This window comes from Gobio gobio (assembly GCF_949357685.1).
Source record: "Gobio gobio genome assembly, chromosome: 5".
Lineage (NCBI taxonomy): Eukaryota > Metazoa > Chordata > Actinopteri > Cypriniformes > Gobionidae > Gobio > Gobio gobio.
In genome coordinates, this window is record NC_137101.1 from 60,794,992 (window position 1) to 60,867,080 (window position 72,089).

At 39.7% G+C, this 72,089-nt stretch overlaps 3 protein-coding genes across 4 annotated transcripts in view; all 3 read right to left on the reverse strand.

Moving 5' to 3' along the window:
• Positions 1-1,869: 1,869 nt before the first annotated feature.
• Positions 1,870-32,922, reverse strand: LOC307127220 (uncharacterized protein). Of its 2 annotated transcripts, XM_079818334.1 has the most exons (4): positions 32,773-32,922; positions 30,216-30,381; positions 12,098-12,263; positions 2,653-5,726 (listed from the first exon to the last, which is right to left on the reverse strand). In XM_079818334.1, exons 2-4 carry the CDS (start codon positions 30,237-30,239, stop codon positions 4,996-4,998), a joined length of 921 nt encoding a protein of 306 aa, XP_079674460.1. In that variant the 5' UTR covers positions 30,240-30,381; positions 32,773-32,922; the 3' UTR covers positions 2,653-4,995. The 2 variants fall into 2 exon arrangements, with proteins under 2 accessions (XP_079674461.1, XP_079674460.1); XM_079818335.1 differs by lacking the exons at positions 30,216-30,381; positions 32,773-32,922 and adding an exon at positions 19,476-19,557 and having other exon boundaries at positions 1,870-5,726.
• A 3,847-nt stretch (positions 32,923-36,769) lies between these two features.
• Positions 36,770-47,158, reverse strand: LOC307126216 (uncharacterized protein). The gene is made up of 3 exons (XM_079816645.1): positions 47,091-47,158; positions 44,167-44,332; positions 36,770-38,258 (listed from the first exon to the last, which is right to left on the reverse strand). The coding sequence occupies exons 2-3, from the start codon at positions 44,330-44,332 to the stop codon at positions 37,231-37,233; spliced, it is 1,194 nt and encodes a 397-aa protein (XP_079672771.1). The 5' UTR covers positions 47,091-47,158; the 3' UTR covers positions 36,770-37,230.
• Positions 47,159-59,484: 12,326 nt separating this feature from the next.
• LOC307126436 (uncharacterized protein) overlaps positions 59,485-72,089 on the reverse strand; it is a 17,160-nt gene continuing 4,555 nt past the window's right edge. The window contains exon 3 of the mRNA XM_079816941.1: positions 59,485-62,233. Within this exon, the coding sequence (XP_079673067.1) occupies positions 60,738-62,233 (1,496 nt within the window). The 3' untranslated portion in view covers positions 59,485-60,737. The remainder of the gene's footprint in view (positions 62,234-72,089) is intronic.

A 72,089-nucleotide genomic window follows, 5' to 3' on the forward strand; every position in this document is an offset into this window, starting at 1 on the left:
AAACATGTATACATTTCTTTGTTATATTGGACACATGGTGCCCCAAAGCAGCCTGGTTACAAACTTTCTTCGTAATATCTTCTTTTGTGTTCAGCAGAACAAAGAAACTCATGCAGGTTTTTACTCTCATGAGGGCGAGTAAATGATGACAGAATTTTCATTTTGGGTGAACTGTTCCTTTAAGCAGTCATTCTGAACCAGTAATCACTTTTTTTAACTATCCCTTTAAAGTGCACCACATAGGCTACTGAAGAGTTCTTTAGAAATAAATAAAATAATCAAATGTAAAATAATATAAAGGTGTTCTGTTGCAAGTTCACATACTTGATCTCATGTTTTCTTATGGTTTATTGTTGAGCTGTCAAGTTGTCAATGTTGAAGTAATCATTTCGTGATGTATTCTTTATTTCTGTCCTTTAGGGAATTGTTTTTTAGGTTGTTTTTTTTTTTTTGAAGGGGGGGGGGGTAGTCGTAAATGGGTGTCCCTTATTTTGCCACACTGAAGGTGGCAACCCTAGTTCTGATAGAAAGGTGTCATAATACACAGTGCATCCCAGTCTGTTGTGAATGGGGCGGCACAGCCGCTGACCAGTCAGGGTGCCCATGCTGACCCCTGTCCACCGCCCAAAGCACCAACGTGGAACGTGGCACGCTTGCTCGCCGTTCCACTCCACAGACTGGATACGTGCGATATTTCCTCAGGTGAGTTTCCCCTGAAGCCCTGAGTTCCTCCAGCACTGTTGATGCCGACACCAGAGGGCATGCCCGCTCGGTCAGCCCTCGTGTTAGGCTAGGTGCCTCCATGTGCATGGCTCCCCCGTTGGGTAACCCCACGTGTATTTTGTTGATTTGGCCAGAAATGGACAATTACAATTTACAAATTCCCAGGAATCTCCGGTCACACGTGCTCTCAGAAATGACAGAGGACTGATAAAGGTGCTCAATACAAGTGAACTATTTATGGATGATTTGCTAACAGAACGATGCAGCATAGAACATGACAGACAGCGCCGGAAAGAAGAAAAGCAAGACAAACGGACATTCAAAACCATCCAAAAGGATGGATTCGCTCAAGCCAGGACGAGCTACCAGGCGAAAACAATTAACTAGACTAATCAGGCAAATGGAGAAAATAAACAAACGGATGACAGATGATATTAAACATCTTGTGTTTGATAGTGATTTTGAATGCTCACATTGTGAAATGTTTAAGTTACGAGAGAAGTTTGGATCTCTAGACACTCAAGACTATCCAAACTTGCCTAATAATTAGGATGAAATGTGTTATTATCATGATTTACTTTTGTAGGGGGAATCTCCCATACGGAAATGTAATATATGTACATATATGAAATATACATATATTAAATATATCCACATAGAAAGTGAAAACATATATGTACATATATATCTGCCCATATATAAAACCTATTAGAAAATGGAACAATTTCATATATTGACATATAAAACTAGCCCATATATTTTATGTATGTATAATACAGTATCTTATATATATGTCACATATATAATTATCAATATACATGACATATATTTCTTTATATATATGTTCAATATACAAACTACACATATATGCATAGCATATTGCTTGCATACATATTACATATTTGTCCCTAATATATGTTTTTATATAGTATTATTATATATTTTACATTTAAAATGAAATATATAAAATATATTTTTGATAAATGTATATGGAATATATAAATGACATGCTTTCATTAATTTCGTACATATTTTTTAAATATAGGTTATGGATGTGTATTTACACACTTGCAATGCAATACATATGACATGCCTAAGCCTTAAATGTTAAACGGTGCAGTTAGCAAAAAATAAGTAATACAGTAAAACATTTAAAACATTTAAACTTTATTAAAACAGTTTTAAAATAAAAAGAAAAAATAAGCTGCGCAAAATTAGAAAACTACTGAACACACAACTTTATTATATATAAATACAATATTACAACAAAACAAGTAACAAATAAAACAGCACAGAACATGAAAATCCACCAACAGGTATATGATACAGCCTGTAATTTTTTTTTTAAGTTTGAGTCTTTTTGGATGTCCTCAGCTCAGTGATCTTTTGATTTCTAGCTACCCCTAGTTGGCCCCTGGTGGTTCCAGGAAATTTCTGGATCACCGATCACGGTTGTTCAGCTTAGGTTTGCGCCCTTGTCCTTTACGCACTGAAATTCCTCCAGATTCCTTGAATCTTTTAATTATGTTATGCACTGTTGAATGTGAAATATCCAAATCTCTTCCTATCTTTCTTTGAGGAACATTGTTTTTAAACATTTCAATAATTTTCTCACATATTTGTTGGTAAACTGGCGATCCTCGGCCCATCTTTGCTCCTAAAGGATTAGACCTTTCTTGGATGCTGCTTTTGTACCAAATCATAATTACAATCACCTGTTGACATCACCTGTTTCAAATCACATTATTATTTAACCATTTTACCTCATTACTAGCCCTAAATTGCTCCTGTCCCAACTTTTTTTTAAATGTGTTGCAGGTCTGAATGACATGAAGTTGACCAGACAAAACATGAAATATTTTGTGTTCACATTGTCTGCAATGAAATACAAGTCAAAGTAAATTTAGAAATCACTTCTTTTTTTTTTTTGCGTTTTCCATACTGTCCCAACTTTTTCTGATTTGGGGTTGTATATATGTATATAAAAAAAACTTTTTTAATGAAATGTGGATTGTGTAGACTTGTTAAAAGTTCAAGCTGTTCAAATAAGGAAAAGAAGGAATGAATTAATAAGGAAACCATAGGCATATAAAATGTATGTATGTTGTTTAAATAAATGGGCATATATAAATTAAACATATCGGTGACATATATGGTCATAACATACAATATTTTATAAACAATAGTCATATATATCGTATTAATATATGTCAATATACTAATTTAATATGGAAAATGTATATATGTTATAAACTTATATCAACATATATCTAGAGATATGTATACATGTGATAGCAATATATTGTCTTATATTTAGCATATATGACGGCGTCATTTGCGATATAGGGACATATATGTCATATATTACATTTCCGTATGGACTATTATATATCTCCAGTAGTATTTAGAAGTGTATGACTTTTGAAAAATAAATTATTCTTTATTCTTTAGATTTTAGAAGTGTATATGTGCTCAGTTAGTTGAGGTTAAATGCAGGGTATTCTGCCTAACAGCGAAACTATTTACAGGCATAAGGGGGAGAGCTGGCTGAAGTTAAAGGTGTTAATGAAAGATAAGACCAAGTTCACGGTCAACTAAAACCCACACGGAACTGTGATTCAAATCATGTGCGCATCTGTTAACACAGGATATCAGTTCTGACTGGATCTCTAAAATAGTCGTCCCTCCCTAACATTTTCGTCTCGTTTTTATTTGCTGACGAAAATGACAGTTGATTTTCGTCATAGTTTTTGTCATCCAACATTAGTTTTTATTTAGTTATAAAACGTCTCGTTTTCGTCAGTGAAAAAAGGTTATATTAACACTGATACAAAGAAAGGATTTTTAGAAATCTTGGCCAACTGAAAAGTATGAACATGAAAAGTATGAGCATGTACAGCACTCAATACTTAGTTGGGGCTCCTTTTGCCTGAATTCCTGCAGCAATGCGGCGTGGCATAAGGAGATCAGTCTGTGGCACTACTCAGGTGTTATGAGAGCCCAGGTTGCTCTGATAGTGGCCTTCAGCTCTTCTGCATTGTTGGGTCTGGCATATCGCATCTTCCTCTTCACAATACCCCATAGATTTTCTATGGAGTTAAGGTCAGGCGAGTTTGCTGGCCAATTAAGAACAGGGATAACATGGTCCTTAAACCAGGTACTGGTTGCTTTGACACTGTGTGCAGGTGCCCAGTCCTGTTGGAAAATGAAATCTGCATCTCAATAAAGTTGGTCAGCAGTAGGAAGCATGAAGTGCTCTAAAACTTCCTGGTATACGGCTGCGTTGACCTTGGACCTCAGAAAACACAGTGGACCAACACCAGCAGATGACATGGCACCCCAAACCATCACTGACTGTGGAAACTTTACACTGGACCTCAAGCAATGTGGATTGTGTGCCTCTCTTCTCTTCCTCCAGACTCTGGGACCCTGATTTCCAAAGGAGATGCAAAATTTACTTTCATCAGAGAACAAACTTTGGACCACTTTTTTTCCTTTTTGTCTTTAGCACAGGCGAGATGCTTCTGACGCTGTCTGTTGTTCAAGAGTGGCTTGACACAAGGAATGCGACAGCTGAAACCCGTCTTGCATACGTCTGTGCATAGTGGTTCTTGAAGCACTGACTCCAGCTCCAGTCCACTCTTTGTGAATCACTCCCACATTTTTGAATGGGTTTTGTTTCACCATCCTCTCCAGGGTGCAGTTATACCTATTGCTTGTACACTTTTTTCTACCACATCTTTTCCTTCCCCTTTGCCTCTCTATTAATGTGCTTGGACACAGAGCTCTGTGAACAGCCAGCCTCTTTTGCAATGACCTTTTGTGTCTTGCCCTCCTTGTGCAAGGTGTCAATGATCGTCTTTTGGACAACTGTCAAGTCAGCAGTCTTCCCCATGATTGTGTAGCCTCCAGAACTAGACTGAGAGACCATTTAAAAGGCCTTTAGAGGTGTTTTGAGTTAATTAGCTGATTAGAGTGTGGCACCAGGTGTCTTTAATATTGAGCCTTTTCACAATATTCAAATTTTCTGAGATACTGAATTTGGGATTTTCCTTAGTTGTCAGTTATAATCATCAAAATGAAAAGATATAAACATTTGAAATATATCAGTCTGTGTGTAATAAATGAATATAATATACAAGTTTCACTTTTTAAATGGAATTAGTAAAATAAATCAACTTTTTGATGATATCCTAATTTTATGACTAGCACCTGTATATCTTTTTATTGGAACTTTGTTATTTCTTTTTGAGTTATTGTACTTTGTATTATTCATGTGAAAGGCTTCTTTCCAATGTGAACTCTCGTGTGGGCTTTAAGATGCCCTTTTTGAGTGAAACTGTTTCCACATTGTTGGCAGGTGTAAGGCTTCTCTCCAGTGTGAACTCTTGTGTGGCCTTTAAGATGTTGTTTTCGAGTGAAACTCTTTCCACACTGTTGGCAGGTGAAAGGCTTCTCTCCCGTGTGAATCCTCATGTGGGCTTTAATTTGCCCTCTTTGAGTGAAACTCTTTCCACACTCTTGGCAGGTGTAAGGCTTCTCTCCCGTGTGAATTCTCATGTGTTCCTCAATGCTTCCCTTATGAGTAAAACTCTTTCCACACTGTTGGCAGGTGAAAGGCTTCTCTCCAGTGTGAACTCTCATGTGGGCTTTAAGATTCGCTATGTGAGTGAAACTCTTTCCACACTCTTGGCAGGTGTAAGGCTTCTCTCCAGTGTGAATTCTCATGTGTTTCTCCAAGTTTCCTTTTTGAGTAAAACTCTTTCCACACTGTTGGCAGGTGAACGGCTTCTCTCCAGTGTGAATATTACAGTGGACTATAAGTTGTTGTTTTTCAATTAAACTCTTTCCAGGCTTTAGAGTGATTTTTTGTGAGGAAATCTTTTCAGTCTGTGAGCAACTAAAAGATTTTTCTCCAGCTATGAAATCATGATGTTGCTTATATGGATCTTTCTCTTCTATGTCATTTAGCTCTTGACTCTCCACTTTCAGTGCCATCAGATCTAAAAGAGACAAAAACAAGTTAACCCCAGTTTAATGGCACAAAACAACAGACATCAAGACATTAAAACATTTAAGGCATCAAAACAAAAAAAACATGTAGTACTAGAGCCTATACACACTAAGCTACAGTAAGAGGGGTTACATTTGATCTCAGAACCTTTTTTCAATATTCTTAACCCTTTCAATTCATAACCCTTCAATTTATGTTTGGATTCTGTGTTCAGGAAACTGCCACAGGGGTTATTGCAGTGTTTCGGAATGTGATCAATGCACTGAAAAAATTTTAAAGTCACTGTTTTAACCATGTGCCACCTCTGTTGTCAACAGCCAAACCCAGTACTGGAAATGAAAAGCACCAAATTACAACACTCCTCAATAAAAAGGGGAAATATACCATTTCAAGAGACACTATCCATTCTGAGTCTCTGGCCCATCCAGTAAGTTAATAACAGACACAATAAATAATTATGCATATTTATACTGACAGAGAATAAGGCATTAACAAATTGTTAAGTCAAGTCACATTAGTTAAATAGCAACAAAAGTGATGATGAGGACAACATTTTGAAGCTTTTTGAACTTTTAGTTCCAGAAACAACAGAGCTTGTGCAGCCAAGCAACTGAGAGACGGCATAGTCGTCAAAACACCGCTCTAATGCTAATTGTACATTCTCTAAGATTATTATTCACATCAGCACTAATTATGTTCGACTTCGCCAGTCAGAGATCACCAAAGCTTGCAAGTGATGAGATACTTTGCAGACTGTCCTCACTCAATGGCTGGTTGTCTAAGTAGTGTCTACAGAATAACAAATGGTTCATAGACAATTGGAAAAGATTTTTGGGGCAGACCTGGGGCCTCATTTATAAAACTTTGCGTAGGATTTGCGTCAGAAGTGGCGTACGGATGAAACATAGGACGTGCGTACGCACAGAAATATTTGGATTTATAAAACCGTGCGCACGCACATCCTACGCAGTTTTCCCTTAATAAATCACAATCAATTCTAAATTTAGCACAGCTTTTGCGGCTTCGTGTCACGCCCATAGTTGCCCATAAATAGTCCCTGAAACGCCCACAAGTTAATATTCATCGATTACAAAAATCATGGCAAACACAGAGAGGAAATAAAAAAAACGTAACTTCACTCAATGTTTCGTAAGTTATCGTTGGCGAGGTGGAAAAGAGGAGAAAAATGTTGTTTTGGAGGGCACAGTGTGGGCATTAGGCTACTAATGCCAAAAAGGCACTTGAGTGGCAAAAGGTTGCAGACGCCATAATTGATGTAGCATCACAACCTCGGACCATGGCCGAAATAAAAAAGAAATGGTTCCATCGCCAGAGTGTGTCCTCGTTTGCCAGCAAGTCTTCTTGCTGTCTGAAAATGCGCTCACTACGAATCCTTCCATTTGCCACATCTTCTAAGAGCGCAAGATCAGCCATTGTGCGTCATTACGCATTGTGATGGGGCATTTTATTTCCATCCATTTAATTGCATCTGACAAGCTACAGATGTCGGTTATAATCTACGTGGAAATGGGAAATAGTTCAGTGCAAATGTAATTTCTTGCAGCTTTCTGAATGGTTGAGACAAACGTCATACGTTATTTTTAAAAAAATAAAACAAACTAAAGGCATATGCATGAATAGCCTACCATGATTCCGTAGCTGATGAATCATTTTTTTACAATGAAAACAACTTTCCCCAGTGGACAATAAATACATCTATTTATCTATCTATTTATATATCTCCCTAATTGTCTGTCTGTCTATCTAATTGCATCTATATCTGCTCCGCCAGACGGACACATTGACGAGAATATCAGTTTTGTACATTATTTCATTCTGTTTACCATATTATTTATGAGGATGAATTGCATAACATGCCAATATTATTGCAGAACATATTTCACAAATATGTGTTAATTTTCATTTCTGTTTTAATTTTCATTTGATTTTGTTTTTTTTACACTGTAGATCGATCAAACGGGTGTTCGTGTAGGCTGTAAATTGTAAGACTTGCTTTGTGAAGTCTTCATGTTATTGAGAGGCAGTAGCCTATTGCCATTTCTTTTACACAACGGTCTACAGTTTCACACACTTTCACGTGTTTCTTCCATCTGCCGACGGTGTCGCCATTTCTCATTTCACCCGTTTTTGTGCGTACGCCTGGGTCAGAGCTTGGGTGAAGGACCGCACATTTTCCCATCAAGTTTGCTTTTTATAAATACCAATTATTGCGTAGAGAGCGGCGTACGCCTTCTTTTGTGCGTACGCAACGTTTATAAATGAGGCCCCTGGCCTGTCAAGAAGAGATAGTATTCATCCATCCTCGGATGGTGCCGCTCTTCTCTCTAGTAATATGGCACATAGTCTTAGAGTTGAACCTTGACTAACTGGGCCCCAGATCTGGAAACAGACAAACTGGCTAAACTGACCGTAGCAAACGCACCCCGGTGACACCGAAGATCTGGCGGGGTCTGGCGATGACCTCGGCTGCGGCGACTGAGGCAACGGCAGGGACACAGCAGGCCACTGTGGAGCTGGAGTGACTGAGCCCCAAAATGGAGTTGGAGGGAGTGAGGAGCCCAACTGAGCCAAATGGATGGAGGTGCAGCCTGACACGTAGAGTCCATAAGCGAAGGTGGGTCAAAGAGCAACCAAGACAACATCGGAGGGGCGAGGGAGACTGGCGGAACTGGTGGTCCATGGCGGAGCAGAGGGAGGTACGAGCCAGGGCAGCCTCAGAGGATCAACAGGCTGAGGTGGAGTCCTGGTTGTGGAGGCCAGAGGGGCAGAAACCATGGATCCACCAGCCCAGATGTAGTTGCGGACTGGCAGACCCACGGCGACCACCCCACTCTGAAGGTGAATGCAAAGTGAGTGGAGGGGCTGACAGAAAGAGGTTGAAGAAGGGCAGGAAGGACGTAGATGAGCGGAGGCGGGAGAGGGAGGCTGGGTGGGTCTTCAGGATAACCGGGCGGAACCGGGGCTTTCACTGGACCTTGGACGGAGGATGAAGTCCTCTTTGGACTCTGGGGCACTGAAGAAGTCCTCTCTGGACTCTGAGGTATGGAAGAAGTCCTCTCTGGACTCTGGGGAATGGCAGACATCCTCTGTAGCCTCTGCGGAACTGAAGTAAGTCCTCTCTGGACTCTGGGGAATGGCAGACATCCTCTGTGGCCTCTGCGGAACTGAAGAAGTTCTCTCTGGACTCTGTGGAACTGAAGAAGCCCTCTCTGGGGGATGGAAACAGTCCACTCTGGACTTTCGTTGCAGGCTGCAGCCATCTCTGGACATTCGTTGTGGGCTGAAGGCTTCTTGGGACGTTCGTTGCGGACTGGAGCCTCTCTTTGACCCTCTTCGGGGCTGTAATCGGACACAGGGGTTCTCACCAGGCTTTGGAAAGAGACTGGAGACGTCACAGGGCTCTGGGAGGAAACGGGTTGTCTCAGGTCTCTTGACGGATACAGGGAGTCTGGGAGGTTCACGGAATGATGGATAGTGGCCCGATCCTGAACAGCGTCTTCAGTGTCTCCCCTTGGAGTTCCTAACTGCAATTTCTTAGACAAAGGTCTTTATGGAAGTCAATGGAGAAAAGTATAGACCCACTGGAAACAAGAGTACCTCCCCATCTTGCAACATAGATGCAAATAGACTGAATCACACACCAATCTTCAAATTGGAGATATTGTCCTCTTGAAAGACAGTACCCTTTCTTGCAATGATTGGCCTAAGGCAATGATCACCAATACATTCCCAAGCACCGACAGATGTGTAAGGAAAATTGAGGTTATGACTTCTCAAGGTACAACCAAAAGATTCTACAGACCACAGATCTCACAGGTCATTTTGCTTTGTTCTAAAAAGGACTGAAATTGTATTATAGTGATGCCTAATGTTAAATTTGTTTTGGAACTGCCATGTAGTGGACATTTCAGAAACTGCAGGGTAATATATAGCAGGAATTGAGCAGCTGGGATCATGTTTGGTGCATGTTGTTGAAACTGGGTGGTTTCTTGGATAATCCTCATCAATCCTTGCTTTTGGAAGTTTTGAAGAGTAATAGCTGTAAGTTTTTTATCTACTTTTTAGGGGCCAAGCACCGAAGGTGCGAAGGCACCTATTGAAACCGTTCCCGTTCTTATTATTATTATTCATCTTCTTCTTCTTCTTCTTCTTCTTCTTCTTCTTCCGCCACGAAGTCTATGGCAGCCCATAGAACCGTATGGTAAAAAGTTGTGAAATTTGGCACACTAATAGAGGACAGTCTGGCATGTCACCGTAGCAAATTTGGAGTCTCAAACTCAATCCCTCTAGCGCCACCATCAGTCCAAAATTTGACTCATGTTTATGCTAATAACTTTTGAACCATAAGGGCTAGAAACAAAATTCTTTTTACCTCTGATTCCTTGGCTCAAGACGATTCGATTGCAACCTATGACGTCATTTTCCGCCATGGTAATTTTCCCGCCATTTTTAATTAACCGAAAAACCTACTTTTACGAACTCGTCCTAGACGGTTCATCCGATTTGCACGAAAATTTAACCAGATCATCTTCAGACCATGCTGACAAAAAATCTTGCAAATCAAGTTGATTCGTCAAATCATTTGCGATAAACGCGCAAACAAATTTTACGTAGCGGTTGCAAAAACACTCTTAAGGCAATATCTCCACAACGCTTTATCGTATTCAAACCAATCTTGGTATATGTCATCAAAAGCATGACTTGAAGCAACATGCAGCGTTTCGGCGCAGCGCCACCTACTGGTCCGGAGATACAAAAAATGGCTATTTTTGCGTATAACTTTTGAACTGTTTGTCCAAAAATCATGTCTTCCGCACCATGCTTTGAAGGTACTCAAAACGTTTTGGGGCAGTGCCACCTTGTGGTCAGAGGTTATAACAAAATTTACAAACATGCTAATAACTTTTGATTAAATTAGCCTAGTTTAATGAAACTGGTCATAATACAGTCATTGGCTCATGCCGAGAACAGAGATACTAATTTTTCCATATTTGGTCAAACATCCTGTCCTCAATGTTCTTATTTGATCAAAACCTACTTTTTCAAACTCATCCTAGACCGTTTGTCCAATTTCCACCAAAATCGAATCGTATCATCTTCAGACAGTGTCAACAAAAAGTTAGGGATTTTGCATCAATAGATGAAACCGTTTTTGTAAACCGCAGCGACGAAGTTGAGCCATCATGCCAAAATTACTCTTGAGGCTGTATCTCTGCAATGCTTATACATATTGGCATCAAACTTTGCATGTGTCATTGTTCCCTTATTCTGACCACACCACATCAATTTCGTATCTGTGCCACCTATTGGTCAAAAGTGATAAACCATTAACTTACATTATCAGTGACTCAATATATGATATTTCAGCCATTTTGCCTAATCTTCTTAAACTGTATAATTGTTAATTGTTGCAGTTGGTCTGACACTCTCAGACTACAATGCATTTTCAGCCTTTTGCTTAAAATCATCTTAAAACGTGATTAATTGCTCATTGCTCCAGTTGATCTGACACTGCCAGCCATTTTGGCATGTCTTGTCTTCTTCTTTGCGCTTGGCCCCGGTATTGCTGCTTGCAGCTATATTTATGCTCATGTTTATAAACAGCATAACTGCAATCTGTATAATTTGTGTCATTTGAAGCTATGTTTAGTCATATGTATAATTGGAGATTGTATTTTCTTTTAGTTTCACTCTGATCCATTGTTGAGTCATCAAGATAATAAATGCTGAAGTTTAACTTGCTGTCAAACTTCACAATGATCATACATGAAGGGAGGACAGTATAGTTGCACTTTGACCTATAAGCACAAATCAAGAGAATGTCGACCCATACACATGCTTTATTTTACTTCATCTAGTTTAATGATTTATTATAGTCTATTTATTATATAGGCCTAAAAATGTTAAACAGTGAAATTCCATATTAATGTTTTCTATCAAAACAATAGCAAAAAAAGGCTTTGTATTGTCACACAGAGTTTGTGTAAGTGCAGTTATTCAGCAAACACAATTCCAGATAGTCGAGAGATCCATGGATTTATTACAGTTCATCACTAAGGTTTGATGGCAGATTTAGTCTCACAAACAGCACAAGAGACAGAACACAGACCGACTGAATGACACTTGACTTGAATATGTGTTCTTTTAACAGAAAAGCTCTGGTTGGGGATTTAAATTGAAATCTGGCAACCGCAAGAATGAACGCTCAAACGTTCCTCTTCAACAAACATTTTTCGTTAACGAAATTAACACTACTTCAAACATATCACTCATTTCTGTAGAGCTGGACATTTGAATACGGATCAAATGACTGAGTTCAGCTTTGAGAATGAAACCAACCTGTTTGTTCCTCAGTTTCTTCATGTTTCAATGTCAATGTTTCTTCAACCTTCACGTCTTCACTCTCCTCTTTAATAAACACCATCTTTGTTTGTTCCTCAGTTTCTTCTTGTTTCAATGTTTCTTCAATCTTCACGTCTTCACTCTCCTCTTTAATAAATGCCATCTTTAAGATAAGAATAATCACAGAAATAAAAAACACATCCAAACTAAATCAGTAGTTCAGTCACTGGTAAGAGAGTCAGTCAGAGTGAGAGTTAATGGACTTAATTGACCTGATTAGACAACAAAAAACTCTCTAAAAACACTCGAAATACTACAAATTAATAAAAGAACACAATTTATTTAGTAGGTTCATATTTAGACATTTTATGCTACATTTATTTATTTTTATTGTTTGGCTATCACCAGACCAAGCTCAATTTAAGATTGAACATTGGTCTGGGGAGTCAGCTATGTAGTTTCTACTGCACAAGAGGCGTGATAAACAAGCATAAATTAAATGACTCGGTACGCAATTGGATGGCACCCTACACCCTCACAGTCTTCTTCTGAGTCTGCACTTTCACAACGTAATGCCACTTTGACTGCCGGGAAGAAGTCTGGGCACCAGTGTGGGCTCGACAGAAGTGCGATAATATAAATATAAATATAAATATCGACCTCAAAGGGGGGCGCTCGCGAGCACCCTTCGGAGACCTACAATGATAAATGGGACACCCTGCAGTCTCATGGACTTAACGGACACGCGCACGCAGCAGCCATTGTAAGTCCACAAGACTGAAAGTGCACATGAAGTGTGCCATTTGGGACAGGGCCTTTATCAATCATTGTGTCAAACTAGTGCTGGGCAGTATACCGGTTCATACCGAATACCGGTATTTATTTATTTTATGATATGAATTTTGATGATACCGCTATATGTCGCTTAAACAACGTTCGGAACGCGGCGCAGCGTGTCATTGTTTGAGAGGGGACCCATTTCATTGATGCACTGTGTTACGTCCCGTGACGTTATTGTTGTTGAACAGTGTGATTGTGTTTTCTCCCCTCCCTCTTGTTCTCTCTCGCTATCTCTCTCCTCATGCAGCGCTCCAAACGACCCGCAGCTGATCTTAATTAGTGGGAGCGTGGTGGATCTAAAAGAGCAGTGAGACGAGGCTCGGGAGGAGTCCCTTTTCCACTAACCCAGACGCTGTGTGGCTTTAGTTGCGATTGAGCAAAGTTGTGTATTGTTTATTGTGAATTTGTGGTGCATTCACAATGACTCTGCCACTTGGACTCGGTGTGAGTCCTGTAACCGTGTAGGGAGGTGGGCGCCAATTTATAAAACTCCTGTTTATGTTTTTCAGTTAGGGAGAGAGGTAAGAGTTATTGTCTTTCTGTTTAACTTTCTTTGTTAGGGAATTTAGTTCACTTAATACCCTTTAGTAAGTGACTGTTTTGTTTGTTATTTTGGCCTTGCCCTCTCCTGACGATTTGGTTATTTACATCTGCTTTATGTTTTCTGTTCCTTATGTTAATCCTGAATTTATGTTAACCCCTTTAATAAAACACTGGTTAACTAGATTCCTGTTCTGATCTTTTGTTTGTGATCTAGTGTAATAAGAGTGAAAAGAGCTGGGATAGTGGACGAGGAGATTCCTCAACGTTTATTTATTCATTTATGTAATTATAATTATAATTTTTCTTTTGTTACTCCCTCCCTAAACCCCTAGATGTGGGGTGGACGTAACAACTGTAGTAAGAGCAGTCAGAGCACAGTTGAGATCGCATTAACAGCACAGCCTTTGGCTGAATCCTATACTATCATTCACTGTTCCCTACGTTATCACTTTATTTGAAGGAATGAATGAAAACGTGCGTGAAGTCGGACAGGCAATGTGTGTACATCGGCTGTACACTCGTTATTGCGGTGCAATGGGATAGAATGAGTGCACTCAATAACGTCCACTAGGGTTTCGGACACCACTAAAAAGCCCTGTCCCCTCCAAATAATGCTATATTTGAGGTTATGGGGGGGGGGGGGGGGGGGGGGGGGGGGGGGATTCAGGATTCGATTTCGGATTCAGCCCTTGATTACTGTGGAGAATTCAAACTACACGCTGCGCGCGAGAGAGGGCCGTGAGCGCCGTGATGGGTTTAACAACGCTCACCACATGGATCACTGATATAGACCAGAGCGAGCGCGTTTAAATTTTTTATGGACATATTTCATAAACTCTAGTGCTCTAGACATGAACCAGAAGCGTGTGTGCGCGCATATTTCATCACGTCTTATTAAAATGAAATGTATGCACTGATTACACTGATACAACCGTATGTCTGATCACGAACGCGCTGACACGGATGGATGATTCTGCTACACAAAAGACAATGATGCAAATTAATAAATAAACTGACAATTCAAAGAAGAATGGGCAAAAAGTAACTGCTTTATTCTTTCTGTGTTAAACTGATGTGTGTCATTCGTTCATAGAGTGCTCTTAAATGTATGGCTAATATCCGCGTTTTTCCTCATTTTGGCAGTTTGTTGTTATATAAGGTTAGATTTTTAAAATGCTTAAGGTGCCCTCAACTCAACTTTTAATATTCAGGTGTCTGTAAGTCTGACTCGGAGCGTGTTGCAGGTCTGTGTTTTATTGGTTGTTGTCTCTCCACAGCATCATTTTGTGAGGCTTTGTAAACCAGGCCTATTAACTCTAGTGTGGAATTTTTCTACAATATTCACTCGTCATGACAGTAAAACAGGGCCTTCTAGTCAATCTCCAGCAGTATTTCCTCTCTTAATCAGTAGAAAATGTGATTAACACCCAGTCATGCATAGGGGAAAAAAAACTGTCATATACCGTGAAACCGATATAATTTAGAAAAATACCGTGATAAACATTTTTGGTCATACCGCCCAGCACTATGTCAAACCCTCCAATAGCGCACCAGGTGGATAAGCCAGCCTGTGATTGGTTCCCTCAAAAGTGTAACAGAAGCAGTAGAAATGAATGTACAGGTTTCCAGACTGAGTTGCGAAATCAAATCGCCGACAGATCACACCGGGTTTACCTAGTCTATTATTTGTAGATGACATTTAATAGATTACACTTCCACTAGAACATTAGCAGTTGGCATTACTTGTTTGTGTTTGTTTTAAACATTTAATATTATTAAATTTAGGCATTAGATCGCTCACACCTAAGGCGGTTATTGTAAATGAAATGGTCACAGATAATAGTTTCGATGTACTTTGCCTTACTGAAACCTGGCTTAAGCCAAATGATTATTTCGGTCTTAATGAGTCTACTCCACCAGGATACTGTTAAGCATGAGCCCCGTCTGATTGGTCGTGGCGGCGGTGTTGCAACAATCTATAGAGATATTCTTAATGTTACTCAGAAAACAGGTCACAGGTTTAATTCGTTTGAAGTACTAGTGCTAAATGTTACGCTCTTAGATGTAAGAAAGAAATCCGTATTATCTCTAGCCTTGGCTACTGTATATAGACCTCCAGGGCCCTATGCTGATTTCCTAAAAGAGTTTGCAGACTTTCTCTCAGATCTATTGGTCAACGTCGATAAAGCATTAATTGTTGGAGATTTTAACATACACGTAGATAACACAAATGATGCGTTAGGGGCTGCGTTTACAGATCTATTAAACTCCTTTGGGGTCAAGCAAAACGTCACTGGTCCCACTCATCGTCTTAATCACAAACTAGATTTAATTATATCGCATGGAACCGAACCAACCCAACCGATATAGATATTATACCGCAAAGTGATGATGTCACTGACCATTACATGGTAACTTGCATACTGCGTACTGCTGAAATCTGTCATGTTGCGCCACGTTATCGACCAGGCAGAACAATCCTTCCAGCCACTATAGATAGATTCTCAAATAGCTTACCTGATCTGTCTCAGCTGCTCAGTGAACCCAAACAAACAGATGAACTAGAGGAAATGACTAGCAGTATGAGCACCATTTTCTCTAGTACATTAAAAAATTGTTGCACCAATTAGATTAAAAAAAGGTTAGAGAGAAAACTAAAGCACCATGGTACAACAGTGCTACACATGTTATCAAGAGAGAAACTCGTAATAGAGCGTAAATGGAAACAAACTAATTAAGAGGTCTTTAGAATTGCGTGGAAAGATAATATGTCACGTTATAAAAAGGCCCTAAAAGCAGCCAGGGCTGAGCATCTCCGCAAACTAATAGAAAATAACCAAAATAATCCAAGGTTTTTATTTAACACCGTGGCTAGACTAACAAATAAACAAGCATCGCCTGAGCAAAATATTCCGTTACAGTTTAGTAGTAATGATTTTATGGATATCTTCACTGAGAAAATAGAAAGCATCAGAAACAAAATTGTAAATGTACAATCTTTAATGATGTCTTATGATTCAACCTCAATTATCGCCCCTCAAGAACTACTACACCGCTTTACAACTATAGGACAGGAAGAGCTAAATAAACTTATCATTGCATCTAAACCAACAACATGTTTATTAGATCCAATACCCACTAAACTACTCAAAGAGTTGTTACCTGTAGTGGAAGAGCCTCTTCTCAATATTATTAACTCGTCTTTATCTTTAGCTCATGTTCCAAGAATATTCAAGTTGGCAGTCATAAAACCTCTCATTAAGAAGCCACAATTAGATCATAATAACCTATCAAATTACAGACCAATTTCAAATCTTCCATTTATGTCTAAAATACTAGAAAAAGTTGTGTCCGCTCAATTGTGCTCTTTCTTGCAAGAAAATGATATCTATGAAAAATTTCAATCAGGATTCAGGCCGCATCATAGCACAGAAACTGCGCTCGTTAAAATCACAAATGATTTACTTCTAGCTTCTGACCAAGGCTGTATCTCAATACTAGTTCTACTCGATCTTAGTGCTGCGTTCGATACTATAGATCATAAAATACTCTTAGATCGACTTCAAAATTACACTGGTGTTCAGGGAAGGCATTAAACTGGTTTAGATCGTACTTATCAGAACGCTACCATTTTGTCTGTCTAAATGGGGAAAAATCAAAGATAACGTCAGTAGACTATGGGGTGCCACAAGGATCCGTGTTAGGCCCTCTGCTATTCTTAATATATATGCTGCCACTTGGTAATATTATAAGAAAACATGGAATTAGTTTCCACTGTTATGCTGATGACACTCAATTATATATTTCATCACAACCAGATGAAAACGCTAAATTATCTAAACTGACAGCGTGTGTTGAAGATATTAAATACTGGATGACGTGTAATTTTCTGCTATTAAATTCAGATAAAACGGAGGTGTTACTTATTGGTCCAAAAAACTGCCCACAAAACCTCTCACAATACAACTTTAACTTGGAAGGATGTCCTGTCACTTTATCCACTACAGTAAAAGACCTGGGTGTTATATTAGACCGCAACTTGTCTTTCGAAAATCATATTTCATATGTTACAAGAACAGCATTTTTCCACCTTAGAAACATTGCTAAGCTACGTAACATGCTATCTATTTCTGATGCAGAAAAGTTAGTTCATGCATTCATGACCTCGAGACTAGATTACTGTAATGCTTTATTAGCTGGTTGTCCTGCATCCTCAATAAACAAGCTACAGTTAGTCCAAAACGCAGCTGCTAGAGTTCTTACTAGGTCAAGAAAATATGATCATATAACACCAATTTTATCATCTCTACACTGGTTAACCTATTAAGTTCCGTATCAATTACAAAGTATTGCTACTGACCTATAAAGCCCTAAATGGTTTAGCTCCAGTGTATTTAACGGATTTTCTATCGCCCTACAATCCATCGCGCTCTTTAAGATCACTAAACTCGAGGCTTCTGGTCATTCCTAGGATATCTAAGTCCACTAAAGGAGGGAGGGCTTTTTCACATTTAGCTCCTAAACTCTGGAATAGTCTTCCTGATATTGTTCGAGGTTCAGACTCGCTGTCCCAGTTTAAAACTAGATTAAAGATGCATCTCTTTAGCCAAGCATTCACATTATAATTACCTTTAATACTACAGTTAAATCGGATCAAAAGCATTAATATTCTGAACAGCAGCTATGCTAATTATTTCCCATCTGCTTTTCTGTCACTAGTCCCGAGGTAAATAGCTCCAGTTTGTATCCAGCCTCTCATGGAGACTTCAGATGCCCCAACACCTGTGAAGAGACGACTCGACGCCTGTGAAGAGACGACTCAACGCCAACGTTGTTATGGCCTAAATTAATACATGATTGATTAACTTTTTCTAACATTTTTCTTTAACATTCGCTTTCTAACATTTTTTAATGTACATTTATGAAATGCACTTTCTGTAAAGCTGCTTTGAAACAATGTGTATTGTGAAAAGCGCTATACAAATAAATTTGAATTGAATTGAAATATAAGACCATATTTTACAACAGAGGCAACAAAAATATTTATGCACTCGATTTTTGCTCATGCTTTACTAGCGGGTCACAAGCAACCACAACAACTTTAAAATCAATTGAATCTCTTTATAAACAGACACTCAAAATATTTCTAATAATTACATTGCAGTATAGTATACAAATATATAACTTATTGAGTTTTGATAGTACTAAACATTTTGTTGATGCTTGCTTGATTTTAAATGGGTGTGCACATCCCCCTTTATGCCAGTTTATAATGCAGAGAGAAAATAATGGCAGAACAACGAGAGCAATCACTAGAGGAGACTGTGTTGAACAGTTTAGATGAACAACATTTGGGCGATCAGTCTTTTCAGTTATAGCCGAAACTAAAGAAATGGCAAAAGCTAATCAAACTTGTACTAGTGCTACTGTTAGTGATTTGGTACTATACTGCTTTGATACCAATTCTTTGTGTATGATAAATGTTTTATTATTTGTGGATAATAGTGCATTTTTTATCGCATGTATTGTATTTACATGTGATAATTTACTCTGGCAAGGAGAAACAAATGAAAATTAGCCGGTGGGGAAAACTGGCTTATTTACAGTATCTGACTGATGATTAATGAGCACTGTCCTTATTAAGAAATAAAGAAAGAAAAGAAAACACTGTTTGACCAGCAGGAGTCTTCAGTGTTTGAGGTGATTCGAGTGAGTCGACAAAAGCTCAGTTTCTCTTATCTCTATTTGCCGTGACTAAGTTCATGTTTATGATAAACTGATTCACATTATATAGACAGAAATGACACGCATCTTTTCTGTTACGGGCGTCTATGCGCTTTACTAACAATAAATAAAGTTCATTAATGTTAGATAAAACATTACAATGTTAAGTTCAATAATCAAACATTCATTTAACAGTTCTTGTTAAAACTATAAAATTGCCTGAACAGTTTGCATTGATTTAAACACTTTAAAAGCTTAAAACACAAACCTTTCTTCAGCAGAATCACAATAGATGCAGGAGTGTGACGCAGCTTTATGACGTCACAACACCACTACAAAATAAAAGTCCTGATCACATGCTCAAGTCGCAGATGTGTGTAGACATTCACATACAAATAATAAAACACATAGCAGTTGAATTCTTGAAGAAATACATATTTAAATGTGTGTTGGTCAATTATGTGCTAAAAATAACTACCAAAGAAAGAGTTTGAACCACATCTAATATGTGAGATTTTGTAAATGCTAAACACAAATGTTTGTGTGCAGAAATCATTTATACAAGGGACCCAGAACATTTTATTTGTTTTTAAAAGAGTTTAATCAAAAACAATAAACTTTTGTCAATATAATTTTTATTATATAGGGCCACAGACTCAAACAAATATTCAACAATCAATAGGTAACACTTTGTAATGTAATCAATAGTGCTAAATTAATTGTGTTTGTGTCCTCTGATTTATTTTCCTTATAGTAGATGAGTGTGGGTGTAAACTGGATATTATTTTTTAATCAACATCAGTAATCTGAATTAATCTCATAATTTAGCAATATGTAAATATTTTTAACCCATAGCCTTTGTTTTGAGTGTATTGTAATAAAGACCACTTTACATATAATTTTAATGTTATCATTAATATAACTTGACGCTGCGTCATGGCAACACTTCCATGTGAGCCGGGGTCTGAATCATGTGTCCACACATGCCAATCTGATTGGCTGAACGTATGGATGTCGTGATGTAGTGTAGCACGTCACCCAGTCCATAAATTGTGTCTGTGGAATCAATAGAGTTAGTCTGAACACTGGCAGGGTTGAGTTATAAGAAATGTGTGACACCATGCCAACTCTTTTTAAAAAGGTGGAGGTCGTTCCTCATGCGATGGCCAATTTAAATCAGGATTAGCCCGATGAAAGGCAAGCGGTCATGCGCTCTACACTGGATGATCACTTCCTCACATCAACGTGAGAGCATCTCCTTGCCACCATCTCCCGATCTTTCCCCATCTCCAAACTGAGGAATACATACTCCACTCGTGTTCATACACAAATGTCATAATCATATTCTATAGTTGTTGGTATGCACAAGCAGGGTTGGTGTGGGGTGATGCCAAGGGTGGGCTAGATGCTTGCGGGCCATCTCTCCCCCTCACCAGAGTCGTAGTGGAGGAAACCTAGCTTGCCCACTAAGCAGTGGAGATTGACTAGCATTGTGGGTAAAGTGTATGCAGAAGCAGGTCAGGCTGGTGTGTCCCTGTACAACATGGCTGCTCAAGTCACATCAGGCTGACCTGCTAAGAGAACATGATAATGACGAGGGATTCGGACCTGATGCGATTCAAGAACTCTGCTGGCACTGCATGAAAAGTGGGATTTTCGTCAGTATGTGGCACTGTAGATTGCCGTGAAACTTCAGGTTTACGACTGTGCACGGCAATTTGCAGGCAACACCGAAAACTGCCGTAAATTGTGGTAAATTGACGTGGGCCTTGCTTGGCAGTTGTCCCCCCATGACCCCCCCTCCCCTTAATTCTAGGGGAGGCTTTATCATGTAAATGAAGATGCTGTGAGCTACACAAATGCAAATCAGAGTAGCAGCAGGGGGAGTTTTATAGGTTCTGAATTTTTTTGACTAAAACAAGTTTAAAGTTTAAGTTAAAATGTTATCTTAAATTTAAGTAAAATGTACTCGTTTAAGTACACATTACTAAATTTTTAGGGCAACCAGTTTGCTCCAATTTTTTAAGTAGATTCAACTTGTCCGGGCTCACAGTGTAGATTAATTACTCTGTATGTCATTAGCGATAACCAATGTTATGTAAAAAAAATAAAAAAATACAGGACAGCAGTTCATGTCTTCAACCTTTAGAGAGGTTATGTGATGCAACAAGACAATGAACCAAAGCACACAAATAAATCAAGTAAAGCATACAGTTTACATACCAACATTAATTTTTCCACCCTGCACTGTGAATGATTTTTTAAATGGCTATTAATCATAAATGTGAAAAGTACAAGTTTGTGTGTTTATAGTTAAGTCAGATTGTGTTTTTCTGTAATTGTCATTTAAATTGAGCTCACACCACATTTTATGAATTATCAATGCAGATTTTCAATAGGTGGTTTCCTGGTTTAAATTATGCCAAGAGTAGGCCTTAATCTAGTTAATCGTGAGTTAAAAAATTGTTGCCTGGAACAAAGATTAAGCACAGATTACTAACACCTGGACTATGAGTCCTGAACTAAAATAAACTGGATTCATTTACAGTTTTATCTAATTGCTTACACACAATTTCTGAAAATATGGCTCCATTTCTTGTAACTCTACACACAAAACACACAAAACATCAGACATCGCTTGCAAAAGCAACACTTTGTGCAAAACTATTTTAACTATTTCCAAAAATGTTGTTTTTGCATATATCTAACTACACAATGCACAACTGGGTGGCATTTATAGTGAATCGAAAGTTATCCAGGGATAATGTCATGATGTAGTGTGTGTGTGTGTGTGTGTGTGTGTGTGTGTGTGTGTGTGTGTGTGTGTGTGTGTGTGTGTGTGTGTGTGTGTGTGTGTGTGTGTGTGTGTGTGTCCGTGACTCTTTAGCTCTGCACGCCTGCATGAGCTCGGGTGTTTTCGAAAAGAATCGGTACAGCGTTATAAATATGATCAAACTAAAGACTCTACAGAGATATGACGGATGCAACACTACTCTATAGGTACTCAAGATTAACATGGAATTTACAGTTGAACTGAAATCAACTGAACTGAATCAACACTGAAGTCACTTGAGCTGAATATTGACACTATATTGGCTTGTTAGAGCCGGTTTACAGCAGAATTTGTTTTGAACTTGTTACTGAAGCTGCTATGAAACAATATATTTTGTTGTATGCATATTCTTTCTTTCTCAAACCTTAGTTTTGATTTCTAAGTGATCAATTTATGTATAAGTGTTTTCACACATGATCATTGGCTGTATGGGTCCTCAGTAAATGAATGTGGCATTTAAATGGCAAAAGTTATTCTTGTCTCTATAACTTATGGCTTCCTAAAGACACGTTTATGGGTAAATAAAATATCAATAATATAAATAAAATGAATATCAAAACATATTTTAAATATAATGAAGTCATTTTATTATAGCACTCATCAGATGTTCCTGGAAACAAAACAGAGACAGAACAGTATAAACAAACTATACAACAAACTAAACACCAAATTACAAAAACATTATTATGTGAAAGTGAATAAAGTTGTGTGTGTTTTCAGTTATAAATATGTGCTGTGTAAATTAGCCTATACTTTTAGAAATTATATATAGCCTAACTTTAAAAAACAAACAATAACCCATATAGATAAATTATAATAATTGTATAATATTAAGCATTTACTTAATATACATTGTAACATTAGGCTACTTTACTCTAGCACAGTAGTCAGTTAAGCAATTAATTAATATCTTATATTAATATGTATGTAGCCTAGGCTACATCTAAAGGTAAGTCTGCTTTAAAAAAAAAAATATTACGCTTCGACATGTACAGAATGTGCGCGTTAAGAAACACGTTCAAATGTGTCTTCTTAACATGTTAAAACTGTGCGTGAAGCGGAAAACAGGGCGTGTTGAAGGTTGAAACGATCATAAGTCACGCGTTTCGTATAAAGAGATTTGGCCCCGGGCGCGTTCCATATCAGAGCCCTAGTCCAATGAGGTGCGAGGTCGAGGTCATGGCCATGACGCGTAGAAGACGAGCTTTAAACTATTTTTTTTATGTTTTTTGCTGCTTTCCTTTTTCGTGATCAACAATGACAGGACACCGTCTTCAACTCAATCTCTGCATGGACGCGACAAACTTTTTGGACTCATTTTCAGGAGGCTGTCTTCGTCTTCATAACTCTGAGGCAAACTGCAGCCGCTATGAACCACAGCATGGGTAATGTAACGTTACGATTTAAAGAATATGCTTTTATTCAGCTGTATAAGGAAATGGATGCGTTAATAGATCCGAGCTTAAAACTGCACATTTTGTTTACACAGACTATCCTCGCCTCATAACGAAGCCCTGAGCTCTTATCTGCTTGGAGAGATTTCCGCGAGTCCAGATTTAACCGCTGATAACGACGAAATTGTGTGTAAGTAACTTCTAATGTGTTTCTCATTCCTTGTTTAATTTTACCGTGACTGTTTTTATTAATACCAGTCTCATGTAATTGTTTTCCAGCTGCCTGTAAGACGTATTATGAATCGACACGCCGGAGCTTCAGATACAAACAACCTGAAACTGCGAAGTTTAGCTCGGAGTCGATCAAGAAGAAAAAGGGTAAGATTTATTATATTAGATCCGTTTTTTGTCAATGTGAGTATTTTTCAGGTTGCTTATTGTCTTTATGGATTGTATTACAGTTGCTGGAAGCAAGAGTGTGCTGGCTGAGGATGAGGTGGACGTTTGGAAGTCCGCGGCCATTGAACTCATGTTTGACGAGGAAGACGGCTTTGTTGACGGGGTGTCTGGATGGATTGTGCGGCCACCGCGCTCTCGCAGCCTGGAGCTCGACGAACTTTACATTACGAGACATTACTGCTGCACTGTACATAGTTGTGTGTTTAACAATAAAGCTCTTTCTTTGAGTAAACCGCTGTGTTTTATAAATGAAGCCCTTTCTTTGAATGAACAGCTGTATGCTTATAAATGAAGCCCCTTGTTTGAATAAACGGCACGGTCCGTATAATTTTCCCATATATTCCTTGATGGTATGAATACTTCATAGCACAATAACATTAATATGAAACAAATTATTACAACATAAATTATATATTTATTATTATTATTATTGGGGTTTACATTTATAATGAGCCAGGGGGACCAATAATGATTGGTTTGCAGTGATCTGCCAACCAATCACGAGGGATTTTTCTTTTTTAAATGTAGTGGCTTCAGCCAATAGTGAGTGAGTAAATTCAAGTCTGGCCGTTGACTCTCTGGTTTCGCTGCTATTCATATGCAAATTAGAGGCGTCGCACCTCCGCGCGGTCTCTCAGCGGGGGGGGGGGGGGGGGGGGGGGCTCCACCTACGTCATGGTTCGTTTACGACAATTTGTGGCACAGACGAACGCGACGTTCGCTGCCTCTAAATTGTCGAAAACTGCCGAAAATTAGGGAGATTTCCAGGAGTATACAGGCGTTTATGGGGTCGAAAATCCCACTTTTCATGCAGTGTGGGCCACAGATCTTGCCCTCCATGCAACCAAGCAAACGGTGTTTGAATACTATGTTTTCAGGGCACTGCCACAGGTGTTATTGAAATGGTTTAGAATATAGGGCTGTGCGATTTGGGGAAAATATCTAATTGCGATTTTTCTGACAGATATTGCAATTGCGATTTAATTTTGTAAAGTCAAGCTTAAACTCAATATTCTCAATAGTGTGCGGCACACCCTCTAAATTACAGGAGTACAACATGCTTTTAACTGCAGACCCCTCCACTACCTTGTAGTCTAGCAGATGCAGTGGGCCTTTCCATTCAATAGATGGTCAGCTTCTTACTGCAAAAAAGCAAATTTCTAATTCAAGAAAAAGAATTGAAAAGATATTAACTTATTTCAAAATGTATTACAATTTATTTTTTCTGTGAAAGTCAGAAAAAAGAGTGGCAAACAAAAAGCACCTTAAAGAAACTCAACAGCAGGCAATTAATGAAAAGACAATGCAGGAAATCTGAACGCATGTGGCAAAAGACAAAACTTGTAGTCCATTACAACATCTATAAAGACAGTCTTCGTGCTTTCAATGTGGAACTAGGCAAAGCTAGACAGGCCTTCTTTTCAAATATTATAAACAGAAACATAAACACGCGCACTCTTTTTGCTACTGTAGAGAGACTAACAAACCCTCAGAGTCACATTCCCAATTAAATGCTCTCAGACAGCAAATGTAGTGAGTTTGCCTTCTTCTTCTCCAAGAAAATCAATAATATCAGAAATGCGATCAGCACATCCTTGAGTTGCTCTGGGGTGAGTAAGATCAGACCACAACCTCAGAAAGTTACTATGACTGATTTCGAAGCAATTGAGGGTAAAATTTTAGAAGAAACGGTACAGCACCTTAAAACATCAACCTGCGCCCTTGACACACTCCCCACTTCTTTTTTCAAAAGTGTGTTTAACTGTTTAGAAGCAGATCTCCTAGAAGTGGTAAACGCCTCACTTCGTTCTGGGACTTTTCCAAACTCCCTTAAAACCACAGTAGTTAAGCCTCTCCTGAAAAAGATAAATCTGGATAACTCCATATTGAGCAACTACAGACCAATCTCAAATCTCCCCTTCATAGGCAAGATCATTGAAAAAGTTGTTTTCAGTCAGCTGAACAAATTCTTGAGCTCAAACGGATACTTTGACAATTTTCAATCTGGTTTCCGACCGCATCACAGCACAGAGACAGCGCTCATAAAGATAATAAATTATATTCGCCTCAATACAGATACAGGCAAAACATCAATTCTGGTACTACTCGACCTCAGTGCTGCATTCGACACTGTTGACCACAACATACTTCTTGACAGGCTAGAAAATTGGGTTGGGCTTTCTGGAATGGTCCTCAAATGGTTCAGGTTATACTTAGAAGGGAGAGGTTATTATGTGAGTATAGGTGACCATAAGTCTGAGTGGACATCCATGACATGTGGAATCCCACAAGGGTCAATTCTTGCACCACTCCTATTCAACCTGTATATGTTGCCACTCAGCCAAATAATGAAAAATAACAAAATGGCTTACCACAGCTATGCTGACGACACCCAGATCTACTTAGCCCTATCACCTAATTACTACAGCCCCATTGACTTTCTCATGTAAATGCATTGATGAAGTTAACAGTTGGATGTGCCAAAACTTTCTTCAGTTAAACAAAGACAAAACTGAAATTACTACATTTGGAAACAAAGATGAGATTCTCAAGGTGATGGCATATCTTGAGGCTAAAGGTCTAAAATCAAAAAATCAAGTCAGGAATCTTGGTGTGATTTTGGAGTCAGGCCTGAGTTTCAGTAGTCATGTCAAAGCAATAATTAAATCAGCTTACTATCATCTGAAAAATATTGCAAGAATTAGATGCTTTGTTTCCAGGCAAGACTTAGAGAAACTCGTTCATGCTTTTATCACCAGCAGGGTGGATTATTGTAATGGTCTTCTCACTGGCCTTCTCAAAAAGACCATTAGACAGCTGCAGCTCATACAGAACGCTGCTGCCAGGATTCTGACCAGAACCAGAAAATATGACCATATCACACCAGTCCTCAGGTCTTTACACTGTCTTCCAGTTACATTTAGGATCGATTTTAAAGTACTATTACTTGTATATAAATCACTCACTGACCTAGGACATCAATACATTGCAGATATGCTGATTAAGTACAAACCCAACAGATCACTCAGATCATCAGGATCAAGTCAATTAGAAATACCAAGGGTTCACTCAAAGCAAGGAGAGTCTGCTTTTAGCTATTATCCCAGCCGTAGCTGGAACCAGCTTCCTGAACAGATCAGATGTGCTCCAACAGTAGCCACTTTCAAATCCAGACTAAAAACACATCTGTTTAGCTGTGCATTTACTGAATGAGCTGTGCCACTGTACATCCGACTGATTGCACCTTATCTTATGCATTTACTCAATGAGCTCTGTGCTTTGTCCGAACTGCTTGCACTTTAATTATGCGTTTCAATTTAACCCGGTTTTTATTTTTAGTTTTAATTATACTTTTTTTTTTTTTTTTTTGTTAAGGCTGACTGGGTGGAAGAGGTTGAGAGACGGGGGAGCGATAAATCTTAATCCCTCCAGCACGAGGACGATCCGTTTAGATCTGCTCTGACGGATAGATCTGTATAGCCTTGGTGGTAAGAGGAAGGACCGTGTAGATTCACTCTGACGGTCGAACAAAGTAGCGATAGCCCTGGTGTTCCTGTCCAGGAAGATTTGTCTGTAAGGGTAATGTTTAAATGCACAGTTACCTGACAAATATTTTTTGAGTACTCCCTCTGGTGCGAGGAAGACCCGTTTAGATCTGCTCTGACGGGTAAAACATCTAGAGAACGCCTTGCCTTGCCTAAATATCCAGTAATTAAACAATCACTTTTCTCTAGTGCAAACCATTTCCAGTAAGAACAAATAATGACCGTACCTTTCTGTAAAAAAGCTCTTCTGACTTTGAATTAAGATAAGCTTATATTGACAAAAAACTAAAACAAACAAACATGGTGTGAATATAATTCCAGGCTGCATCACAATTTAGATGGATTGATATTCATACATATTCATCCATTCTGCTTAAAATAGCCAGATAGTAGGACAGACTGAAGTGTGACAATAGGACCTTGTGAGTGGATTATCAAAAGTGCTCCAAGGAAGGAACAGTGGTGAACCGGCGACAGGTCATGGGCGGCCAAGGCTCATTAATGCACGTGGGGAGCGAAGGCTGGCCTGTGTGGTCCGATCAAACAGATGAGCTACTGTAGCTTATATTGCTTAAGAAGTTAATGCTGGTTCTGATACCATGCTGACCCCTGTCCACCGCCGAAAGCGCCAACAGTGGCCCGTGAGCATCAGAACTGGACCACAGAGCAATGGAAGAAGGTGGCCTGGTTTGATTAATCACATTTTCTTTTACATCCTGTGGATGGCCATGTGTGTCGCTTGTGAAGAAGGCAAGCCGGCGGAGGCAGTGATGCTTTGGGCAATGTTCTGCTGGGAAACCTTGGGTCCTCCATCCATGTGGATGTTACTTTGACACGTACCACCTACCTAAGCATTGTTGAGACCATGTACATTCTTTCATGGAAATGGTATTCCCTGGTGGCTGTGGCTCTTTCAGCAGATAATACGCCGCCACAAAGCAAAAATGGTTCAGGAATGGTTTGAGGACCACAACAATGCGTTTGAGGTGTTGACTCGGCCTCCAAATTCCCCAGATCTCAATCCAGTCGAGCATCTGTGGGATGTGCTGAACAAACAAGTCCGATCCATGGAGGCCCCACCTCACAACTTACATGACTAAGTACAAAATTGTCACTAATAGACGTGCACAAGCTACCATGGAGGGTTTGGCCATTTCTTCAACGCTTACAACAATCTATCATATACATCCACTAGATGGTGTGATGATTGTTAATGTAAACTTAAGGGACAATGACCAAAACAGGGTAACTGAAGGTGTTGAAACCAGGGTAAGAGAGTCTCAAGAAAACATTGAGGCTGGATGGGAAGCTGTACGAACGTTCTTGTTCGAACTGAAACCCACAGAGGTTAATTGAGCTAGAATTAGCTCATGCATGCAGAATACAGAAGAAAGTGTTGCGGAGAATGCTTCAGAAAAACTGGAAGAACATTCTGGTCTGAATGAGGATCTTGACAAAGACACTGGAATGCCCCTGAAGATGCCGCTTTTGTAAACGGACTAAACCCAGAGATTTCTAAAGCCCTTAAAATCAGGTCTGACTGGGACAGCATTGGAAGAGCATTCATGCAGAGCAAAGACTGAAAGAATGCAGGGAGTCAATCTCAGATCTTTTGCAACACAACAACAGGACAATGGACAGTGAGCATAAAGAAAGTGAATATCAGAGCAAATACTCTGGGAAGATGCAGGTGTTGCAGTGAGGAAGGACACTGGGTTTGTGATTGCAAGCTGAGACAGCCAAACAAAAACAGACCAGATGATATACTACCTATGTTTCTGTGCACTTTTAATACATTCATGATGTTTCCACACACATTCAGGATAATGTTTTGATTCATCATGTGTATGTTGCGGAGTTAAGAAATTCTGAATGGATCTGAGTACTGTAGTCAGGTCAAGGTTTTTTTTTTTTTTTGGCATATTCATGTGGTCCTGTTCAGTATTTCTCAACTTGACTTGTCTAAAATATATTTGCAGTTGATGCGTACACATACTGTATGTTTTTTTTTTCTTGAATTTTGGGGAGCATATATTTATGAATTATACAGATTCCTTATATAATTTGGTTATTTGGTGTTGTTTGGGATTCTCCAAGTGTGCTTTTTAGTTTTTATCATATTTAGTCAACCTTGTCCTGTTTTTGTTTAGTCAAGTTTTAGTTGACTAAATGTCTGAGCATTTTAGTCATGCTGCATTGATTATCCTGATTGTTTTTCTCAAAATTATAAATCACAACGATTGTTTTCATTTGAGAAATTATTTTTTGGAAAGATACAGTTTTGTGAGAATCACCCTTACATATGATGGTTTACTTTGCTGGATATGGAAAATTATGAAGAAAAAAAACTTAAATTAAAAACTAAGTGAAATTGCAAAAGCAGATTGGACAATTATTTTTCTAATGTGCACTTAATTTACTTAGCTTAGTTTATATCTCTTTCCTGTTAATCGTTATGATGAATAAAGGGAATGTGCTGAACTGATACTACCAATGCACTTGTATGTATATTGCCAATAAATATATCTTTATATTAGATATTGGGTTTAATATGAGTAGATATTGGGTTTAATATCTTCTCATGATATGCGATCTTCTCAGTTTGAAGGCAGCATTAGTATTTGTCCAACATGTCTGTCCACATGAGGTGACCCGCTCCATGTCAAATAAAACTGCTTTAAATTAGGACACTCTTCAAACATATCACTCATTTCTGTAGAGCTGGACATTTGAATAAGGATCAAATGACTGAGTTCAGCTTTGAGAATGAAACCAACCTGTTTGTTCCTCAGTTTCTTCATGTTTCACTCTCAATGTTTCTTCAACCTTCCCGTCTTCACTCTCCTCTTTAATAAACACCATCTTTGTTTATGCCTCAGTTTCTTCATGTTTCAATGTTTCTTCAATCTTCACGTCTTCACTCTCCTCTTTAATAAACGCCATCTTTAAAATAAGAATAATCACAGAAATAAAAAACACATCCAAACTAAATCAGTAGTTCAGTCACTTGTAAGAGAGTCAGTCAGAGTGAGAGTTAATAGCCTTAAATGACCTGATTAGACAACAAAAAACTCTCTAAATACTACAAATTAGTGGTGCAACGGATCACAAAACTCACGGTTCGGATCGACTACGGATCATGAGTCACGGATCGGATCCTTTTTCGGGTTAAGAATAAAAGGGGGAGGAGACTATTTTTATTTGCTTTCCAATTATTACATGAAAACTTTTGGTGTTAACATAACCTATATGGTTTAAAAGGTTAACAAGGCACTTTTGGTGTTAACAAAGAAAAAATAAAATAAATAACCATCTGAATAAATCAAATTTGGCTAAAAACAACCTGAGACATGAAAATGGGCCTTTTTTTTTTTTTTTAAGAGATTATGATGTCAACATTCTCAGGGAAAGTAGACCTCTCACACTTGTCAGCATTGCAATTTGTAGGCCTATACACTGTTTTATAGATATCATGTTTAAACGCGCTACACTTAAACAACTTTTTATTGAATTCATCACTTTATATTTATATGGCCTAGTGCCTACTTTAAATGTAAATATTACGTTGCTCATGCAAATTGCAAAACAGACAATAGACTATGTTAAAATAACAAACATTTTAAATTAAAACTTACGCTTTTCTTTCGTTTTTAAATCTTTTTACAAGATATCCTGCAGGTCATAAAGAACTTTGTTTTTCCACCTCCAAGAAAGGACAGGTGCTCTCCCTTATTTCTCCTTGTTTACTTAAAGGCCGTTTCCTTGCTTTACTCGAGGAAAAAAGCCATGTGATGACTTTGAAACCGAGTGGACTTTACATTATATGCATCTGTGGTGGAATTACTAGATTTTCGCATCGATACATGTTTGTTTTAATGCGGATGCGCTGTCACTTTAATTCAGCGCCAGCACATCAAAAAATAGAATCTGTGCGGAAACGATCAGCACATCTGTATGGCTACGCGCTCCTGAACGCACTAACAGACCGAAGCCGCGTGCAGTGAAAGCTGTATCCGTTAACAAGGGTACGGAAAAAATACGCACCGCATACGCACGGCAAACGGAGTATCTGTGAAACAGGCGTCAGCAGGTGCCATGCTCGATGTATGCGCCACTTTCATACGGCTTTCTCGTGCCACAGTGCCTACATACTGTTACAGTTTTGTCCACCACCCTTCTTCCGTCATCATTATATTTTACCAGGAAGCCAAAATGCTCCCGTACACGCGATTTGAATGATGCGGGAGGCTTTTCAAGTTCTTCTACTTCTCCGCTAGCCACTGATTAACATGCCCTATTCACGTGAACACGCGTTTCTCTGAAACTCAGCATCGAGTTTAAAGGAATGAGATAACTTAAAAAGCAATATCGGCAGAAAACCTGTCTTTTAGTCTGCGATCGCTAAACAATTCAGATTAATCCACAAGTTAAAAAAAAAAAGCGCAATAAATCCGCGGGTCACGTGCGTGCCGAACCGTGGGTCGTGATCCGCACGGATCACGGATCAACTGAGATCCGTTGCACCACTACTACAAATTAATAAAAGAACACAATTTATATAGTAGGTTCATATATAGGCAATCATAGGCAATTTATGCTACATTTATCTATTTTTAGATGTTACATTTATACGATATTATTCAATTTAATTTGGCTAACTTTAGGCATATAAGACCATATTTAACAACAGAGGCATTTATGCAAACTATTTATGCACTCAATGATTTTTGCTCATGTTTTACTATCACAAGCACACTTTAAAATCAATTGAATCTCTTTACAAACAGACACTCAAAATATTTCTAATAATTACCATTATTGCAAAATAGTTCAAATACATAACTTAATAGAGCCATTCATTATTGGAATACTCTACCAACTGAATTAAGGGATAGTACAAATAACTCAACATTTAAATAGAAACTAAACAAATTGCCAAATGTCTAATCAAACGTAATCATGTGTAAATTATATAATTTATGTTTCTGCCATTATTATCTCTAGGAGTGTTACTGTGTTAGTGATTTGTTGCTATACGGCTTTGATAACAATTCTTTGTGTATGATACATGTTTTATTATTTGTGGATAATAGTGAATTTTGTGTAAATGTTTATGATAAACTGATTCACGATATAGACAGAAATGAGACATCTTTTCTGTTACTCATGTGTGAATGCGCTTTACTCACAATAAATAAAGTTCAATAATGTTAGATAACGCATTACAATGTTAAGTTCAATAATCAAACATTCATTTAATATTTCTTGTTAAACTATAAAATTGCCTGAACAGTTTGGATTGATTTAAACACTTTAAAAGCTTAAAACACAAACCTTTCTTCAGCAGAATCACAACAGTTGAAGGAGTGTGGTGCAGCCTTATGACATCACAACATCACTCCAAAATAAAAGTCCTGGGGCTGAATACCATGAAGCCAGTTTAGCTGGCTAGCCAGATATGTTTAAGCTTAGTTTGTGCCAATCCTGGGTTTTAGGTACCATTAAAGTGGTTTGGCTTTTAGCTGTGTTCATCTCCATAGTAACTTACGCTCCACGGCTAACCTGCTCCAGGGCAGGTTATGTTCTGGATAAGGGATCTCAAACTGAAATTAGACCAATCAGCTGTGAGCAAAGTGACACGCCTCTGATGCAATGAAGTCACTCCCCCAGTTTCTACTCCAAATTAAAGGTCACTACCGGTCACTACATAGCAAATAGTTTTTAAAGACTAAAGTGTCTGGCTTTTAACAATTTTTATTCATTATAATAATAATTTTGAATGACTTAGATATAATTTATGTAATTATTATACCCTTAATCAATTACACATGTGTCATTTTAGTTAATCAATCATTAATAGGCACACAGTTCACATTAATATAAATAGCCTATATAAAGTCATACAAATAAGCTTTAAAATAAGTAAATAAAGCTACAAATTACTACATGTGAGTTTAAATGTTCAATTCTCTCTATATATCAACTAAACTAACTTCATAACTTTTACTTGCAAGTAAGATTAAGTAAGATTTTTCTTAAAGTTGTCCACTTTCATAGTCAGCTCTTTTTTTCTTCCTGTGTACATTTGTTTAAATTCTTAATATTTTTAAATCGTGTAATAATCTGCAGAAGAGAGAAATCAATTTTGTTGCTTCTCTCGCGAGAAGTAGATGTCAGTTTCACTGATCCACATCATGTGATTGGCTGTTTACTGCTGATGTCACAGCTAAACTCTTAAACTCAGGATCAAAGCCCGAGTTGACAGAGAAAGCTGATGATCAGCATCATGGGACCAACAAAGTCTGAATAGATTGGTTTGGTTTTGTCAACTCGAAACTAATCCTGTAACCCTGAGTTTGTTAAACTACCATCATGGTACAGGCCCCAGATCACATGCTCAAGTCACAGATGTGTGTAGACAATCACATACAGATAATAAAACACATACCAGTTGAATTCTTGAAGAAATACATATTTAAATGCGTGTTGGTCAATGATGTGCTAAACATAACTACCAAAGAAAGAGTATGAGCCACATCTAATATGTGAGATTCTGTAAATGCTAAACACAAATGTTTGTGTGCAGAAATCATTTATTCAAGGGGCAGAGAACTTTTTATTTGTTTATACTTATTTTTTTGAGTTTGAGTTATTGAGTTTAATCAAAAACAATAAACGTTTGTCAATATCATTTTATAATGTAGGGCCACAGATGCAGACATCCCAAGTCTCCTGGCAGTTCCGGGAGTCTCCCGTAAATTGATAGCGGCTCCCTGATGCCCGCAAATTAGTTAAAATCTCCCGGAATCAAGAGCGAGTGAGCGAGCGAGACAGAGACTGTACTCCAACAACAGCTATCGCTCCCCCTCACCAGCGTCTTAGTGGAAGAAACCTAGCTTGATATAAATCATATAACCGTTATATAAATAAAGATGACTTGACTTGACTCAAAGTTGATGTGTTAGAAGCAGGAAAAATTGGCAAGCGTAAGGATTTGAGCAAGTTTGACAAGGGCCAAATTGTGATGGTGTGTTTCTGGTCCGCAGTGGTCAATATCTATCAAAAGTGCTCCAAGGAAGGAACAGTGGTGAACCGGCGACACGGTCATGGGCGGCCAATGCTCATTGATGCACATGGGGAGCGAAGGCTGGCCCGTGTGGTCCGAACAATCAGACGAGCTACTGGAGCTCAAATTGCTCAAGAAGTTAATGCTGGTTCTGATAGAAAGGTGTCAGAATACACAGTTCATCTCAGTTTGTTGCGTATGGGGCAGACCAGTCAGGGTGCCCATGCTGACCCCTGTCCACCACCGAAAGCACCAACAGTGGCACGTGAGTCAAGTCAAGTCAAATTTATTTATATAGGCTTTTTACAATGCAGATTGTTTCAAAGCAGCTTCACAGTCTTAAACAGGAAAATAATGCAACAGAATTTTATTCGGCTGTACAGCCACTCCGGAGAAAACGTGATGTCATCTAGCTCATTTCAATCATCAGACAGTTTGGGCAGATCAGTAATTAGATCAGTAATATAGTTTATATGGTTAATTTAGTTTACTAATTAGATTTATTTGGATATTTAGTTGAACATTTTGTGTCCCCAACTGAGAAAGCCAAGCAAAAGGAGATAGTGGCAAGGAAACCAAAACTCCATCAGGCGACCTAATGGAGAAAAAATAAACCTTGGGAGAAGCCAGGCTCAGTCAGGGTGTCAGTTCTCCTCTGGCCAATTAACAAACAGTGTATGATTATTATTCTGGCAACTTTACTGGTCAGGGGTCATATTAGACCGGTATATTCAAAAGATTGGAGGCAACACGCCGGAGACAGGTTTATTAAGGATGACATATTGATTGAAAAATTATTAAAGTGCAATATTCGAAAGATCAGAGTCATTACGGAGACGGGTTTATTGAGGATGCCATGTCGATGAGGCAATTTCAGGGGGAGTCTAATTGACACGGTCTCTGCAGACACTTCAGGGTCATGAGTTGGTCATGGTTGGACGCAGGTTCACCATCTGATCTGGATACGGCCCGGATCCGGCTGACTGCAGTAAACCTCGGGATAAAACAGAGAGACTAACATTAGCATAGATGCGATTCATCTGATGATGTAACGGGTACATCAGATGTTATGGGAAGTGTTCCCGGTTCCGGCTGACCTACAGTACTTAATACAGCCTAACAATCATTTAATTGAAAAAGTGTTTTATGTGTATGCCATAGTAAAGAGATGTGTTTTTAGTCTAGCTTTAAACTGACAGAGTGTGTCTGCTTCCCGAACAATGCTAGGAAGACTGTTCCAGTGTTTAGGTGCTATTAATCTAATTAATCTTATCTGGTGAACAAAGTCCTTGTCTCTAACAGGAATCTGAAAGGCTGGCTGGTCAGCACGGATGCCAGCGTGCTGGTGACTGGGTGATGGGAACCGATGAGGATGAACTGATGACAGGAGACAGACGATGGATAGGGACCAGGTAAGTAGCTCAGTTGAGTGGAGATAGTATCTGGTGTCAGTAGACGAGGCCAGACAGGGAATGAAGGAAGATGGTAGCTTATGAACTGATGTGTGATAACAGGTGCAGATGATCAGAATTCGGGTGATTGGGAACGAGTGGGTGGATCTGGTACTGATAGCTGCAGAGGGGGCGTGTCTTGTACTGTGACAGTATGCATTCGCTCTAACTCATTTGGTGAAATTAAAACAGGGAGCTTTTCTAAAAGCTTGTTTACTTAAGACATAACCGCTAATATAGACATAGTTATATGCATAATTATGTGTGTATTTGATTGTTAAAGGGCAATAAGCCTAGAAATAGAACACATTTCTGTATACTCAAGCGAGTGCGGACATGTAGCAAATGCATGCACAGAATCCGCAGCCAGTCTGACATCGATCCATGTGTTTCAAATGTAAGACATTTTTAGACTTTTTAAGACCCTGCGGAAACCCTGTTAACTTCACCATCATAGCCTACTAGAGTGCTGACTTTGTACGTTTGACTGAATTGTTTGCTTTATTTCTTATTGGATAGCTTCCTATACCTTTTACTTATACTTTTATAATGGCTATTATTGATTATTTTAACTGACATTTAACAAAAAGAGGGTTGTGTTTGTCATATTTTATTTTATTACAGTGAAGATAATCAGAGTACATATTCACATATTGCCTGAAAGACATTATTAGGTTGAGTTTTAGATTTCATTTTATATATTAAATATACATGCAGTGAAGATAATCAATGTATGCTTTGCCTGGACCACATTTGTGTGGCTATTAATGTTTAAGATTCTTAAAATGAAAAGGAAGAGGCAGAGTGGTGTTTTAAAACATATATTGTTTTATTGTTGTCTAAAATATACATACAGATAACCGTGAGTAGCCAGATTGAGCTGAGTGGTGCTATCAAGAATGCTGTTCCCTTTGCAGAATTACTGGACTGTGTCCTCCCGTCCTGGGGAGTTTGTTCTGCTGGATCGAACTTGGCAAGTCCAAACTACCAAGGACGTGAGAGTGAAACTCTCAGAGTAAAAATACACTATATTGCCAAAAGTTCTGGGACTCCTGCCTTTACATGCACATGGACTTTGATGACATCCCATTCTTAATCCGTAGTGTTTAATAGGGAGTCGGCCCACCCTTTGCAGAAGGCCTCGCTCGCAGTCTCCACTCTAATTCATCCCAAAGGTGTTCTGTCACGTTGAAGGCAAGGACTCTGTGCAGGCCAGTCAAGTTCCTCCACACCAAATTCGCTCATCCATGTTTTTATGGACCAACGCTTTGTGCACTAGTGCGCAGTCATGTTGGAGCAGGAAAAGGTAATTACCTCTTGGCAGGTGAAAGGCTTCTCTCCAGTGTGAATTCTCATGTGGTCTTTAAGATGCCCTTTTCGAGTGAAACTCTTTCCACACTGTTGGCAGGTGTAAGGCTTCTCTCCAGTGTGAATTCTCATGTGGGCTTTAAGGTCCCCTTTTCGAGCGAAACTCTTTCCACACTGTTGGCAAGTGTAAGGCTTCTCTCCAGTGTGAATTCTCATGTGGTCTTTAAGATGCCCTTTTTGAGTGAAACTCTTCCCACACTGTTGGCAGGTGTAAGGCTTTCCTCCAGTGTGAACTCTAGTGTGGCCTTCAAGATGTTCTTTTCGAGTGAAGCTCTTTCCACACTGTTGGCAGGTGTAAGGCTTCTCTCCAGTGTGAACTCTCATATGGCCTTTAAGATGCCCTGTTTGAGTGAAACTCTTTCCACACTGTGGGCAGGTGTAAGGCTTTCCTCCAGTGTGAACTCTCATGTGGGCTTTAAGATGTTCGGTTTGAGTAAAGCTCTTTCCACACTGTTGGCAGGTGTAAGGCTTCTCTCCAGTGTGAACTCTCATATGGCCATTAAGATGCCCTGTTTGAGTGAAACTCTTTCCACACTGTTGGCAGGTGTGAGGCTTCTCTCCAGTGTGAACTCTCATGTGGGCTTTAAGATTCCATGTTTGAGGGAAACTCTTTCCACACTGTTGGCAGTTGTAAGGCTTCTCTCCAGTGTGAATACTCATGTGGACTTTAAGATTCCATGTTTGAGTGAAACTCCTTCCACACTGTTGGCAGGTGTGAGGCTTCTCTCCAGTGTGAATTTTCCTGTGGACTTTAAGGTGTCGTTTTTCAATTAAACTCCTTCCAGTCCTTTGAGTGATTTTTTGTGAGGAAATCTTTTCAGTCTGTGAGCAACTAAAAGATTTTTCTCCAGTTATGAAATCATGATGTTGCTTATACAGATCTTTCTCTTCCATTTCATTTAGTTCTTGACTCTCCACTTTCAGTGCCATCAGATCTAAAACAAGTCAAAAACAAGCTAACCTCAGTTTAATGGCACAAAACAACATAAATCATGACATTAAAACATTTAAGGCATCAAAACAAAAAAACATGTATGCTAGATCCTATACCCACTATTCTACAGAAATAGGGGTTACATTTAATCTCAGAACCTTTTCTCAATATTCATAACCATTTTCTTTCTTTAGGACATGTTTGAATTCTATGTTTTCAGGGCACTGCCACAGGTGTTATTGAAATGGTTTAGAATATAGGGCTGTGCGATTTGGGGAAAATATCTAATTGCGATTTTTCTGACAGATATTGCAATTGCGATTTAATTTTGTAAAGTCAAGCTTAAACTCAATATTCTCAATAGTGTGCGACACACCCTCTAAATTACAGGAGTACAACATGCTTTTAACTGCAGACTCTTCCACTACCTTGTAGTCTAGCAGATGCAGTGGGCCTTTCCATTCAATAGATGGTTAGCTTCTTACTGCAAAAATGCAAATTTCTAATTCAAGAAAAAGAATTGAAAAGATATTAACTTATTTCAAAGTGTATTACAATTAATTTTTTCTGTGAAAGTCAGAAAAAAGAGTGGCAAACAAAAAGCACCTTAAAGAAACTCAACAGCAGGCAATTAATGAAAAGACAATGCAGGAAATATGAACGCATGTGGCGAAAGACAAAACTTGTAGTCCATTTCAACATCTATAAAGACAGTCTTCGTGCTTTCAATGTGGAACTAGGCAAAGCTAGACAGACCTTCTTTTCAAATATTATAAACAGAAACATAAACAACACGCAGAGAGACTAACAAACCCTCCGAGTCACATTCCCAATTAAATGTAGTGAGTTTGCCTTCTTCTTCTCCGAGAAAATCAATAATATCAAAAATGCGATCAGCACATCCTTGAGTTGCCCTGGGGTGAGTAAGATCAGACCACAACCTCAGAAAGTTACTATGACTATGACTGATTTCAAAGCAATTGATGGTAAAATTTTAGAAGAAACGGTACAGCACCTTAAAACATCAACCTGCGCCCTTGACACACTCCCCACTTCTTTTTTCAAAAGTGTGTTTAACTGTTTAGAAGCAGATCTCCTAGAAGTGGTAAACGCCTCACTTCGTTCTGGGACTTTTCCAAACTCCCTTAAAACCGCAGTAGTTAAGCCTCTCCTGAAAAAGATAAATCTGGATAACTCCATATTGAGCAACTACAGACCAATCTCAAATCTCCCCTTCATAGGCAAGATCATTGAAAAAGTTGTTTTCAGTCAGCTGAACAAATTCTTGAGCTCAAACGGATATTTTGACAATTTTCAATCTGGTTTCCGACCGCATCACAGCACAGAGACAGCGCTCATAAAGATAATAAATGATATTCGCCTCAATACAGATACAGGCAAAACATAAATTCTGGTACTACTCGACCTCAGTGCTGCATTCGACAATGTTGACCACAGCATACTTCTTGACAGGCTAGAAAATTGGGTTGGGCTTTCTGGAATGGTCCTCAAATGGTTCAGGTCATACTTAGAAGGGAGAGGTTATTATGTGAGTATAGGTGACCATAAGTCTGAGTGGACATCCATGACATGTGGAATCCCACAAGGGTCAATTCTTGCACCACTCCTATTCAACCTGTATATGCTGCCACTCAGCCAAATAATGAAAAATAACAAAATGGCTTACCACAGCTATGCTGACGACACCCAGATCTACTTAGCCCTATCACCTAATGACTACGGCCCCATTGACTCTCTATGTAAATGCATTGATGAAGTTAACAGTTGGATGTGCCAAAACTTTCTTCAGTTAAACAAAGACAAAACTGAAATTACTACATTTGGAAACAAAGATGAGATTCTCAAGGTGAACGCATATCTTGAGGCTAAAGGTCTAAAATCAAAAAATCAAGTCAGGAATCTTGGTGTGATTTTGGAGTCAGGCCTGAGTTTCAGTAGTCATGTCAAAGCAATAATTAAATCGGCTTACTATCATCTGAAAAATATTGCAAGAATTAGATGCTTTGTTTCCAGACAAGACTTAGAGAAACTCGTTCATGCTTTTATCACCAGCAGGTTGGACTATTGTAATGGTCTTCTCACTTGCCTTCCCAAAAAGACCATTAGACAGCTGCAGCTCATACAGAACGCTGCTGCCAGGATTCTGAGCAGAACCAGAAAATATGACCATATATCACCAGTCCTCAGGTCTTTACACTGTCTTCCAGTTACATTTAGGATCATTTTAAAGTACTATTACTTGTATATAAATCACTCAATGACCTAGGACCTCAATACATTGCAGATATGCTGATAAAGTACAAACCCAACAGATCACTCAGATCATCAGGATCAAGTCAATTAGAAATACCAAGGGTTCACTCAAAGCAAGGAGAGTCTGCTTTGAGCTATTATGCCAGCGGTAGCTGGAACCAGCTTCCTGAACAGATCAGATGTGCTCCAACAGTAGCCACTTTCAAATCCAGACTAAAAACACATCTGTTTAGCTGTGCATTTACTGAATGAGCTGTGCCACTGTACATCCGACTGATTGTACCTTATCTTATACATTTACTGAATGAGCTCTGTGCTTTGTCCGAACTGCTTGCACTTTAATTATGTTTCAATTTAACCAGGTTTTTATATTTAGTTTTAATGATACTTTTTTTTGTTTTTTTTGTTAAGGCTGACTGGGTGGAAGAGGTTGAGAGATGGGGGGAGCGATAAATCGAAATCCATCCGGCACGAGGACGATCCGTTTAGATCTGCTCTGACGGATAGATCAGTATAGCCTTGGTGGTAAGAGTAAGGACCGTGTAGATCCGCTCTGACGGTCGAACAAAGTAGATATAGCCCTGGTGTTCCTGTCCAGGAAGATTTGTCTGTAAGGGTAATGTTTAAATGCACAGTAACCTGACAAATATTTTTTGAGTACTCCCTCTGGTGCGAGGAAGACCCGTTTAGATCTGCTCTGACGGGTAAAACATCTAGAGAACGCCCTCAAGTTAGGCCAAGAAGATTTGTCTGTAAGGGTACTGTATAAACGCAGTTACCTGACAAATATTTTTAAAGTAAACCTGACTCTCCATTTTCTTCCACCCCAGATAGGGGATTTCATCTTTGTTTTTTATTTTATTATAATTCCTATTATAACTGTTATACTATATATATTTTTATTTTATTCACTTATGAATATTTTAACTTCATTTCTGTGTAAAGCACTTTGAATTGCCACTGTGTATGAAATGTGCTATACAAATAAACTTGCCTTGCCTTGCCTAAATATCCAGTAATTAAACAATCACTTTTCTCTAGTGCAAACCATTTCCAGTAAGAACAAATAATGACCGTAACTTTCTGTAAACAATCTCTTCCGACTTTGAATTAAGATAAGTTTATATTGACAAAAACACAAAAAACTAAAACAAACAAACATGGTGTGAATATAATTCCAGGCTGCATCACAATTTAGATGGATTGATATTCATACATATTCATCCATTTTGCTTAAAATAGCCAGATAGTAGGACAGACTGAAGTGTGACAATAGGACCTTGTGAGTGGATTATCAAAAGTGCTCCAAGGAAGGAACAGTGGTGAACCGGCGACAGGGTCATGGGCGGCCAAGGCTCATTAATGCACGTGGGGAGCGAAGGCTGGCCTGTGTGGTCCGATCAAACAGATGAGCTACTGTAGCTTATATTGCTTAAGAAGTTAATGCTGGTTCTGATACCATGCTGACCCCTGTCCACCGCCGAAAGCGCCAACAGTGGCCCGTGAGCATCAGAACTGGACCACAGAGCAATGGAAGAAGGTGGCCTGGTTTGATTAATCACATTTTCTTTTACATCCTGTGGATGGCCATGTGTGTCGCTTGTGAAGAAGGCAAGCCGGCGGAGGCAGTGATGCTTTGGGCAATGTTCTGCTGGGAAACCTTGGGTCCTCCATCCATGTGGATGTTACTTTGACACGTACCACCTACCTAAGCATTGTTGAGACCATGTACATTCTTTCATGGAAATGGTATTCCCTGGTGGCTGTGGCTCTTTCAGCAGATAATACGCCGCCACAAAGCAAAAATGGTTCAGGAATGGTTTGAGGACCACAACAATGAGTTTGAGGGGTTGACTCGGCCTCCAAATTCCCCAGATCTCAATCCAGTCGAGTATCTGTGGGATGTGCTGAACAAACAAGTCCGATCCATGGAGGCCCCACCTCACAACTTACATGACTAAGTACAAAATTGTCACTAATAGACGTGCACAAGCTACCATGGAGGGTTTGGCCATTTCTTCAACGCTTACAACAATCTATCATTTACATCCACTAGATGGTGTGATGATTGTTAATGTAAACTTAAGGGACAATGACCAAAACAGGGTAACTGAAAGTGTTGAAACCAGGGTAAGAGAGTCTCAAGAAAACATTGAGGCTGGATGGGAAGCTGTACGAACGTTCTTGTTCGAACTGAAACCCACAGAGGTTAATTGAGCTAGAATTAGCTCATGCATGCAGAAGACAGAAGAAAGTGTTGCGGAGAATGCTTCAGAAAAACTGGAAGAACATTCTGGTCTGAATGAGGATCTTGACAAAGACACTGGAATGCCCCTGAAGATGCCGCTTTTGTAAACGGATTAAACCCAGAGATTTCTAAAGCCCTTAAAATCAGGTCTGACTGGGACAGCATTGGAAGAGCATTCATGCAGAGAAAAGACTGAAAGAATGCAGGGAGTCAATCTCAGATCTTTTGCAACACAACAACAGGACAATGGACAGTGAGCATAAAGAAAGTGAATATCAGAGCAAATACTCTGGGAAGATGCAGGTGTTGCAGTGAGGAAGGACACTGGGTTTGTGATTGCAAGCTGAGATAGCCAAACAAAAACAGACCAGATGATATACTAACTATGTTTCTGTGCACTTTTAATACATTCATGATGTTTCCACACACATTCAGGATAATGTTTTGATTCATCATGTGTATGTTGCGGAGTTAAGAAATTCTGAATGGATCTGAGTACTGTAGTCAGGTCAAGGTTTTTTTTTTTGGCATCTTCATGTGGTCCTCTTCGGTATTTCCAAACTTGACTTGTCTAAAATATATTTGCAGTTGATGCGTACACATACTGTATGTTTTTTTTCTTGAATTTTGGGGAGCACATATTTATGAATTATACAGATTCCTTATATTATTTGGTTATTTGGTGTTGTTTGGGATTCTCCAAGTGTGCTTTTTAGTTTTTATCATATTTAGTCAACCTTGTCCTGTTTTTGTTTAGTCAAGTTTTAGTTGACTAAATGTCTGAGCATTTTAGTCTTGCTGCATTGATTATCCTGATTGTTTTGCTCAAAATTATAAATCACAACGATTGTTGTCATTTGAGAAATTATTTTTTTGGAAAGATACAGTTTTGTGAGAATCACCCTTACATATGATGGTTTACTTTGCTGGATATGGAAAATTATGAAGAAAAAAAAAACTTAAATTAAAAACTAAGTGAAATTGCAAAAGCAGATTGGACAATTATTTTTCTAATGTGCACTTAATTTACTTAGTTTAGTTTATATCTCTTTCCTGTTAATCGTTATGATGAATAAAGGGAATGTGCTGAACTGATACTACCAATGCACTTGTATGTATATTGCCAATAAATATATCTTTATATTAGATATTGGGTTTAATATGAGTAGATATTGGGTTTAATATCTTCTCATGATATGCGATCTTCTCAGTTTGAAGGCAGCATTAGTATTTGTCCAACATGTCTGTCCACATGAGGTGACCCGCTCCATGTCAAATAAAACTGCTTTAAATTAGGACACTCTTCAAACATATCACTCATTTCTGTAGAGTTGGACATTTGAATAAGGATCAAATGACTGAGTTCAGTTTTGAGAATGAAACCAACCTGTTTGTTCCTCAGTTTCTTCATGTTTCACTCTCAATGTTTCTTCAATCCTCCCGTCTTCACTCTCCTCTTTAATAAACGCCATCTTTGTTTGTTCCTCAGTTTCTTCATGTTTCAATGTTTCTTCAATCTTTACGTCTTCACTCTCCTCTTTAATAAACGCCATCTTTAAAATAAGAATAATCACAGGAATAAAAAACACATCCAAACTAAATCAGTAGTTCAGTCACTGGTAAGAGAGTCAGTCAGAATGAGAGTTAATGGCCTTAAATGACCTGATTAGACAACAAAAAACTCTCTAAATACTACAAATTAATAAAAGAACACAATTTATATAGTAGGTTCATATACATTTATTTACATTTATGCATTTGGCAGATGCTTTTATCCAAAGCGACTTACAGTGCACTTATTACAGGGACAATCCCCCTGGAGCAACATGGAGTAAAGTGCCTTGCTCAAGGACACACTGGTGGTGACCGCTGGGATCAAACCAGCAACCTTCTGCACATCAGTTCAGTGGTTTAACCCACTGGACCACCATCTGCTCATATATAGGCAATCATAGGCAATTTATGCTACATTTATCTATTTTTAGATGTTACATTTATACGATATTATTCAATTTAATTTGGCTAACTTTAGGCATATAAGACCATATTTAACAACAGAGGCATTTATGCAAACTATTTATGCACTCAATGATTTTTGCTCATGTTTTACTATCACAAGCACACTTTAAAATCAATTGAATCTCTTTACAAACAGACACTCAAAATATTTCTAATAATTACCATTATTGCAAAATAGTTCAAATACATAACTTAATAGAGCCATTCATTATTGGAATACTCTACCAACTGAATTAAAGGTCCCATGGCATGGCATTTTTCTATTACTGTATAGTGTTTCCTGAGGTGTACTTATATTGTTAGTATGATTTTTACATCATAAAATGTCATAATTTAGAAATAAAAGGCATTTTTTCTATACTGCTGTTTGCCCTGTGGCTGAATGCCCTGCTTCAAGAGGCGTGTCTGCTGTGAGACTTCAGCAAAAACGCCCACTGTTGTGATTGGCTGACATCTTTGCATTTTAAATGAGCGGAGGGGGCGTGGTTTAACGAGGCACGAGCAGGCACGAGTCTGCCAGAGACGGATGGACCTGAGTTCACTTCTCATCAGTTCTCAGCACGTCTCAGTTCAGGGTGAACTGTTGTAGTTACTAGCATATACTTCAGGTTATTAGTTTATTTCTAGTCGGAGGGGCTGTCACTCATGTCAGAAAGTTAGTAACTTTAGTAAATTATGGATCAGCGCTGACTCGAGACGCGAACCGTTTAGAACGATTCAGTCCGATTTGGTGAACTGGTTCGGTTCACTAAAAAGAACCGATTCAAAAGAATGATTCGTTCGCGAACCGGACATCACGGAGACGGTTGCGATTGCTAACAAAGTTATTTATAGTAACTACTGAGTTGTGAGAGCGCTGTCTGTCAGCACGAGTTTATTGTGTTTGTATCTGAGAGTTCTGAATAAACACGAGCCCCAGTCACGCCGAGTCCGTCTTCATCATTATTACCAACTTTGTAACACATGCAATGTAAGTTACCATTACAGCGAGATGAACGAGTTAGTAAGTGTTGAGTAAAGCATTATTTCTAGATATGTTCCAATTAACGTTATATGAATAGCGTCAGTGACGCGCATTGAGTAACTTACACAGCGCAAACAAAGACACAACAGCAGTAATCGAATGTAATCCAGTTTATTGTGGGGAAAGCTGGCTAGCCTAGCCGGATACCCTCACGCTTACCCTCCTTCTGCTTAATCTCACGCAGCGTTTGGTGCCTCCGCTGTGGGCCAGATGCAGTACTGGGGGTCGGGGATGTTGAAGGCAGAGCTTCGGCGTATGTGAAGTTTATCTCTAAAGATGTGACTGCTGATGTTAAACAGAAAAGACTGTATGCACATTTTAGAACAGATAGACGCGACGAGGACGTACAAAAACACTGACTCACAAGATAGAAAACACGAAAACACCGTTCTGTCGGGAGAGAGAGAAGCCGCAGTGTGTGCACGAATAATAAATAATTAGCTACACATAAGAAATCAATGATCACAGATCAGAAGGAACTGAAGAAAGACTTCTGTTTTCATTTGTACATCCAAACACTGAGAAACTGCCAGCGTTCACTCGTTCACAAGTAAAGATCTCGCGAGCGTTTGCATGGGCGTGCCAGATTCTCTGGGCGGAGGAAAGGGAGGAAACCGTTCCTGCTTGGACGTCAAACCAGGAGACTTCAGGATTGGCTCGTCTGGCCTGTCATTTTCTCAAAGGCAGAGAAAGACAGCCAGAACTCGGTTTTACACCGATCAACATTTCTATCCACTTGGGGACAAAATTCAGGCTAGGGGAACTCATATTAATGTTGAAATACCTCATAAAATGAAAATTTCATGCCATGGGATCTTTAAGGGATAGTACAAATAACTCAACATTTAAATAGAAACTAAACAAATTGCTAAAGGCTAATCAAACGTAATCATGTGTAAATTATATAATTTATGTTTCTGCCATTATTATCTCTAGGAGTGTTACTGTGTTAGTGATTTGTTGCTATACGGCTTTGATAACAATTCTTTGTGTATGATACATGTTTTATTATTTGTGGATAATAGTGAATTTTGTGTAAATGTTTATGATAAACTGATTCATGATATAGACAGAAATTAGACATATATTTTCTGTTACTCATGTGTGAATGCGCTTTACTCACAATAAATAAAGTTCAATAATGTTAGATAACGCATTACAATGTTAAGTTCAATAATCAAACATTCATTTAATATTTCTTGTTAAACTATAAAATTGCCTGAACAGTTTGGATTGATTTAAACACTTTAAAAGCTTAAAACACAAACCTTTCTTCAGCAGAATCACAACAGTTGAAGGAGTGTGGTGCAGCCTTATGACATCACAACATCACTCCAAAATAAAAGTCCTGGGGCTGAATACCATGAAGCCAGTTTAGCTGGCTAGCCAGATATGTTTAAGCTTAGTTTGTGCCAATCCTGGGTTTTAGGTACCATTAAAGTGGTTTGGCTTTTAGCTGTGTTCATCTCCATAGTAACTTACGCTCCACGGCTAACCTGCTCCAGGGCAGGTTATGTTCTGGATAAGGGATCTCAAACTGAAACTAGACCAATCAGCTGTGAGCAAAGAGCAAGTCACTCCCCCAGTTTCTACTCCAAATTTAAGGTCACTACCGGTCACTACATAGCAAATGGTTTTTAAAGACTAAAGTGTCTGGCTTTTAACAATTTTTATTCATTATAATAATAATTTTGAATGACTTAGATATCATTTATGTAATTATTATACCCTTAATCAATTACACATGTGTCATTTTAGTTAATCAATCATTAATAGGCACACAGTTCACATTAATATAAATAGCCAATATAAAGTCATACAAATAAGCGTTAAAATAAGTAAATAAAGCTATAAATTACTACATGTTAGTTTAAATGTTCAATTCTCTCTATATATCAACTAAACTAACTTCATAACTTTTACTTGCAAGTAAGATTAAGTAAGATTTTTCTTAAAGTTGTCCACTTTCATAGTCAGCTCTTTTCTTCTTCCTGTGTACATTTGTTTAAATTCTTAATATTTTTAAATCGTGTAATAATCTGCAGAAGAGAGAAATCAATTTCGTTGCTTCTCTCGCGAGAAGTAGATGTCAGTTTCACTGATCCACATCATGTGATTGGCTGTTTACTAATGATGTCACAGCTAAACTCTTAAACTCAGGATCAAAGCCCGAGTTGACAGAGAAAGCTGATGATCAGCATCATGGGACCAACAAAGTCTGAATAGATTGGTTTGGTTTTGTCAACTCGAAACTAATCCTGTAACCCTGAGTTTGTTAAACTACCATCATGGTACAGGCCCCAGATCACATGGTAGAGGCCCCAGATCACATGCTCAAGTCACAGATGTGTGTAGACATTCACATACAGATAATAAAACACATACCAGTTGAATTCTTGAAGAAATACATATTTAAATGCGTGTTGGTCAATGATGTGCTAAAAATAACTATCAAAGAAAGAGTTTGAGCCACATCTAATATGTGAGATTCTGTAAATGCTAAACACAAATGTCTGTGTGCAGAAATCATTTATTCAAGGGGCAGATAACTTTTTATTTGTTTATACTTATTTTTTTGAGTTTGAGTTATTGAGTTTAATCAAAAACAATAAACATTTGTCAATATAATTTTATAATGTAGGGCCACAGATGCAGACATCCCAAGTCTCCTGGCAGTTCCGGGAGTCTCCCGTAAATTGATAGCGGCTCCCTGATGCCCGCAAATTAGTTAAAATCTCCCGGAATCAAGAGCGAGTGAGCGAGCGAGACAGAGACTGTACTCCAACAACAGCTATCGCTCCCCCTCACCAGCGTCTTAGTGGAAGAAACCTAGCTTGATATAAATCATATAACCGTTATATAAATAAAATTGACTTGACTTGACTCAAAGTTGATGTGTTAGAAGCAGGAAAAATTGGCAAGCGTAAGGATTTGAGCAAGTTTGACAAGGGCCAAATTGTGATGGTGTGTTTCCGGTCCGCAGTGGTCAATATCTATCAAAAGTGCTCCAAGGAAGGAACAGTGGTGAACCGGCGACACGGTCATGGGCGGCCAATGCTCATTGATGCACGTGGGGAGCGAAGGCTGGCCCGTGTGGTCCGATCAAACAGACGAGCTACTTGAAGATTGAAATTGTATTGCTAAATATTATTTTTATTTAGCATTATTATGTTTTATTATTTTTCATAATTATTTGTGTAATGTACAATGTAAAGTCAGACTGTGTTGAAAATTGTGTCCCAAGGAGAGACTTGGATGAGCTATATCTGTTACAGGAATGTGCATACTTATAGAACATGTTTCTACTGATGCACACAGTAGCATGCATCTGTTCATGATGTATTGTCAACTGATTCTTTATAAGGAAAGTGGATTGTGCAACTGATGTAAGCATGATGTATACGCTCTATTTTAAACATAGGACGCATGTTTCTCTTCCTTCTAAGGAAGTCTCTTCCTAGTGAGATCCTCTGTTAAGTAGTATATAACATCCAAATTGAGTGTCCGGACTCGGATGAGAGATGAGATGGGAGACGGGAGAGAGAGACGAGAGACAGGACAAGAGAGGATGAAGAAGGGAGAGGGGAGAGAAATGGAGGAATGGAGAAACATACAGCTGGCATGAGACAATAACTTTTCAATGTCTCTACTATGTCTGATATATAAAATAATAAATAAGCGATCTCTTGGCAAATTACTGGTATCCGGTCCTGTGATTCAATCATAACGGGGACAAAAGCTGAATTTTCAGATCTACAATTGGCGGCACGAACAGGATCTGCATTTCAGACATTTGTCTCAATCAATTCATCAGGTAAGACATTTTCTTTTTCTTAAAGATTCTAAGTCTGCCTGATGATGATATGTATATACTGTTGAGACAGTGACTGAAACTGCTAAAAAGAACTGTGTTATTTTAAAAAAAAAACAGTTTTGTTGCCAATAAATGTGTATCAGACATAGTTATATTTTAAGTAATTTAATTTGATGTGATTTATTTAAGTTATTCTGATCAGTGGACCTCCAAAATATTGAATGAAGCTGGGTAAAAGTGGATCTTTTGTGCAAAAGACCATTTAGTCAAATTTTCGGGAGATTAATCCGTAATGCGATTTAGCAATTAGTTCGTTGTGACTGTGAGGTGGTCGGAACACGGCGAGACTGCAGTTTTGTTTTATTTTTATTTTTTTTTATTTTTAGGCAGGGAAAATCTCTAAAGTGTTCCTTCACGCCAAAGAGCCGTGCTTAGAAGAAGTACGGGGAAGTGCAACGAACTGCGAGATTAAAGTGGTTTAAAGTGGCGGGTCTGCGCTAAAGGTTGCTCAGTTTTAGAAAACCCTAAAACGTTTAAACACACTAAAGGTATAAAGGCGCCTTTATGAATAAAAGTGGCTAGAATCGTTGCCCTTCTGATTTTGACAGAAAAGCTGTTCAATATTTGGGGAGGAAACTGAGCTGAGTTCAACTGAAAAGAAAAATGAAAAGAAAAAAAGAGAAAAAAATTATTTGAGTTAAACTGATTTTTTAAGTACAATACAATTGAAAATGTACAAGTTAACTTTTAACTGTTTCTTTTTCCTTTCCTCGAGTTTCTCAAGTGTTCAGAAGGGAGAGCAGCCCCTCCCTTTGGAATTCACCCTATACCCTCCTCTCTCTCTCTCTCTCTACACACACACACACACACACACACACACACACACACACACACACACTTATAAATAGATAGCCTGCTGTTTCTCTAGTTCACATAGAGAAACATATACAAATTATTTGCAAAATGGCTGCAAACAAAGAAAGCATCTGCAAGATACATTTCTAAATGAGATCAAATGACAGAAATGTCTGGTGTGTTTATTTATATATATATATATATATATATATATATATATATATATATATATATATATATATATATATATATATATATATATATATATATATATATATATATATAAAGAAAACCTATATAAAGGAAAAAGGAAAAAGAGAAAAGACAAATATAAACAAAGATACAATCAAAAACATGCAATTTCTGGTTAAGCCAGAGTAAAAATTTGTAGAATGAAACTATGTTAAAAGTTTATGAAAATGCAGTCCTGGGGCATTGTGGACTTTGCCTCAATGGTTTCTCTCTCATTCATAGACAGCTGAATGCGATTTGAGCCTGTGCTATGAGTGATACGTTATTTATAGTAAAGCACAGTGTTTCAGTTGGAAATTAGACACAGAGATGTTAAAGAAATGATACTAGGCAATTAGTAATTAAATGTTTCAAGCAAAACTCATTCACTCAATCTTATAAATACAGACCTTAAATGATATAAGTGATCATTTTGGATTAGTTACTCTATGACCAGTAACTTCTTTGTCTCATCTTTGTCTTCACCATGTACAGGGCCGATGGCTACAGATGAAGCAGAACTTTACTTTGAACGGATGGTTGTAATAACTAATTGATTTAAGTTATTAATAGTGCTGTTATTAATCTGTCTCCATGTTTTGAAACTATAAGGCATTCCAACTGGTTCTGATGGCTCTTGAATGCAATTCCTTGATTCTGTTGAAGAAAATGCCTGTCAAAGGTTTCGTAATGGAAAGAGTGGCTACCAGTGGGCATGAGGTGATTTCTCAATGACGGATAAGATCCTCTATGGCCAAAAAGAGGACAATATAAGCAGAGATTTTACCGCCGCTGCTGGGCATCTCCTGAAGGGAGGTGTGATTGTGAGATGTGTATGAGAGTGAGAAGATGCTTGTAAGGCCAACAGCATCATTGAAGCGAGAGCTGTGAGAAGTTACAGTAGTCTGCCCTAGAAATGTGAGCTCCTCCATACCAGATCACCAGCAACCACATTCCTTGGATGGTGTGCAGGGCCGTTTGAAGGAATTTGGGGGCCCCAAGCAAAATGGACATGGAGGCCCCCCCAACCCCCCACCCCCTGTCTATAAACATTATCTGGATGGTTATTATAAAGTTGCAACAGATGACTATAATACCTTGTTAAATAGTTAATAAACAGTACCAGTAAAACATGTGGGTTGTCCTGATACTGTACTTCAAAATGTAACAGTGTAAAAATTGCCACACAGAATAAAGTAACTGTTCAAGATCCATTGGTAACTTATAAAAATAATGTCATATTTGCATAAACTGTCACTACCGTATATATCCCGACACTAGCACATTAAGATAAGCTATGAAAAAATAATGTTCCTCTGCCTCTTTCTGGTTAAATAATGTTTATAATGATAGTTAATGTAGACTGCTATATGAACTATTCCAGGTTATTTATGCATAGCATAAATAATAGTTAGTATAGCATGCTATGCCACTTTCATCAAAACCTATTACAAAGTCAAGTCAAGTTAACTTTATTTATATAGCGTTTTTAACAATGCAGATTGTCATCAGTTCATACAAAGCTTTAGCAATGTCATTAAATACGATAAACAGTGATTCTGGAACATATCTGCGTCTTCCTTATCCCGTTAAAAAACATATTACAGAATGTAACCATATTCCGTCCGTTCGAAAAAAAAGTTGCACTAACTGTTCGTTACAAGCAGCATTTGTCAGGCAGGTAAGTTAGCTAACATAAACATATTTTTGCTAGCCTACCTGCTGCAAAATTACACCATTTTTATACAAGACAAGTAGAGCTATTTTATCCAGTGTCATTTATCACTTACTACTATCTTGTTTTTTCTTATCCTCCTCCTCCTTTCTCTCTTTTCTTTTCTGGCTTCCTGAAGCATAATTCCGCTTCATGATAACTGCAGAGGAGGGTTTGTATTTTGCCGGCAGCAGAGATCGCGTGGTTGGCTGGCTGCTGTCAGCGACTACTGAGAGGGGGCCCCCTTAAGGGGGTTACCGATAACAGTGTCATTGCACTTTACTGCATTGACTATCAAAGGGGCACTCACAGTTTGTCGTTGCATTTTATTCTTAACCTGTCGTTGTCTTGCAATTGCTTGGTTTGCCTGCCTTGTCGCGACGGGCCTGATGGTGTGACTATGCCAGGGGACGACCCCCTGGGAAAGGAGATCATTCATAAAGAGATAAGGGGAATGGGTTTTCAAGAACCAACTGAGACCATGAGGAACCAACTGAGACCATGAGGGATTGTAATTAATTCCTGTGGAGACCATAACATAAAAGCTTCTTAATTTATATCAGGAACATGAAGTTGGTTGCCTTATGTGCAAATATTGTTTAGAAGTTTCATATTCAGCATAATGGTGAATCTCTGAAAGTGTGATATTGAACTAACATGTCTCTATCATAGTTTTCACTCCTGTAGATCATTAAGACATGACAGGATAATTCCAAGACATGATGGTGGTTAAAGATGAAGACTGCTTTTGCTGATTTAAGAGAAGTTCTGGATAACAAAGGTTAAGCGAATTCAACATTTTTAACTAAAGAAAAGCTTAGCAAGATCTTAGCATAAGTTATTTTAGATTGTTGGAATCATTCTAATACAAAACAACTGAGTTGACTTTTCTACACAAATGAATAATGAACAGACATGTTTCAAGACATGCTTTGATAAGAGATTAATATATTCTCAATATAAAATATGAATAAAACCGAGAATGGGAAATACAGAGTGCAACAGAATTTTTTCAGCTGTACAGCCGCTCCGGAGAAAACGTGATGTCATCTAGCTCATTTCAATCATCAGACAGTTTGGGCAGATCAGTAATTAGATCAGTAATATAGTTTATATGGTTAATTTAGTTTACTAATTAGGTTTATTTGGATATTTAGTTGAAAATTGTGTGTCCCCAACTGAGAAAGCCAAGCCAGAGGCAATAGTGGCAAGGAAACCAAAACTCCATCAGGTGACCTAATGGAGAAAAATAAACCTTGGGAGAAGCCAGGCTCATTCAGGGTGCCAGTTCTCCTCTGGCCAATTAACAAACAGTGTATGATTATTATTCTGGCAACTTTACAGGTCAGGGGTCATATTAGACCGGAATGTTCAAAAGATTGGAGGCAACACGCCGGACACAGGTTTATTAAGGATGACATATTGATAAAAAAATTATTAAAGTGCAATATTCGAAAGATCAGAGTCATGACGGAGACGGTTTATTGAGGGTGTCATGTCGATGAGGTAATTTCAGGGGGAGTCTAATTGACACGGTCTCTGCAGACACTTCAGGGTCATGAGTTGGTCATGTCTGAGTGCAGGTCCACCATCTGATCTGGATACGGCCCGGATCCGGCTGACTGCAGTAAACCTCGGGATAAAACAGAAAGACTAACTTTAGCGTAGATGCCATTCTTCTGATGATGTAACGGGTACATCAGATGTTATGGGAAGTGTTCCCGGTTGTGTCTGCTTCCCGAACAATGCTAGGAAGACTGTTCCAGTGTTTAGGTGCTAAATAGGAAAAGGATCGACCGCCTGCAGTTGATTTAGGTATTCTCGGTATTATCAACTGGCCAGAATTTTGAGACCGCAGTAAACGTGATGGAGTATAATGTGTGAAGAGCTTGCTCAAGTACTGGGGAGCTAAACCATTTAGTGCTTTGTAAGTAATAAGCAAGATTTTAAAATGAGCCAGTGCAGTGTTGACAGAACCAGGCTAATATGGTCATACTTCCTGGTTCTAGTAAGAACTCGATCTGCTGCGTTTGTAGCATTACAATAATCTAGCCTTGAGGTCATGAACGCATGAACTAACTGTTCAGCATTTTGCATTGAGAGCATGTGCCGTAATTTAGCAATATTTTTAAGATGGTAGAATGCAGTTTTACAGATGCTAGAAACGTGGCTTTCAAATGAGAGATTGGTATCAAAGAGCACACCCAGGTTCCTCACTGACGACGAGGACTTGACAGAGCAGCCATCAAGTGTTAATCAGTATATTCTAGGTTACTACTTGTGGAGCTTTTTGTCCTATAATGAAAAAATCTTGCTTTTTCTGAATTTAGTTGCAGGAAATTACTAGTCATCCAGTTTGTTATATCAGCTACGCATTCTGTTAATCTTGTGAATTGGTAAGTTTCGTCAGGGTGTGAAGAAATATAGAGCTGTGTATCGTCAGCATAACAATGAAAGCTAACGCCATGCTTTCTAATGATATCTCCCAGTGGTAGCATGTGCAGGGTGAAAAGCAACGGTCCTAACACTGAGCCTTGCGGTACTCCATACTGAACTTGTGATCGGTGTGAATTCTCTTCATTTACTGCTACAAACTGATAATGATCAGACAAGTATGATTTAAACCATGCCAATGCAATTCCACTAATGCCAACATAATTTTCGAGTCTATTCAAAAGAATGTTGTGGTCGATAGTATGAAATTTAGCGCTAAGATCAAGTAACACTAGAATAGAGATACATCCATGATCGGATGATAAGAGTAAATCATTTGTAACTCTGATGAGAGTAGTCTCAGTACTATGATATGGTCTTTTCTTTCTTAAAAGGAGCATCATTGTGAAGACACTGCCTTTTCGAGTACTTTTGACAGAAAGGGTAGATTTGAGATTGGCCTGTAATTGACTAATTCTGTAGGATCAAGTTGCGTTTTTTTAATAAGTGGTTTAATAATAATCAATTTTAAAGTTTTTGGTACATATCCTAATGTCAAGGATGAATTAATGATATTAAGAAGAGATTTATGACCTCTGGAAGCATTTCTTTTAATAGGCTAGTCGGTATAGGGTCTAGCATACATGTTGTTGATTTTGATGATTTAACGAGTTTAGCCAATTCTTCGTCTCCTATAGCAGTAAATGAGTGTAAGGTTTCCTCAGTGACACTACAATGCTCTGTCTGATGTGATACTGTAGTAGACGGCTGCATGGTTAAAATTTTCATCCTAATATTATACAATCTTACATGTAAAGAAGTTCATAAAGTCATTACTGCTGTGCTGTTTACAAACATCAGAAGTTGAAGCTTTATTTTTGGTTAATTTAGCTACTGTATCGAATAAATACCTAGGGTTGTGTTTGTTTTCTTCTTAGAGAGTCGAGAAATAAGCAGATCTAGCCATTTTTATGGCCTTTCTGTATGCGATCATGCTCTCTTTCCTCGGTGTACCATGGCATTGGACTATTTTCTTTAATCTTCTTTAAGCGCAGGGGAGCAACTGTGTCTAAAGTAATGGAAAAGAGAGAGTCAATAGTTTCGGTTGTAACATAGAGTTCTTCGAAGCTATCTGGGATGCTGAGGAGATGAAACTGATGAGGAAGTTTATTTAGAAAGCAATCTTAAGTGGTGGCAGTGATAGTCCTGCCATATTTTGAAGCGAGGGGACGGCTTTGCAACCTTAGCTAAATTAAGTATACATGATACTAGGTAATGATCTGAGATGTCATCGCTCTGCTGCAGAATTTCAATGGTGTCAACATTTATTCCATGTGACAAAATTAGGTATAAAGTATGATTACGGCGATGAGTGGATACTGACACGTGTTGCCTAACTCCAATAGAGTTTAGAATGTCTCCCAATGCATCTTTTTCGTTGTCTACATGGATATTAAGATCACCAACAATTAGTACTTTATCTGCAGCCAGAACTAACTGATAGAAAATCAGCAAATTCTTTGGTTAAGTCTGTATTGTGCCCTGGTGGCCTTTATACAGTAGCCAACACAAATGTTAAACGTGATTTATCATTTACACTACATAACATTACATAAAGCACCAGGACTTCAAAGGAAATATATTTGAAACTAGACTTCTGAGTAATACTGAAGATATTATTATAAATTACAGCAACCCCTCCCCCTTTACCTTTATAAGTGAAGTGACGTGTGGCCAAGTATGGTGGCCCATACTTGGAATTTGTGCTCTGCTTTTAACCCATCCAAGTGCACACACACAGTAGTGAACACACACACTCACACCGTGAACACACACCCGGAGCAGTGGGCAGCCATATTGCTGCGGCGCCCGGGGAGCAGTTGGGGGTTCGGTGCCTTGCTCAAGGGTCTCACCTCAGTCATGGTATTCAGGGTGGAGGAGGGCGCTGGTTATTCACTCCCCCCACCGACAATTCATGCCGGACCTGAGACTCGAACCCGCAACCTTCCGGTTACAAGTCCAACTCTCTAACCATTAGGCCACGACTGCCCTCAGATGCGGCTCATGTTTATAACAATAATCTTGGGGGGGTGGACTAATTTAAAGTAACGTAGTCGTCAGGTTTTAGCCAGGTTTCTGTCAAACAAAGCACATCTAGTTTATTATCTGTAATCATATAATTAACAATAAGCACTTTTGGGGAAAGGGATCGAATATTCAGCAGCCCGAGCTTTATCATTTGTATTATATTGTTTATTCAGTTCTGAGCATCACGAAGCAATGGAAGAAGGTGGCCTGGTCTGATGAATCATGTGTTATTTTACATCACGTGGATGGCCGGGTGCGTGGCTTACCTGGGGAACACATGGCACCAGGATGCTATATGGGAAGAAGGCAAGCTGGCGGAGGCAGTGTGATGCTTTGGGCAATGTTCTGCTGGGAAACTTGGGTTTTTGCAAAGCAAAAATGGTTCAGGAATGGTTTGCAACTTCTTGCTAACATCTTAGTGACAGATACCACAGCATACAGCACATCTCATACTGTTATGCCTGTTTGATGTGGACTTTTAGGTGTCCGTTTAGAAACAACTAACAATTCTTGAGTGAATTCTCAAGTGGTAATTAAGGGTTCCTTTACGTTTGAAACTCTTTCCACACTGACCACATATTCATGTGATATCTAAGGTTTATTTCTGTTGTGAGGTAGGGATGGGTGATATGGACATTATAAGAATAATTCGGATCAAATAACTCTTTGGGGAATTGATTCACAATTAAAAGAACCAAATTACCTAAATGAATAATACAGAATTAATATTTAACACCTTATCAACTATTCGTCCAGTGATACGTCGATATTAGAGTTATCTTATCAATTCTGGTCAGGATATTACCTCCTGGCCAAGGGTAATAATATCATTAATTTTATGTTCATTGATATGAGCACAGTAATGTTAAAGGTCCCATGGCATGGCATTTTTCTATTATTTTATAATGTTTCCTGAGGTGTACTTATATTGTTAGTATGAGTTTTACATCATAAAATGTCATAATTTAGAAATAAAAGGCATTTTTTCTATACTGCTGTTTGCCCTGTGGCTGAATGCCCTGCTTCAAGAGGCGTGTCTGCTGTGAGACTTCAGTAAAAACGCCCACTGTTGTGATTGGCTGACATATTTGCATTTTAAATGGAGCGGAGGGGGCGTGGTTTAACGAGGTCTACGAGGCACGAGCAGGCACGAGCTGCTGCCAGAGAGACGGATAGACCTGAGTTCACTTCACATCAGTTCTCAGCATGTCTGAACTGTTGTAGTTACAGCATATACTTCAGGTTATTAGTCTATTTCTAGTCGGAGGGACTGTCACTCATGTCAGAAAGTTAGTAACTTTAGTAAATTATGGATCAGCGCTGACTGGAGACGCGAACCGTTTAGAACGATTCAGTCCGATTTGGTGAACTGATTCGGTTCACTAAAAAGAACTGGTTCAAAAGAAAGATCGTTCGCGAACCGGACATCACTAATGTACCAGAGACGGAGCTCAGCGTTTGCTAACAAAGTTATTTATAGTAACTACTGAGTTATGAGAGCGCTGTCAGTCAGCGCGAGTTTATCGTGTTTGTATCTGAGAGTTCTGAATAAACACGAGTCCCAGTCACACCGAGTCCGTCTTCATCATTATTACCAACTTTGTAACACATGCAAAGTACCATTACAGCTGTTGAGATGAACGAGTTAAAAGTAAGTGTTGATAATAGCATTATTTTAAAAATAAAATAAAAGCGTCAGTGATGCGCGTTGAGTACACAGCGCAAACAAAGACACAACAGCAGTAATCGAATGTAATCCAGTTTATTGTGGGGCTAGGCTGGCTAGCCCGAATATGCTCACGCTTAACCCCCTTCTGCTTAATCTCTCGCCGCGTTTGGTGCCTCCGCTGTGGGCCAGATGCAGTACTGGGGGTCGGGGATGTTGAAGGCCACCGGCCAATGCAGCCCGAGCTTCGCCGTGTGTGAGGCCGATGTTGAGCAGAAACTCATGACTGTATGCACATTTTAGAACCGATAGACGCGACGAGGACGTACAAAAACACTGACTCACAAGATAGAAAACACAAAGACACCGTTCTGTCGGGAGAGAGAGAAGCCGCTGCGTGTGCACGAATAATAAATAATTAGCTACACATAAGAAATCACTGATCACAGATCAGAAGGAACTGAAAAAAGACTTCTGTTTTCATTTGTACATCCAAACACTGAGAAACTGCCAGCGTTCACTCGTTCACAGCCCATGAATGAACCTCGCGAGCGTTTGCATGGGCGTGCCAGATTCTCTGGGTGGAGGAAAGGGAGGTAACCGTTCCTGCTTGGACGTCAAACCAGGAGAATTCAGGATTGGCTCGTCTGGGCTGTCATTTTCTCAAAGGCAGAGAGAGACAGCCAGAACTCGGGTTTACACCGATCAACATTTCTATCCACTTGGGGACAATATTCAGGCTAGGGGAACTCATATTAATGTTGAAAAACCTCATAAAATGAAAATTTCATGCCATGGGACCTTTAACACGATCGAACAGTTTAAGGCAATAAGTTATGAGCACAAAGCACAAGACACGTATAGATAAAAAATTAATACAAGGCTTTATTGAACTATTCTAAGACATACAAACGAATCTAACGAAACCACACACACATATATACCCATTCATACAGTTTGCAGGAAAATGTGATATTTGTTAAAGTAGTTGAGTCCCAGCTTTCTAGCGTTAGCAGCCATTTCTTAAACCGCGACCTGAGAGAATCAGTAATTCAACCTTAGTGTGTCTGCTCGACACGACTTTCACCAGCTCAGCCAGAATGGAAAGTTGTACTTGCGTTTTTGAATGCTCTTTGAAGCACGGCTCTTCTCGCGATGATTGGCTGGCGGGCGGTTGTTGCGTTTGCGAGACTGGACAGCTCTGGTTGTTGAGGGGGTAGTTGGCTTCGCCGGGAGGAGCCTTGTGCTCCGTTTCTGGTCGCTTGAGTTAGGCGTAATAATACATATTATAAACATAATACATTGATACACGTTGTCAGGAGATTTCTTAGTGATTTCCCCGGTACTTAAACATATATCTAAAAGAGAGCATGCAAATCGGTGGCAATAGAAGTTTTGACACCCTGAGAAACGTCATTGGTAATATGGACGTACATAATGCATATAATTATTCCAAATTCCAATTTTAGATTAGTTCATGCTATTGATTCAAACATTTCGTTTTAGTCCTCGTGTTTGTGTTACAGAGAAGTCTTTGTGTTGGATGCAGAGAGACTCTGGAATGTGTGGTCGAAGAAGGAGGGGTATTAGGTCCATTGTCTCTGGGGTCTCCTGAATGTTCTTAATGGGCCACTTAGGAAGCTTTTAGCACTCTATTGGGTCCTGGTAATCTTGTTAATTTATGCGGGGATCAAAACTGTTGACCACAAATCTGGTTCTTCCTGGGTTCAATCAAATGGGATTATTGTTTGTGGAACAAAGGAATGTCTGTCTGTTTGTTTAACGTGTCCTTGTAAATTGGGTTTGAGATAAGCCGGGCAAAGGGACGCCCGGATGTGTGTGGACCATTTTGGCTCCCGGCTGAGTTTTATGACTCGCTGATGAGATTAGGAAAGGAGTCACTGGGAGGTGATGTCTCTGTGAAATCGACGCTTTTTCATGTATATCCTTACAACATGATTGCAATAATGATATCGACGATGATATAAATATAGTATCATTCACCACTGTTCTTGGCTACAAGTGATAGCTGCAGGCATTCTTCAGAGCCTCAGAAAAAAAACAATTATCTTAAGTGCACTGATGCGCAGTCATGTTGGAGCAGGAAGGGGTCATTACCTCTTGGCAGATGTAAGCCTTCTCTCCAGTGTGAATTTTCGTGTTTTCCTCAAGGTTTCCTTTTCGAGTGAAACTCTTTCCACACTGTTGGCAGGTGTAAGCTTCTCTCCAGTGTGAATTATCATGTGGGCTTTAAGATTCTTTTTATAAGCAAAACTCTTTCCACACTGTTGGCAGGTGTAAGGCTTCTCTCCAGTGTGAATTCTCATGTGGACTTTAAGACTCCCTTTATCAGCGAAACTCTTTACACACTGTTGGCATGTGTACGGCTTCTCTCCAGTGTGAACTCTCATGTGTTGCTCAAAGCTTCCTTTATGAGTGAAACTCTTTCCACACAGTTGGCAGGTGTAAGGCTTCTCTCCAGTGTGAATTCTCATGTGGCCTTTAAGATGCCCTCTTTGAATGAAACTCATTCCACACTCTTGGCAGGAGTAAGGCTTCTCTCCAGTGTGAATACTCAAGTGGTCTTTTAGACTCGCTTTTCGAGTGAAACTCTTTTCACACTGTTGGCAGGTGTAAGGCTTTCCTCCAGTGTGAACTCTCATGTGTAGCTCAATGCTTCCTTTATAAGCGAAATTCTTTCCACACTGTTGGCAGGTGTAAGGCTTCTCTCCAGTGTGAACTCTCATGTGGACTTTAAGATTTTTTTTATAAGCAAAACTCTTTCCACACTGTTGGCAGGTGTAAGGCTTCTCTCCAGTGTGAACTCTCATGTGGACTTTAAGACTCCCTTTATCAGTGAAACTCTTTCCACACTGTTGGCAGGTGTAAGGCTTCTCTCCAGTGTGAACTCTCATGTGTTCCTCAAGGTTTCCTTTATGAGTGAAACTCTTTCCACACTGTTGGCAGGTGTATGGCTTCTCTCCAGTGTGAACTCTCATGTGGCCTTTAAGATGCCCTCTTTGAGTGAAACTCTTTCCACACTCTTGGCAGGTGTAAGGCTTCTCTCCAATGTGAATACTCAAGTGGTCTTTAAGACTTGCTTTTCGAGTGAAACTCTTTCCACACTGTCGACAGGTGTAAGGCTTCTCTCCAGTGTGAACTCTCATGTGGCCTTTAAGATTCCCTCTTTGAGTGAAACTCTTTCCACACTGTTGGCAGGTGTAAGGCTTCTCTCCAATGTGAATACTCAAGTGGTCTTTAAGACTTGCTTTTCGAGTGAAACTCTTTTCACACTGTTGACAGGTGTATGGCTTCTCTCCAGTGTGAACCCTCATGTGTAGCCCAAAGTTGATATTATTTGCGAAATGCTTTCCACACTGTTGGCAGGTGTAAGGCTTCTCTCCAGTGTGAATTTTCCTGTGGACTTTAAAGTGTTGTTTTTCAATTAAACTCTTTCCAGGCCTTTGAGTGATTTTTTGTGTGGAAATCTTTTCAGTTTGTGAGCAACTAAAAGATTTTTCTCCAGTTATGAAATCATGATATAGCCCATCCGGATCTTTCTCTTCCATTTCATTTAGTTCTTGACCCTCCACTTTCAATGCCATCAGATCTACAAGAGACAAAAACAAGTTAATCCCAGTTTAATGGCACAAAACAATAGACATCAAGATATTAAAACATTTAAGGCATCAAAAAAAACAAAAAAAAAACACATATGCTAGATCCTATACCCACTATTCTACAGAAAGAGAGAATCTTTTCTCAATATTCGTAACCATTTCCTTTCTTTAGGACAATTTCCAAACTCTTTTTTTCATCATGTTTGGATTCTGTGTATTCAGGGCAGTGCCACAGGTGTTATTGAAGTGGTTTGGAATATAGGACTGGACGGTTTGGGGAAAATATCTAATTGCAATTTTTCTGGCACCCCGGCCTGAATCGGGCGGTGGGGGTATGTGGCAGAGGGGGCGTGGTTTAGCGAGGTCTGCATGGAGAGAGAGAGCCAGGAGAGTGGCGGTGAGTAAGTAGGTCAAGTTCAAATGATGATCACCTGTTTGATTACAGTGATTGGCGTGGAGAGATGATATAACACCAGAGGGAAGTCATCAATGGAGGAGAGAGAGACTGGCTATTTCCGAAATCGCCCCCTATACCTAGTCCACTTCGAAAACGAGTGAGTGATTTCGGACACTAAGTGCGCCGGAAAGGCTGCCGTTTTTGCAGTTTGTGCTTGCTGTTTGGCAGCTCCAGTAATAATGAAAATATTTATCCTGAACTCTGCTACGGAAACTAGCATGTAACCTTAATCAAACAATATAATAATCATCTTAAAAAGGATCATTTATACCTGTATGCATGATATTGGGCTGGACCAGTGCGGTTCGGAAGATGGATGGATGATTGATTCAGCTGTGGGCACTATTTGAGGGAACAGCCATTTAGTGGTGTCCGAAACCATAGCGGACGTTATTAAGTGCACTCATTCAATCCCACAATGCACCACAATAACGAGTATCCGTCCTTCGGATGAGACGTTAAACCGAGGTCCTGACTCTCTGTGGTCATTAAAAATCCCAGGATGTCCTTCAATAAAGAGTAGGGGTGTAACCCCGGCATCCTGGCCAAATTTGCCCATTGGCCCCTGTCCATCATGGCCTCCTAATCATCCCCATATGTATATATACGATTGGTATCATCCCTCAGTCTCCTCTCCACCAATCAGCTGGTGTGTGGTGGGTGTACTGGCGCAATATGGCTGCCGTCGCATCATCCAGGTGGATGCTGCACATTGGTGGTGGTTGAGGAGATTCCCCCCTTCTATGTAAAGCGCTTTGAGTGCCTAGAAAAGCGCTATATAAATGTAACAAATTATTATTATTATTATTATTAGAGAATACCCATAATGCACTGTGAGAGTCGCGCCGTGCATTGAATGAATTCCCGCGTTTCGCCAGGAGATGGCTTCGACTCACACACTTTTTAAGATCAATGATATTGGGCCCACTCACTTGTATCGTCTCTAATTGAGCACGTCTGTTTACATACCCTGATAAACACTGATTAAACGCGTTAGAAGCTTAATTTTCACTTTTCTAATATTTTCTTCATATTCATAGAAAATAAATTCCTTTCCGATCTGATATATGATGGAAAAAAGGATCAGTGCGAGTTTGGATTCGAACCTCTGATCAATTTGCGTCAAATCTTAACGCCATGCGTCTTACCCCTACACTATTGCTGCTGTTGAAGATTGTGTATTCCGTAGGTGTGTCTTCCTCAACCAGACGTTTAAACAAGCCGATATATTTAAATATATTTTTATGTAAATTGAATCTACTCCAGTAAAATGTTTCTGTTAAAGGACCCACCGACATTTTTTTTGCTTCTGACGTCCATAATATAAATAGTAGCCTACTATAAAGTATGAAATATATAGGCCTACTATACTATATATATATATATATATATATATATATATATATATATATATATATATATATATATATATATATATATATATATATATATATATATTATACTATATACATATTATTGTTATTTTTTTAATTAAATGCTTATTACTTTATTATTCCCCTTTACAAGTAAGTTCAGTGCCACACAAGTAAAGAGTTATAGGGTTAACTTTAAGCTTGTTGGCTCGTTTTTGGAGTAATGGAGAATGAGGGTACATAGGGCGAATCGGACAGTGGTAAGTTCATTCATCAGGGCGCAGCTCTCACAGTGCGTTGAGAGTACACCGTCTGGTTGAGTGAGAGAACGATTCAAAAGCATAAGGAGTTGTTTCTCGTTTGCTCTCGAAATGCTCTCGCGGGACTTTGCTGTCATACGCCGATCGGGCATCGAACAAACATATTCTCCAGCGCGTACATCTACTGTACACTCGTTATTGCGGTGCATGGTGGGATTGAATGAGTGCATTCAAAAACGTCCACTATTGTTTCGGACACCACTACAAATGGATGTTCACTCAAATAGTGCCCTATTTAAGGGTATAGGGGGCGATTTCGAACACAACCACTGACTGGGAACTCGTGTGGACACTGGGAGCTGGTAAGCTGAGAGAACAGATTGTCGGAAACAAGTTATATAGTTCTGAGTTATTGAGAGCGATGTGAGCGCAACATTTACTTTGTGTTGGACAAAGACAATAAAAGCACGAGTTCCAGTTACGCCAACCTTTGTCTTCTTCCTCCTTGCTATTTGAACTTTGTTACAATGATCAATCACTAAAAACACATTTTGACCTCTTCTCCAAGCATGATAGCCATTTTCTCAGTATAAGTGATTGATGGAATCAGTGTTTCAAATCAGGCCAGAAATGTTTCTTTTACCTGCTTCATTTACTCCCTTATATAGATGGATTTGATTGACTTATATATATAGTTCTTGTTATTTACTATGCTATCTATATATATATATATATATATATATATATATATATATATATATATATATATATATATATATATATATATATATATATATATATATATATATATATAGTAAATATGTTTGTGTTTTTGAAAATTATTTATACACATGTTAATGCTTTGGCAACACTGTGATACAGTCATGCTAATAAAGCTAATTTGAAATTGAAAATTGACATTTGATTAAGGATCAAATGACTTGCTCAAACAGATAAAGACATGTTAGTTAAATTACAATGGGATTGATGATAAGTTTCGACGGACTTAAATGAGATCTTCCAGTAAGTTTTTATTAAAAAAAATACACAAAAGATGAAGGTATTGGAGGCGTAAGGACTTTTTTGGATAACATTGAAACAAATTCTACAGTAATAGATGAAGATTCAAAAAGAAATTGTGATCGGGAAATAACATTGGATGAAATTCATAGAAATATTGCTACATTGAAAAACAATAAATCACCGGGTAATGACGGTTTAACCGTTGAATTTTATAAAACCTTTCAGGAAGATCTTTCTGTGTTTATGCGCATGTGTTTCAGGAGATACTGGAAACCGAGAAAATGCTGCCTACAATGAATCAGTATTTAATAACCCTCATCCCAAAGTCAGGTAAAGATCCACTTAATATTGAAAATTGGAGGCCCATATCACCAATTAATAATTATGCTAAATTGCTATCGACTATATTTGCAGAGAGGCTGAAACTTTGTTTGGATAAAATTATTGATGATTGCCAGTCTGGTTTTATGCGTGGCAGATATATTGCAAATAATATTCGTCTAGTATTGGACTTAATTGATTATAATTTCTTAATTCAGGATGAAAGTTATATATTATTAATTGATTATTACAAAGCTTTTGACTCGGTGGACCATGGATTTTTGATGGATACTCTTGATTTTTTTGTTTTGGTAATACATTCGTACAATGTATAGTGATTGCAATACTTCTATTAAATTGCCTTTTGGAACAACTTCCAGATTTAATATTTCTAGAGGTGTAAAACAAGGAGACCCTGCAGCTCCTTTCTTATTTCTTTTAGTCATGCAAGTGTTGGGTCTCCATGTTAAAAATAACCCATTTCAGGGTATTCGTTTATTGGACAAAGAAATAAAATGTTCACAGCTTGCAGATGTGACAACCATATTTTTGAGAAGTGACAAAGAAATAGATGCAGCACTCAGGTGTTTAGATATGTTTTCATCAGCCTCTGGCTTAATTATAAATATGAATAAATGTGAACTATTTTGAACCCTTTGAAAGATATACCTGATGATGTGGTGGAAAAGTCTCTTATCTGAGGGTCAAAATATGAAAAAAGTCAAAAAGAAAGAGTTTAAATTATCTTCCATTAATTGATAAAGTACAAAAGAAATGTAATGCCTGGTTAATTAGAGATTTGTCTTTGACTGGTAGAATATTGTTATCAAAGGCGGAAGGGTTGTCAAGATTAGGTTATATAGCAATGGTTTTAGATGCTCCAAAGTCAATTATTAAGGAAATTAATAAGAAAATGTTTCTGCTTTGGAGCCAAGAGTACCTACCTCTTCACTCCCCAAAGCCTTCTGAGACTCTGTCAGCTTCTTCGAGACGAGCAGCCTTCCAGTCGGTGTTGGTCTGACAGCGCGTTCCAGCGATCGCATACTTCCTGCCTGCTGATTTGTGCAGTGATCTGTATCCAGCTGGTGTGCGTTTCCCTGGGTGCTTCGGTATCGACTGCAAGGTTTCCTCTCAAAAAATAGCTCACATGTGGCACGTCCTTTTCAGGATGTCTCGCCCGTGTTCTTCTGGTTGCGGTCGATCTCTTTCGCCTCCCGATGGACACAATCACTGTCTGACGTGTTTGGGCTTTCAGCACGCTCAGGCAGAGCTTGTGGATGACTCATGTTCCCACTGAGGGAACATGCCCATCTCAGTGTTATGGTCAAGACTCTGTGAACTCCGCACGGATGCCGGAGTGAGAGTCCCCTCTGCTATACCCCAATCTGCGGTCTCCACAAGAGGTGGCACTTTGGCTGGTGGCCAGGGTGATCTGAGGGTGACGGTGTGGAATAAAACTCCGACGCTCATGCCTCATGCACTTAGGCGAGTACATCGGGGCCGGCTCCTGTCACTCCTAACACCCGTCCGGCCACCCCTCCAATTCTTCCCGGAAGTGCATGAGGAGCTAGTGCGGTCCTGAAGACCCCATTGTCTTCGCCCTTGATGGGGCGGCGTCCAAAGGGTACACTGGGGTCCCCCCAGTCGAATGCTCTGTTGCAATGCAACTGTGTCCTCAGAGTGCTTCGACCTGGCGCGGTGACCCAAAGCACCCCTCCAAGGCCGGTAGGTTCACATCATGATGAAGTAATTTGAGCGGCTGGTCCTGGAACACCTAAAAGACTCTCTACCATCCACATTGGACTCACACCAGTTTGCCTACCGCAGCAATAGGAGCACAGAGGATGCCGTTTCCATGGCACTGCACTCTGTGCTCACTCACCTGAACAATAAGAACACTTATGCACGTATGCTGTTTGTTGACTTCAGCTCAGCATTCAACACTGTCATCCCAACCAAGTGCCAAACTTGGAGACCTGGGCATCAACACCTCAATGTGCAACTGGATTTTGGACTTCCTAACTGACAGACCCCAGAATGTTCGATCAGGATTCACCTGCTCCACGTCCATCACACTTAACACTGGTGTACTACAGGGCTGTGTGCTAAGCCCGTTTCTCTACTCCCTCTTCACCTCCGACTGCAAGCCTGTGTATGGATCTAATTCCATCGTCAAGTTTGCGGACGACACTACGGTGATTGGTGTCATCAGCAACAACGATGAGACTGCCTATAGGGAGGAGATCCAGCACCTGGCCACATGGTGCACTGAAAATAACCTGCTCCTCAACACCACCAAAACGAAGGAGCTCATCGTGGACTTCAGGAAGGAGTCAAGAGGCACACACGACACCATCCACATCAATGGAATGGCTGTTGAGCGTGTCTCCAGTTTCAAGTTCCTGGGGATCCACATCTCAGCGGACATGTCGTGGACAACCAACACCTCCAGCCTGGTCAAGAAGGCTCACCAGCGCCTCTTCTTCCTGAGGACACTGAGGAAGAATCAGCTCTCCTCGGCTATCCTGGTGAACTTCTATCGCTGCGCAATAGAAAGCATCCTGACCAACTGTGTCGCAGTATGGTATGGGAGCTGCTCTGTTGCGGAGCGCAAGGCACTGCAGCGGGTGGTGAAAACTGCCCAGCGCATCACAGGGACTCCACTACCTGCCATCGAGCACATCCAGAGGAAACGCTGCCTGCATCGAGCTCGCAGCATCCTCAAGGACTCCTCTCACCCAGCCCACAGACTGTTTTCTCTCCTGCCCTCCGGCAGGCGTTTAAGGATCCTCCGGACCAGGACCAGCAGACTAAAGAACAGTTTTTTTCCCCAGAGCTGTCTCTTTACTGAACTCTAACCCTCGTTGATCCACTTCCCTCATATACTGATAACTCTCCTCTCCCCCCTCACATCTACCTTCACTTTATTTGCACTACCGACTGTTTATTATAGTAACAACTGTTTACTTATGCATTTTTCACTACCATACCTTAATTGGATTAAGCTCATTTGCACTGCCGACTGTTATTTACAGTACCTACTGTTTACATTTGCATTTTGCACCGTACTTCTAACTGTAATATGCAATCACTTTCCACTGCACTTTTACACTTTTTTCGGATAGCTTCTGTCCATAATTTATTGCACAACTTTAATCCACTACTATATTCCTCATTTTAGCCTATCATATCATTGTATACCTCTATCTGTAAAATTCTGTTTATAGTAATAGCCATCTGTATATTATATTATATTCATAGTACATATTAACCTGTAAATTCTGTTTATAGTAATAGCCATCTGTATATTTATTCACTGTACATATTCACCTGTAAATTCTGTTTATAGTAATAACCATCTCTCTATTTATATATATTTATATATATTCAGTACATATCCATGTCCTGCACTTATGCAACCGTTGTATATCCTGCACTTGCTGCTATTGCACTTCTGGTTAGACCTAAACTGCATTTCGTTGCCTTGTACTTGTACTTGTGTAATGACAATAAAGTTGAATCTAATCTAATCTAATATAATCTAATCTAATCAACCTTGGTGGCGAAAACCTACAGAGCTGCGGGGGAGGCTGCCGCTTCTTTGCATGCCATGGCAACTCTTCAGGCCTACCAGGCCAAGTTGCTGTGCGACATGCAGCATGGCCACTCCTTCCCCCGGGAGAGGGCCGGGGGAGAATCTTTTGTTCCGCTGCTGGCCCCCAGGTCAGCAGCACCCTAATGTGGTTAAAGAAAGAACTGACACCCCCATCCCTGAGCGCGCAGAGATCGGTGATGACAGTGTGCGCCGCCCCCGGGCCCCACAACTCGCATCCCTCTCTGTCGCCAGCCTTCTCTCAGAGCAGACCCCAGTGGAACGTGCGTCCTTCCCTGGTCTCCTCTGTCAGGACGCAGCTGTTAACCGTGCCCCCCCACCAGGATGCTACGTCTCCCACGTCTGGGCCGGTAATGCTGCCTCACTGCCCCACCCAGGGTTCGTCTGTGGTCCGAATGACCCCGCTGGTGCAGTTTCTGGGAGCCTCGCTTCAGCTTCTGGGACTGTCCCACTGGGTAGCGAGGACCAAATTCAGTTTGCGCTGGCTCCTCCCCGCTTTCGAGGAGTCCCTCACACCATGGTGGCATGCGTGCAGAGTTTGCCATCGTATTGGCGAAGGGTGTGATCGAGCCTTTCCCTCCTGCCGAAATGAAGTCCGGCTTCTACAGCCCCTACTTCATTGTACCCAAGAAAACCGGTGGGTTATGACCAATCTTGGACCTGCGCGTCCTGAACCGATCCCTTCACAGGCTTCCGTTCAGGATGTTGACAGCGAAACACCTTTTCGAATGCGTTCGTCCAGCCGATTGATTTGCAGCGATCGACCTGAAGGACGCCTACTTCCATGTCTCCATCCTACCTCAACACAGACCGTTCCTGCGGTTTGCTTACGAGGGGCGGGCATATCAGTACGCAGTCCTCCCATTCAGGCTATCTCTGTCCCCTCGCGTCTTCACAAAGATTGTCGAGGCAGCCCTTGCGCCACTAAGGCAGCACAGGATTCCTGAACTACCTCTACGACTAGCTCATCCTGGGTCACTCTCGAGCGCAGGTGTGCGAACACAGAGATTTAGTGCTCCAACACTAAACCCGTCAGGGCCTTCGGGTCAACCGGGAGAAGAGCAAACTATGCCCAGCGCAGAGGATCTCTTTTCTCGGTATGGACATTGTACGCAGCTTTCGAGCGAGTGCGCGCAGTCACTGCTGATTTGCCTCCGTCAAATCGAGAGCAAGGGCTCTGCCCACTGCAGCCTGTTCTATTCCCTGACCGAGGGCACGCTCGGCATGGATGCACTGGCGCACAGCTGGCCGCAGTGCCTACACAAGTATGCGTTTCGCCCAGTGAGTATTCTCGCACAGCTATTGTGCAAGATCAGACAAGGAACAGGTCCTTCTGGTCGCCCCGTATTGGCACGGCCGGACCTGGTTCCCCGAACTCTTACTCCTTGCGACAGCCCCTCCCTGGCCTATTCCTCTGAGGAAAGACCTCCTCACTCAGAGATTGGGCACCCTATGGCACCCGCGTCCCGATCTCTGGAACCTCCATGTGTGGCTCCTGGATAAGACGTGGCAGGTTTGAGTACCCTACCACCTCCGGTGGTGGCTACCATCACTTCCGCTATGGCAGAGTCCACTCGGCATGCCTATGCGTTGAAGTGGAACCTCTTCGTCACCTGGTGCTCTTCTCGCCAAGAAGACCCCTGGAAATGCCCGATCGGGTCCGTGCTCTCGTTTCTCCAAGAAGGGTTGGAACGAAAGCTGTCTCCTTCCACCCTTAAAGTATATGTGTCCGCAATATCTGCCCACCACGACCTCTTGGAGAACAAAAAGGTAAGACAGCACGACCTGGTCATCAGGTTCCTGGGGGAGTGAGGAGACTGAATCCTCCTTTTCCATCAGAATAAACCGGGTGGTACTTCAGAGTCAGTGCTAGTCCCAGTTCATAGTTGGTTCGACTGAGGAGCCTTCTAAGAACCATTTGCTTTTCCATATGCTGAGAGCCACAACAGAGCCAGGTCTTGCGTCACTGTATACGTCTCATCTTTATCAGCAATGCTAGCGAGGCAGCGTGAAACACAAACACACCAGACTTGTTCGAGATGCTTGTTCGGCGCTGTGCAGACTGATCCACGTATGATATTAAAAAAACTGCATGAGTGAATCAAAAGCACAAGGAGTCATATGCTCTCGCTGGACTCATTGTCATACGGCGGTCGGTCTGCACAGCACCGCTGCGAACAAGCCTTCCATCAACAATGCAAACACGATCCTACATCGGCATCAAAACATAACGAAAACACAGCGAATCCAACACATTCATGCAGCTCAACGTGATTTGTATAGACGGAGATTATAAACGAGCAGCAGCTGCATTAGCTGCTATTTCAAAAATGGCGGATATAGAGTTTGTGTTCGTCTTGTTGACCCCGCCCCCAGCGCCTGACGTAATTGGTTCTTACTTCTAGCCCAGCAATGTTTTGGTGCTACTTAAGAACCACTTTTCCTGGCTCGGAGCTGGTGCTTTGGGTGTGGAAACACAAAGAACCGATTTGAAACTAGGCTCTGGCTCTGAACTAGCACCAGCACTGCCTTGGTAGAAAAGGGGTACTAGTGCTCCCCTCATGCCCTCTTGGGACCTCGCAGTAGTCTTAGATGCTCTGCAGACGCCTCCCTTTGAGCCTTTGCGGTCAGTCGATCTTCAGTTCTTGTCAATGAAGACAGCACTTCTGACTGCTTTGGCCTCCATCAAGAGGGCAGGGGACCTGCAGGCATTTTCGGTTGACGAAGCATGCCTAGAGTTCGGGCCGGCTAACTCTCACTCTCGCGGCCCGGATATGTGCCCAAGGTTCCCACCACTCC

Excerpts from the sequence above, each read along its gene's own strand:
- LOC307126216 (XM_079816645.1), bottom strand. The coding sequence starts at position 44,332 with ATGGCGTTTATTAAAGAGGAGAGTGAAGACGTAAAGATTGAAGAAACA. Across the intron at positions 38,259-44,166 it reads AGAAACTGAGGAACAAACAG|ATCTGATGGCACTGAAAGTG; the intron begins GTTGGTTTCATT and ends GACTTGTTTTAG.
- LOC307127220 (XM_079818334.1), bottom strand. The coding sequence starts at position 30,239 with ATGAAGAAACTGAGGAACAAACAG. Across the intron at positions 12,264-30,215 it reads AGAAACTGAGGAACAAACAG|ATGGCATTTATTAAAGAGGA; the intron begins GTTGGTTTCATT and ends CTTATCTTAAAG. Across the intron at positions 5,727-12,097 it reads AGAAACTGAGGAACAAACAG|ATCTGATGGCACTGAAAGTG; the intron begins GTTGGTTTCATT and ends TGTCTCTTTTAG.